Below are 71,859 nucleotides of genomic sequence, written 5' to 3' on the forward strand. Positions count from 1 at the left end.
TATAATTTTTGATTGTTCGATGCTGTGATATTATCATTCTTGGATGTTTTACAATCATTTATACTCATTTTATATCATTTTTTGGTACTAACCTATTGACATAGTGCCAAGTGCCAGTTGCTGTTTTCTGCATGTTTTTTACATTGCAGGAAATCAATATCAAACGGAGCGCAAACGCAGCGAGTCTTTTTGTGGATATTTTTGGGCCAGAAGATATCTTGTGGGCCGGAGAAGCGCTTGGGGGTGCTCTGAGGGGAGCACAACCCACCAGGGCACGCCTGGAGGCCCAGGCGCGCCTTGGTGGGTTGTGCCCACCTCGGGTGCCCCCGGACCGCCTCTTTGATCTATATATACCCCAATATTCCAGAAATCCTAGGGGAGTCGACGAAAATCAATTCCAACCGCCGCAGAGGCTAGAACCACCAGATCCAATGTAGACACCATCACGGAGGGGTGCATCATATCCATTGGTGCCTCTCCGATGATGCGTGAGTAGTTCTTTGTAGACCTACGGGTCCGTAGTTAGTAGCTAGATGGATTCCTCTCTCTCTCATTTGATTCTCAATACAATGGTCTCTTGGAGATCCATATGATGTAATTCTTTCTGCGATGTGTTTGTTGGGATCCGATGAACTTTGAGTTTATGATCAGATCTATCTTTTTATCCATGAAAGTTATTTGAGTCTTCTTTGATATGCATGATTGCTTATAGCCTCGTATTTCTTCTCCGATATTTGGGTTTTGTTTGGCGAACTTGATCTATTTATCTTGCAATGGGAAGAGGTGCTTTGTGCTGGGTTCGATCTTACGGTGCTTGATCCCAATGACAGAAGGGGAACCAACACACTAGATGCATTACTCCATTTCTCCATGAACTTAATACACTAGATGCATGCTGGAAAGCGGTCGACATGGAGTAATAGTAGTAGATGCAGGCAGGAGTCGGTCTGCTAATCTTGGACGTGATGCCTATATAATGATCATTGCCTGGATATCATCATGATTATATGAAGTTCTATCAATTGCCCAACAGTAATTCGTTTACCCACCGTTTGCTATTTTTCCCGAGAGAAGCCACTAGTGAAATCTACGGCCCCCGGGTCTCTTCTTTATTATATTTGCCTTTCACTACAGGAAACAGCTATTTTGCCGTCTGCCACGGCGGACGGCAAAGGCACGAACGGCGGACGGCAAAGGCCTTTGCCGTTAGCCGCGGACGGCAAAAGGCTCCGGCAAAGTAGGCTACGGTAAACAGCTGCTTTGCCGTCTGCTTCCTGGCGGCTGAAGGCAAAGAGGGCGGACGGCAATAATTGTGCTCTCAGTCCGTTAAGTGGCTAACGGCAGGCCTTTGCCGTCCGCCGCGGACGGCAAACTTTCTAGTGCCTTTGCCGTCTGCCATATGATGTCATCTACACGTCACTACATGGCAGGCCTTTGCCGTCCGCCGCTGACGGCAAACTCTTTTACTCTTTGCCGTCTGCCACTGTAGGCAAATTGACCAAATGGGTCAGCTCCCAGGAAGCACAGCTGGAAACTCTTTTATTCTTCCTTTTCTTCCTCTTCTTCTTTTTTCTTCTCCTCCTCTTCTTCTTCTTCCTTTCCTTTTTCCTCTTCTTCTTCTCCTCCTCTCCTCTTTTTTCTTCTTCTTCTTCCTCTTCTTCTTTTTTCTTCTCCTCCTCCTCTTCTTCTTCTTCCTTTCCTTTTTCCTCTTCTTCTTCTCCTCCTCTCCTCTTTTTTCTTCTTCTTCTTCCTCTTCTTCTTTTTTCTCCTCCTCCTCCTCTTCTTCTTCTTCCTTTCCTTTTTCCTCTTCTTCTTCTCCTCCTCTCCTCTTTTTTCTTCTTCTTCTTCCTCTTCTTCTTTTTTCTTCTCCTCCTCCTCTTCTTCTTCTTCCTCTCCTCTTTTTCTCTTCTTCTTCTTCTTTCCTCAAACTAAACTAAACCTAAAACTAAAACTAAACTAAAACTAAACCTAAAACTACAACTAAAACTAAATCTAAACTAAAACTAAAACTAAAAAGAAAAAAAACAGAAAAAAGGGGGGCTCACCTAGGGCAGGGCCGGTGGAGGAGGCCGGTGGAGGAGGGGGGCGGGGCGGTGGAGGAGGCGGCCTGGGGCGGCGGGGGGCTGGGCCCGGGGCGGTGGGGCGCGGGGCGGCGGGGGGCCGGGGCGCGAGGGGGGCCGGGGCGGCGGGGGCCGGGGCGGTGGGGCGACGGGGCGGCGGGGGCGACGGGTGGTGGGGCGACGGCGGGCGACGGGCGGCGGGGGCGACGGGCGGTGGGGCGGCGGCGACTGGTGGGGGCGGCGGCGCGCGGCGGGCGGCGGCGGGGTGGGAGGAGAGAACGGCGAGGAGAAAGTGAGTAACGGGCGGGGGGGGGGGGGGGTACGGGCCGTTAGGTAGTGCCCTCTTTGCCGTCTGCCTCTCTTTGCCGTCCGCCTTTTTGCCTCTTTGCCTCTTTGCCTCTTTGCCGTCTGCTAGCAGATGGCAAAGAGGTGGGCCGTTATGTTTTTCCCAAACGGGCGGGGGGTGGGGGCCACCTCACTCTTTGCCGTCTGCCAGCGGACGGCAAAGATTCTTTGCCGTCTGCTAGCAGACGGCAAAGAGCTCGCAGATGGCAAAGAGCTTCTTTGCCGTCTGCCGTTTCTTTGCCGTCCGCTTTTGGGTAGCTGATGGCAAAGAGCTTCTTTGCCGTCAGCTAGCAGACGGCAAAGAGCTGGCAGATGGCAAATTAGCTGATTCCAGTAGTGTTTGCGATCTATTTTCCTTTGCTTTTATTTTCAGATCTGGTAGACCAAAAATACAAAAATACCTTGCTGCACTTTATTTTATTCGGCGTTCGATCTATCAATATTTACAACTCTCTCATGTTCGTTTTCCAATTTCTGGCACCGTTACCCGAAAGGGATTGACAACCCCTTTAATACGTTGGGTTGCGAGTATTTGTTATCTGTGTGCAGGTGATGTTTACGTAGTGTTGCTTGGTTCTCCTACTCGTTCGATAACCTTGGTCTCTTCACTGAGGGAAATACCTACCGTCGTTGTGCTGCATCATCCCTTCCTCTTTGGGGAAATACCAACGTAGTTCTGGCTAACATCACGGTGCCCCCTCCCGTTTATATATAGGTGGAGGGGCATGGGAAACAGCCCCTCCAAGCCCTAGGGCGCAGCTAAGGGGGAGAGGACTTGGACTCCAAGTCCAATCCTATTCCTACTAGGACTCCTTCCTTTTTTGCCTTCCCTAGCCACATGGGCTTTTGAGGACTTGGTGCACCTAGCCCAATAAGGCCAGGGCGCCTCCCCTCTGCCCATGCTAGCCCTTGAGTCGTGGCGGACCCACTTGCGGACTTCCGGACCCCTCCGAAATCCTCCGGAACCTTCTGGAAGCTTCCCGGTACAATACCGAAAAAATTGCACCTTTTTTCGGAACCCAAAATATGACTTCCCATATAGAAATCATTACCTCTCGACCATTCCGAGACTCTGGACAACATTTGGTTACCACTCATCAAATATCCCAATACTACTCTAGCGTCAATGAACGTTAAGCGTGCGACCCTGTGGGTTCGGGAATTATGTAGTTATGACCGAGACACCTCTCCAGTCAATAACCAATAGCGGGACCTGGATGCCCATATTGATTCCTATATATTCCATGAAGATCTTTTATCGGTTGAACCTTTATGACAACATACGTAATTCCCTTTATCTGTCGGTATGTTACTTGCCCAAGATTCGATCGTCAGTATCTCTATACCTAGTTCAATCTCGGTACTGGCAAGTCTCTTTACTCGTTCAATAATACATCATCTTGTAACTAACTCCCTAGTCACTTTGCTTGCAAGCTTCTTGTGATGTTGTATTACCGAGAGGGCCCAGAAATACCTCTCCATTACACGGAGTGACAAATCCCAATCTCGATTCACGCCAACTCAACAGACACCTTCGAAGATACCTGTAGAGCATCTTTTTGATCACCTAGTTACGTTGTGACGTTTGATAGCACACAAGGTATTCCTCCGGTATCCGGGAGTTGCATGATCTCATGGTCGAAGAAACATGTATTTGACATTAAGAAAGTAGTAGCAATAAACTGAACGATCATATGCTATGCTAACGGTTGGGTCTTGTCCATCACATCATTCTCCTAATGATGTGATCCTGTTATCAAATGACAACTCAGGTCTATGGTTAGGAAACCTTAACCATCTTTGGTCAACGAGCTAGTCTAGTAGAGGCTCACTAGGGACACGGTATTTGTTTATGTATCCACACATGTATTTAAGTTTCCGGTCAATACAATTCTAGCACGAATAATAAAACCTTTATCATGATTTAGAAAATATAATAATAACCATTTTATTATTGCCCCTAGGGCATATTTCCATCAGTCTCCCACTTGCACTAGAGTCAATAATCTAGTTCACATCGTCATGTGATTAACACCCGTAGTTCACATGGCCATGTGACTAACATCCGAAGAGTTTACTAGAGTCAATAATCTAGTTCACATCGCCATGTGATTAACACTCAAAAGAGCACTAAGGTGTGATCATGTTTTGCTTGTGAGAGAGGTTTAGCCAATGGGTCTGCCACATTCAGATCTGTATGTATTTTGCAAATTTATATGTCTATAATGCTCTACATGGAGCTCCTCTAGGTAATTGCTCCCACTTACAATACGTATCTAGATTGAGACTCAGAGTCATCTAGATTAGTGTTAAAGCTTACATCGATGTAACCCTTTACGATGAACCCTTTATCACTTCCATAACCAAGAAACATTTCCTTAGTCCTCCAAGGATAATCTTGACCGCTGTCTAGTGATCTACTCCTGCATCACTATTGTACCCCCTTGCCAAATTCAAGGCAAGGTACACAACAGGTTTGGTACACAACATGACATACAGTATAGAACATATGGCTGAGGCATAGGGAATGACTTACATTATTTCTCTATCTTCTGCCGTGGTCGGGCTTTGAGTCTTACTCAACTTCACACCTTACAATACCGGCTAGAACTCCTTCTTTGACTGATCCATTTTGAACTCCTTCAAAATCTTGTCAAGGTATGTACTCATTGAAAATCCTATCAAGCGTCTTCTATCTCTATATATCTTGATGCCCAATATGTAAGCAGCTTCACCAAGGTCTTCCATTGAAAAATTCTTATTCAAGTATCCTTTTATGCTATCCAGAAATTCTATGTCATTTCCATTCAGCAATATGTCATCCACATATAATATCAGAAATGCTACAGAGCTCCCACTCACTTTCTTGTAAATACATGCTTCACCGTAAGTCTATATAAAACCATATGCTTTGATCACCTCATCAAAGAGTATATTCCAACTCCGAGATGCTTGCACCAGTCCATAGATGGATCGCTGGAGCTTGCACACTTTGTTAGCACCTTTAGGATCGACAAAACCTTCTGGTTGCATCATATACAACTCTTCTTTGAGATATCCATTAAGGAATGCAGTTTTGACATCCATTTGCCAGATTTCATAATCATAAAATGTGGCAATTTCTAACATGATTCAGACGGACACAAGCATCGCTATGGGTGAGAAAGTCTCATCGTAGTCAACTCCTTGAACTTGTCGAAAACCTTTTGCGACAAGTCGAGCTTTGTAGATGGTGACATTACCATCAGCGTCAGTCTTCTTCTTAAAGATCCATTTATTCTCAATGGCTTGCCGATCATCGGGCAAGTCCATCAAAGTCCATACTTTGTTGTCATGCATGGATCCTATCTCAGATTGCATGGCCTCAAGCCATCTGTCGAAATCTGGGCTCATCATAGCTTCTTCATAGTTTGTAGGTTCGCCTTGGTCTAATAACATGACTTCCAGAACAACATTATCGTACCACTCTGGTGTGGATCGTGCTCTGGTTGACCTACGAGGTTCAGTAGCAACTTGATCTGAAGTTTCATGATCATTATCATTTGCTTCCTCTCTAGTTGGTGTAGGCATCACAGGAATGGATTTCTCTGTGATGAGCTACCTTCCAATTCGAGAGAACGTATAGTTACCTCATCAAGTTATGCTTTCTTCCCACTCACTTCTTTCGAGAGAAACGCCTTCTCTAGAAAGTTTCCATTCTTAGAAACAAATATCTTGCTTTCGGATTTATGGTATAAGGTGTACCCAATTGTTTCCTTAGGGTATCCTATGAAGACGCACTTCTCCGATTTGGGTTCGAGCTTATCAGGCTGAAGCCTTTTGACATAAGTGTCGCAACCCCAAATTTTAAGAAACGACAGCATAGGTTTATTGCCAAACCACAGTTCATACAGTGTCGTCTCAATGGATTTAGACGGTGCCCTATTTAACGTGAATGCGGCTGTCTCTAATGCATAACCCCAAAACGATAGTTGTAAATCGGTAAGAGACATCATAGATCACACCATATCTAATAAAGTGCGATTACGACGTTCGAACACACCATTACGCTGTGGTGTTCCAGGTGGCATGAGTTGTGAAACAATTCCACATTGTTTTAAATGAAGGCCAAACTCGTAACTTCAAATATTCGCCTCTACGATCAGATTGTAGAAACATTATTTTCTTGTTATGATGATTCTCCACTTAACTCTGAAATTCTTTGAACTTTTTGAATGTTTCAGACTTGTGTTTCATTAAGTAGATATACCCATATCTACTCAAATCATCTGTGAAGGTCAGAAAATAATGATACCCGCCGCGTGCCTCAACACTCATCGGACCGCATACATCGGTATGTATTATTTCCAATAAGTTATTAGCTCACTCCATTGTTCCAGAGAACGGATTTTTAGTCATCTTTCCCATGAGGCATGGTTCGCAAGTATCAAATGATTCATAATCAAGTGATTCCAAAAGTCCATCTGCATGGAGTTTCTTCATGCGCTTTACGCCAATATGACCTAAACGGCAGTGCCACAAGTATGTTGCACTATCATTATCAACTTTGCATCTTGTGGCATCAATATTATGAATATGTGTATTACTATGATCGAGATTCAATAAACCATTTACATATGGTGTATCACCATAGAAGGTTTTATTCATGTAAATAGAACAACAATTATTCTCTGATTTAAATGAATAAACGTATTGCAATAAACATAATTCAATCATATTCATGCTCAACGCAAACACCAAATAACATTTATTTAAGTTCAACACTAATCCAGAAGGTAGAGGGAGTATGCGATGGTGATCTTATCAACCTTGGAATCTCTTCCAACACACATCGTCACTTCGCCCTCAAGTAGTCTCTGTTCATTTTGTAACTTCTGTTTCGAGTTACTAATCTTAGCAACTGAACCGGTATCAGATACCCAGGGTCTACTATGAACACTACTAAAGTACACATCAATAACATGTATATCAAATATACCTTTGTTCACTTTGCCATCCTTCTTATCCGCCAAGTATTTGGGGCAGTTCCGCTTCCAGTGACCATTTCCTTTGCAGTAGAAGCACTCAGTTTCAGGCTTGGGTCCAGCTTTGGGATTCTTCCCGAGAGTGACAACTTGCTTGCCATTCTTCTTGAAGTTCCCTTTCTTTCCCTTGCCCTTTTTCTTGAAACTAGTGGTCTTGTTAATCATCAACACTTGATGTTCTTTCTTGATTTCTACCTTCGCCGATTTCAGCATCGCGAAGAGCTTGGGAATCGTTTTCGTCATCCCTTGCATATTATAGTTCATCATGAAGTTCTAGTAACTTGGTCATAGTGACTAGAGAACTCTGTCAATCACTATCTTATCTGGAAGATCAACTCCCACTTGATTCAAGCGATTGTAGTACCCAGACATTCTGAGCACATGCTCACTCGCTGAGCTATTCTCCTCCATCTTGTAGGCAAAGTACTTGTCAGAGGTCTCATACCTCTCGACACGGGCATGAGTCTGAAATAACAATTTCAACTCTTGGAACATCTCATATGCTCCGTGGCGTTCAAAATGATTTGAAGTCCCGGTTCTAAGCCGTAAGGCATGGCGCACTAAACTATCAAGTAGTCATCATACCGAGCTTGTCAAACGTTCATAACATCTGCATCTGCTCCTGCAATAGGTTTTTCACCTAGTGGTGCATCAAGGACATAATTCTTCGGTGCAGCAATGAGGATAATCCTCAGATCACGGACCCAATTCGCATCATTGGTACTATCATCTTTCAACTTTTCTCTAGGAACATATCAAAAATATATAGGAGCTATATCGCGAGCTATTGATCTGCAACATAGATATGCAAATACTATGAGGACTAAGTTCATGATAAATTAAGTTCAATTAATCAAATTACTTGAGAACTCCCACTTAGATAGACATCCCTCGAGTCATCTAAATGATACATGATCCAAATCAACTAAACCATCTCCGATCATCACGTGAGATGGAGTAGTCATCAATGGTGAACATCTCTATGTTGATCATATCTACTATATGATTCACGTTCGACCTTTCGGTCTCCAGTGTTCCAAGGCCATGTCTGTACATGCCAGGCTCGTCAAGTTTAACCCGAGTATTCCGCATGTGCAAAACTGTCTTGCACCTGTTGTATGTGAATGTAGAGTCTATCACAGCCGATCATCACGTGGTGTCTCAACACGACGAACTGTCGCAACGGTGCATACTCAGGGAGAACACCTATACCTCGAAACTTAGTGAAGGGATCATGTTATAATGCTACCGCCGTACTAAGCAAAATAAGATGCATAACAGATAAACATTACATGCAATCAAAATATGTGACATGATATGGCCATCATCATTTTGTGCTTTTGATCTCCATCTCCAAAGCATCGTCATGATCTCCATCGTCACCGGCTCGACATCTTGATCTCCATCGTAGCATCGTGGTCGTCTCGCCAACAATTGCTTTTACAACTATCGCTAACGCATAGTGATAAAGTAAAGCAATTGCATGACGTTTGCATTTCATACAATAAAGAGACAACCATAAGGCTCCTGCCGGTTGCCAGTAACTTTTACAAAACATGATCATCTCATACAATAACGTATATCACATTATATCTTGACCATATCACATCATAACATGCCCTGCAAAAACAAGTTAGACGTCCTCTACTTTGTTGTTGCAAGTTTTACGTGGCTGCTACGGGCATTTAGCAAGAACAGTTCTTACCTACGCATCAAAACCACAACGGTGATTTATCAAGTTTGTTGTTTTAACCTTCAACAAGGACCGGCCGCAGTCAAATTCGATTCAACTAAAGTAGGAGAAATAGACACCCGCCAGCCACCTTTATGCAAAACTAGTTGCATGTCTGTCGGTGGAACCGGTCTCATGAACATGGTCATGTAAGGTTGGTCCAGGCCGCTTCATCCAACAATACCGCCGAATCAAAATAAGACATTGGTGGTAAGGAGTATGATGATCACCGCCCACAACTCTTTGTGTTCTACTCGTGCATATCATCTACACATAGACCTGGCTCTGATGCAACTGTTGGGGAACGTTGCATGGAAAACAAAAAAAATTCTACGCACATTAATGATCTAACCATGGAGATGCATAGCTATGAGAGGGGGAGAGCATCTACATACCCTTGTAGGTCGCTAAGAGGAAGCGTTTATCAACGCGGTTGATGTAGTCATACTCTTCGCGATCCGATCACGATCCAACCGATCTAGTGCCGAACGGAAGGCACCTCCGAGTTTAGCACACGTGCGGCTCGATGACATCTCATCCTTCTTGATCCAGCAAGCAGGAGAGGAGATGTAGATGAGATCACAACCAACACGACGACGTGGTGGTGATGGTGGTGGTGGAGCACTCACAACACTTCGCTAAGCGTCGCCGGGACGAGGCGGTGGAACTACGGAGTAACGCGAGAGAGAGGGGCGCCAAGGGCTTGGTGTGTCCTCTTGGGGCGCCCCTCCCCTCTATATATAGGTGGAGGGGCGTGGGAAACAGCCCCTCCAAGCCCTAGGGCGCAGCTAAGGGGGAGAGGACTTGGACTCCAAGTCCAATCCTATTCCTACTAGGACTCCTTCCTTTTTTGCCTTCCCTAGCCACATGGGCTTTTGAGGACTTGGTACACCTAGCCCAATAAGGCCAGGGCGCCTCCCCGCAGCCCATGCTAGCCCTTGGGTCGTGGTGGACCCACTTGTGGACTTCCGGACCCCTCCGAAATCCTTCGGAACCTTCTGGAAGCTTCACGGTACAATACCGAAAAAACTGCACCTTTTCCCGGAACCCAAAATATGACTTCCCATATATAAATCTTTACCTCTCGATCATTCCGAGACTCCTCGTGATGTCCGGGATCTCATCCGGGACTCCAAACAACATTTGGTTACCACTCATCAAATATCCCAATACTACTCTAGCGTCAACGAACGTTAAGCGTGCGACCCTGCGGGTTCGGGAATTATGTAGTCATGACCGAGACACCTCTCTGGTCAATAACCAATAGCGAGACCTGGATGCTCATATTGATTCCTAGATATTCCACGAAGATCTTTTATCGGTTGAACCTTTATGACAACATACGCAATTCCCTTTGTCTGTCGGTATGTTACTTGCTCGAGATTCAATCGTCGGTATCTCTATACCTAGTTCAATCTCGTTACCGGCAAGTCTCTTTACTCGTCCCATAATACATCATCTTGTAACTAAATCCTCAATCACTTTGCTTGCAAGCTTCTTGTGATGTTGTATTACCGAGAGGGCCCAGAGATACCTCTCCATTATACGGAGTGACAAATCTCAATCTCGATTCACGCCAACTCAACAGACACCTTCGGAGATACCTGTAGAGCATCTTTATGATCACCTAGTTACGTTGTGACGTTTGATAGCACACAAGGTATTCCTCCGGTATCCGGGAGTTCCATGATCTCATGGTCGAAGAAACATGTATTTGACATTAAGAAAGCAGTAGCAATAAACTGAACGATTATATGCTATGCTAACGGTTGGGTCTTGTCCATCACATCATTCTCCTAATGATGTGATCCCGTTATCAAATGACAACTCATGTCTATGGTTAGGAAACCTTAACCATCTTTGATCAACGAGCTAGTCTAGTAGAGGCTCACTAGGGACACGATATTTGTTTATGTATCCACACATGTATTTAAGTTTCTGGTCAACACAATTCTAGCATTAATAATAAACCTTTATCATGATTTAGGAAATATAATAATAACCATTTTATTATTGCCTCTAGGGCATCTTTCCATCACCAGGTACTCGGGTTCGATGTGCCAGTGGGGGCTACAATGCTTGTGAGTGCTTGGGCCATCGGCAGGGATCCGATGCATTGGGACAAGGCGGAGGAGTTCATGCCAGAGAGGTTTGATCTCAACACCATTGACTTCAAGAGGGCAGACTTTGAGTACATACCATTTGGGGCTGGCCGGAGGATGTGCGCCGGGATGACGTTCGGGCTGGCAAATATGGAACTTGCGCTTGCTAGTCTCTTATACCACTTTGAATGGGAGTTGCCACACGGGATGGCGGCAGTGGACCCGGATATGATAGAGGTCGTCACAGTCACCTCACGACGAAAACATGACCTTTTAGTCGTTCCCGTAGTTCGCGTGCCGATATGACCAGACCACTACTAATCAGGTTATGTTACACCATCATCACTAGCAACGTTTGTCATTTGTTTGCTCTTGTTTATCCTACGTCCATTTTATGCCTCTAACATTACCAAATCAATGTGCATACAGTGATACGGGGAAGCTATTCGACTTCATTTACAATTTAGTTTTCGAGCTAAAAATCAAGTTGAACCCTTCTCTGCACTCCAAAATGCCTACTCAACTTGTTTATTAATTTGACCTTCAGTATCAAACCAATATAATTAGAAAGCGACATGCAGGTCCAACTGAAAAGCACTCGACGAACGCGTGCCTTGGTCTAGAGGTGCCAATGCAAAACCCTAGTCGCCCCCCCCCCCCCCCCCCCCCCCCGCGGTCTCCTTACCTCGTTGATCACCTCGCCGCCGCTGGAGAAAACCAGCACAAAGCCTAACCGACCGATGACGTGCACGTCGATGGAGGTTGGACGCCAGGACCTACCGGCCCATTATTGACATGCATGCAGTCAGGATTCATAAAGGGTCATATGATTTTGGAGATCTTTTCCTTGCCTCGGAGCTCGTCCAGTCCGCCAAGAAGTAAAAGAAACATGTACCTCAAATTAGACTACCAAAAGGCAGTTGAAACGACATAACACAAAATATTTAGCTAAACACAAAATATTTAGCTATTGATAAAAACCTTCTAAACTAATTTACAACAATCAGGAATTCCCCTTTATTTATTAGCAACAACATAACACAAAATATTTAGCTTATATTTTATTCTTGTGGCCACATACGTGGTTTTGGAACTAACATCAGTTTCTCCTTCCGACGCACGGTTAGCCCAAACACCTCTGCCATATCAACGTCCTTTCTCTCAACCCCGGCTGGCAGTTCCCAATCAAAATGGTACATGAGATTAGCCAACATAAGCTCGATATTGGTGATTCCGAGGTTTATACCAGGGCACATCCTTCGTCCTGCCCCGAACGGCAAGAACTGGAAATCATTCCCCTTGAAGTTGACATGCACAGCGCTGCCTTCGTCTATAAATCTTTCCGGTATGTATTCTTCTGCGTCCTCCCAGGAGTTGGAGTTCCTACCAATGGCCCATACATTGACGAGGATGTGCGTTCCAGCAGGAACCATGTACCCAGCGATGTTACAGTCTCCCATGGCAAGGTGTAGCGGAAGGAAAGGTGCAACAGGATACAACCGGAGTGACTCCTTTATCACTGCTCTTATGTACATCATCTTGTCGATGTCGGTTTCACTGACAGTTTCTTGTCCTAGGGGTACGATACTCCTCACCTCGTCTTGTAGCTTCCTCATCAGGCATGGCCTCCTCATGAGCTCGGCCAAGGTGAATTCGAGGGTGTTAGATGATGTGTTTGTTAAACCAAAAAATACATCCTGTGGATATCAATGAATTAATTAGGATACTATGTAAGATATATATATATAAAGATCAATACATGATTTGGAAGCTATTATTTCTACTTACCGTTAATAGAGCTTTAATGTGATCTCTTGTGAGACCATACTCCTCCTGAGCAGACAATAGGATATCTAAGAAGTCGCCACCCTTATGATCAAATGTTGACTTGCCCTTGCTCAAATGATCATTGATCAGCTCTTCCAGCAAATCGGCCCATCTATGCCTCACTCTCTCAGCCTTTGCACAAACTGCCTTTTTAAGCAATCCTACCCTAGTCAATATTGGGAAGTACTCCTCCACGTTGAACCCTCCTAGCAGCCGTGAAGTATCATGGGAAAGGTCCTGGCACAGCTTGCTCCGTCTTTCTTTCAAGAAGGACTCCCCCGACACGATACGACACGCCATGTCATACGCGAATGACCTGAGCAGCTCGCTCATGTTCAAAGTACCACCTACTGCGGCAGCATCGCTGATCTTGGCCGTCACTATGCTCACCTAGATGTCATGCATCTTAAAACATGAGAGAAGCTAACATTTATGAAACTGTTAGCTGAGGGCAAATTAAAAATCTATATTATTTGCCCCCGCATGATCTGAGGTAAAATTTTGTTCCAAATTATTTTCAAATGTGAATTTAATATGACGGCTTTTATTAGCGGTCCAACCAGCGAACCCGTGAACCTGTGGGTCAATCAGTTCACTCAGTGGTTCAGACTTTTAAACTACGGCTGCAGGAGTGAGTTGCGCACCGGCGGAGCTTAGGCAAGGCTGAAAGGGCCATGGCCCGCCCTGGGCTTGAGTGAAAAAAGGTTTTAAATGAAGTCCAGCCCACAATAATGCACTGAGTTTTAATTTGGTAGCACGTACTCTTTGTACTGCCCGGCCTGCCCAACATTTTATTGGTAGCTCCGCCACTGGAGTTGTGTAAGTTAAACTATGCTCCTAGTGATGTTAAGTGGCTGCTTCAAATGCTTCAAGGTTGTCATCCATGCATGGTGACTATTGCTATGACTTGAATGATGACTGTCATAAGACCGGATCACGTCCCCGCATTTTATTCTGAAATGACTATTTTAAAAAGGTCATGCAAAAAATAAACCATTTTCTCGGCCTGGATGGGCTTGCCATTTTTAGGCCAGGCATTTGTGGGGCTAAATTTTACATGATTTCTGTCAAACGCGGAAAGACTACAAGAATTACCTCGTCCATGATGGTGCCGCGGAAAGACCGCACCTTTTTAGCGCTCAACATGTGGGTGGTGGCGAGCTTCCTTGCCTGCCGCCAATACTCGCCATATGGCGCGAAGGCGACGTCGGACGCACCGTACATGATGATGTCGTTGACCAGTGAGCGGGGACGTGACGCCATGACGTGGTCGTGCGTGCGCAGCACCGCCTCTGCTGCACGCGGTGACGACACGACGAATGTCGGCACGACGCCGAGGCGGAGGAGCATCACGTCAGGGCCATGCCTCCTGGCAAGGCCACGGAGGGAGACATGCGGGAGGGCGCCGATGAGGTGCAGGTGGCCGATGAAGGGCAGTGACGGCGGTGAAGGCGGGAGCGGGAGGCGGTCTTCTCGCTGCTGCTGCTGCTGCTTTTTTCCTGTCTTCCCAGTGAACCAGTAATGCACAAACAAGAGGGAGAGAGGGAAGAGCAATAGAAACCATGCCATGGTAAATGAGTTTGTGGAGCTCTGCCGGCGAAATGTTTTGTGAACCAGCTTAGTTTGTCATTGCAAAGCTCGATCTGTTGCTTATAAGCTAACAAGGGGAAGTGAAAATACAAAAATTCGTCACGGGGTCTGTTCCTGGAGCAAATAGTTCCTGTGTGTACAATATTGTCAGTCACGGGTCACTCTCAACGCATTCTGGATCTGAGATCCGACAACGTAGCTTTCATTCCCCAAAAAACAGACAAGGCAGTCTTGGACTCTAGCTACGTGCTGTACCAATTATTTTCTTACTCTTCAGAAAGATCTTACTCTTCAAAAAGATCTGTGAAAACACGAACCATATCAGCAACGCAACCCATTTTTTTGGTACAGTTGATGGGACTTTTTTGTCTTGACTCAACAATAATCTGCTATCAAATCGCTTGCATATGAATAATAAAAACACTGGATTAGAATGTCCTGACTTCCTGATCCCATGAAACCAAGGCACTTGATTTTACTGACATGAATCTTTGGAAGCTGAGAGAGAGAGAGAGAGAGAGAGAGAGAGAGAGAGAGAGAGTTTTGAATATGAGGGAATGCAACGTACAAAATTAAATGAACCTGCAAGATGTCCACATCATCAAGATCATGCAAACCTTTTATTTTTCATTTTCCATCACATGCATATCCTTCACATTATCAAGCAAATGCAAGCCCTCTACATCATTTATTTTAATTTTTTCAGCAACAAACACACACACAAAGAAAGGGGGGGGGGGGGGGGGGGTTCCGCTCTAACAGAAACAAATGGGAAAAACACAAAAATAGCTCTGCCTCCCATCCACACACTAGTATTGGATGTACTATAACAAAAAAAAGGTCAGGATATGCTCGCGTCGCCCTGTACTGGAAGACAAAAGGGGGGGGGGGGGGGGGGCTCTAACAGAAACAAATGGGGAAAACACAAAAATAGCTCTGCCTCCCATCCACATACTAGTAATTATTTTTTGCGGAAATCCACATACTAGTATTGGATGTACTATAACAAAAAAAAAGTTACCATGTTACTGCCCCATGAGTTTAACTAGATAAAAAATTCTAGAGCTACATGCATTGGAAAAAAATCACCGAACGCATGGTGAGGTTATTTCACACATTTATTGGGCAATGACTCCATCTTCACCAACTTTACTTGCATGTAGCTGCGTGTTTTCTCACAGAGCACACTCTCTCTTACCTTTCTACTCCCTTCGTTCCAAAATAGATGACCCGACTTTGTACTAAAGTTAGTACAAAGTTGAGTCATCTATTTTGAAACGGAGGGAGTATATTGGAGGACCACACTTTTTGGCTGAAGAAGCTAGCTCCTCTGCAGGCTACACCGGCCTCTGCAAGGCATAGTCTTTTTCACCAATCTCCTCCATGGCAGCATGCATCTGATGTGGAACCATGGGGCAGCTGTCCAAGCTGGACCATTGGCCATGCCCTTAGAGAGGAAAGTGAGCAGCGACAACAACCCTCCTTTATGGCTTGACTCTTGCTTCTAAAATGCAGACCAGAAATACAACATAAGAGAAAAATGGCCCCTAGCACGCTTCGCGGAAATGGGCCGATAACACATGCGCAATACGAAAGGGGCCGATAATAGATGTGCGACCCAAAACGGGCCAACCAGGGGACATAGCAACTCGTGACACAACGACTAGCAATGTGGGATCAAGTGCTAGCACGAAATTTTTAGCGAATTAGTTTGTGTGGTGGAAACTTAGATGAGACATAGCTAAATCTTCTCTAGATGAGAATTATCAAATCTGAAAAACAAAAAACTGGAGGGGTGCCATACGATTTTTTTTGGACTCATACAACCAACAACTTCCATTTCGTCACTAGATTAAGCAAGTAAATTTATTATTTTAATACATGTCACTTTCATAGGGTCGAAAACTAATGACCTTAAAGCATATCACTTGTGATTCGTAAATAAATAAATATCACTTGTGAGTTTCAATATTCATAAGACCTTATTTTCTTTTGGTTTGTCAAATACGAAAATTCATGCTTCATAGCAACAATTCGCTCCCCATCCCTCTGCACGAGTGTCCTTCCCTTCTACATGGAGATGCCAAAGGTCAGGCCTGAACCTTGAAGCGCCTCCTCGACGATCTTGTCCAGCTGCGCCGCCATCTCCGGCGTCATGTAGTTTTTCCAGTCGCCGACGGCTCCCTTCCTAAAGTACACGTCGTTCTTGACGCCCATCATGGCGCTGCTCCTGCCATTCTTGTTCACCTCAGAGCTCTTGAGTTCCTTGAAGCTGCAGAGCTGCACGATCTCCTGCACCACCCCAGCCTCCTCCTCGGCGCCTGAAAATGGGCACCCATGAACGATTCATCGCGTTCCCGATTAGGTCTTGCAGCATGTCCTCGTACTTGAGGAAGAGCACCTTCCCGGGCCTCCTCTGGCTCTCCTCCCAGTACTCTAGGGCGTGGCGCCAGTGCGGTCCGGAGCTGCTCTGCCCCCTACAGAAGAGCTCGAACGCGTCCTCGAACGTCGGCGAGGGGGACTCCAGGCCGAGCTGCCGGTGCAGCACCGCCGCGATCTTGTTGTTGTAGATCCAGAAGGAGACCATAGCGTCCTTGGGCTCCCGGCAGACGTAGACGACCCGACCGCATTCCGTTATGCGTCTGGGCAGCAGGGAGTAGGGCAAGTGGGTTGCAAGCAGCCGGGGTGAAGGGAGCGCCATGGTCTCGGGTACGGGCCTGGTCTCGAGGAAGGCGACGCAGTCGTGCGGGTTGTGATGGCGGAGCGGGTGGTCGGAGTCGGACGGCGAGTGCGTGGCGCGGTTGAGCGTCGCGAAGGCGAGCGCCTTGAGCCAGGTGGTGCCGGACTTGGGGCAGCTGGCGAGGAAGACGTCCGTTGGCATCGGCTCGAAGGACGCCTGAACGGCGGCCATGCCCTCAAGAACGAACTCGCGGATCCAGAAGCCGCGGTATTGGCGGGTAAGGTACACCGGGCAGCGCGGCAGCGACACCATGATCTCAGACATCTCAGCCTGAGCCCGAAAGGTGGTCTCGTCGATTTCTTCGCCGGCCACGGCGCCGGTGGGAGCAGCACTCATGGCTCTTTTTGTAGGTGGCAACCGGACGAGCCGGCGATGGACGAGTGGAGGAGTGTCACGGCTTCAAGGGGGAGATACTCTCTTATACATGTGGCAAAAAATAGATATATAGGAGACCACGCTCTCCTCGTGCAAGTTATTGTATTACCAACCGTACCTACTCATACCTAAACAAAGAGAGTAACATGTATACTCCAGGATTGCTTAGAGTACGTAATACAGTTTGGTCGTAATAATAAACCAGATTAATTATATTCCGGGTTTACTTAGAGATATAAGCGTTATCTGAAGTCCATATACAAAATTAATAAATACAGTATATCAAAAGATGCCCCAGAAAGATAATTAATCTAGGATATTGAATTATTGCTATCAATCATTCAGGCGTGGAAGACCATATCAGCAAAGACAAAGGCTGCACCAGTGATAGGAATCGAATTAGCGCTATCAATCATTGAGGGGTGGAGACAACTAAGCCTAACTTAGACTGTTGATGATAATGTGATGGCAGTGATGTAAACTCCCTCCCTCCCGTGGTGCTCCCGCGGGCGCCACCGGGGGGAACCCTAGCCGCCACCTCTCCTACCTCCCTCTCTCGGCCTCCTCCCTCGCCGCCGCCCAGCGCGTCGCCGGGCACAGCCCGGCCGGCAAGGGCGGCGGCGGGGCCTCCTTCCCTTCCGTGCGCGGACTCTGGCTGGCGCGGGCCAGCCTCTCGCCGGGAGGCGCTGGCTTATGGCTGGGGCCAGCGGCACGGCGGCGCAGCGTCTTGGTGGCGGCGGCGGCGCCTCGTGGCGGCGCGGCGGCGACGGGGCGGGCGCTTGTGGTGCGGCGGCTGCGGCTGGTGCGGATCGGACCTCTTCGGCCGGATCTGGCGGTGCACGCTGGAGGGACGACGTCAGTGGCTTCAAATCCGTCCTGGCCAGGGGTGCGGGTTGGGTGCGACCTGGTTGCGGGCGGCCGCTCTTACCTCGACCGGTGGCTGGTAGGGGTGGCGGCGCAACAACGATGGACTTGGCGAATGTGCCGGCTGATCTCTTGCCAGCTCCGATGGCTGTATGTTAGCGAGCTGCGTGGATGGGCCTCCCGGTAAGCAGTCTTTGCAGCAGGCGGCGATCTTCTGGGTCTCCTGGCCGATGGACGAGTCGGCGTTGATGGCCTTACGTGGGGTTGCTTCGACCGCCGCGGCGGGGCGGCACGACGTGTGTCCGGTGGGGTCATTGGTGGGAGAGACGGGCAACGTTGTCGCTAGGGCTGCCCGTCGCCGGCACTGGGATGTGCCGGTTGTGGATGCATCCGCTCCACCTTCGCCCCATTCCCCGTCCGTTTGTGTGCGGCGGCAACTTCGGCGAAGTTCAAGGCGGGACATGGGCTGCGGTTTCGTCGGTCGTGGGCGTCCCTTTGGACTAAAGCCGGCCGCTTTGCTGGTCTTGAGGAGGTCTGAGTGTCGGGCGGCGGGAGGCGTGGCGTTCGTGGGCGGAACTTACGTCTCAGGTGCGGGCAGGCAGCCTTGGCCATGCGGGTGGCTTGGTTGCGGGTGATTGGCGGTGCTAGGGTGCGATGGAGGGATGTGAACGCTGTGGTTTATCACCTGTCCATCCCTTGTTCTGGCCGATGGTGGCGGCGTCCGTGGACGTCGTATCCTTCATGAAGGCTCCGTCGCGGCGTTCCCACTTTGTCTGTCTTGCTCCGGGTGAAAACTTGATCTTCAGGATCGGGTGGTGGCGGCTTCTGTGGTCATACCCTTCTGTGAGGCACCGTTTTGGAGTCCTAGCCTCGTTGTGGTCCGCCTCACCTCTCCGTTGTGGTTCCTCATGGTGGAGATCCCTGTTGGCACCAAGTTTTCCTCTTCGCACATTTGTAGTTTGCTTGGTTGTCGGTGGGGTGGTGTGTCGGTGCCCGGCATCTTTGTATCTTGCCTTGGTGTGTGCGTCATGTGCGATGGTGGCGTGTGTCTGTATCGGTGTCTCAGTTGTTTTGTGGTGATGTTTGTTTTATAATATAAAGTGGGGTGAACCCTTTTTCGTAACTTAGACTGTTGGTTTTTTTAGCTCAACTATCCGAGCAGTTCAGGTGCTAGATTTTGACACGAGTGCTCGTATATATATTTTGATTTATTTCAGTTTCTCTGGTGCTATTCTCTTTGTGGTACGAGTGTATTACATGTCCATTAACCATGAGGCGCATGTAGCGACTTCGTCAATCTCATAATATGCCGGCTCAATCTCTGGAAGATGCTCATAAAGATAGGGTTATGTGCGGATGTTCTTATGGGTAACTGTGCTTGCATAATCTCTGGAAGATGCTCATAAAGATAGGGTTATGTGCGGATGTTTTTATGGGTAACTGTGCTTGCATATTGTGGGCGTTCGGCTAATCCTAACGGCCGGCCGATGTGAAAACCTTTTCCTGTCGGTTTTCCCTATTTTCCTGTCGGTTGATGGCTCGCAGATGTATTTCAGTTTCTAGAAGTGGTATTGTGTCTTTCAAATAAGGAAAGGAAAATCATGGAGGTGTCTCAATCATCTATCAGTCATTCTAAGACCCGAAGCAACTTAGGCAGTACACTCTCTGCTCAGTGTGCTTAGTCTCATTAGTTATATCTTCACTTGCAATAATAGAGCCAATATATTAAAGGTGTTATATCGTAAGTTGGTCTGTTGGAGTAGCTAGTAATAAGGCAAATCCGATATATTAAAGGTGTTATATCGTACTTGAGGAAGAGCACCTTCCCGGGCCTCTTCCGGCTCTCCTCCCGGTACTCAGGGTGTGGCGCCAGTGCGGTTCGGAGCTGCTCTGCCCCTTGCAGAAGAGCTCGAACGCCTCCTCGAACATGGGCGAGGGAGACTCCAGGCCAAACTCCCGGCGCAACACCGCCTCGATCTTGTTGCTGTAGATCCAGAAGGAGATCAGAGCGTCCTTGGGCTCCCTGCACACGTAGACGACCGGACTGTTGGGCTAAGTCCCTCCACATGGAGGTGTGTTGGCAGCCCAACATCATCCCATAAGTCCAACACATGTCAGCCATTGATCCTCGCTGCATCCAACGGTTGAGAGAGCTTCCAAGGAAAGTGAAGCAAGGAGAAAACCCTAGCCACCCCACCCCTGCTGGTGGTGGCTGCCATTCGTGAGAGTGAGAGAGAGAGAGCACACAAGAGAAAACACAACCTGAGAGAGAGGAAGAAGAAGAAGCAGATGTTCTGTCCAGATTTGCTGCATCTGACTAGACAATGTTCAAGCTGGTGATTGGAGGCTCAAACGTGCTTGGATCGACCCCAAACTTGGTGAGCTCGTCCCTTACTTTGAGTACTTTGATCTAGTTAGCTGGTTTGAGGATTGGGTCAGTGGAGCATCAGATTTGAGAGTGGTTTTGTCAACTCTGACGGCTGCAGTTTCAGAATAGAGTAGTTTTGGGAGACGAACAGTTTGGATAGGCAAATGATGTCCGATTGAGCTGAAATTTGGAGGGGATGTCAAGAACTCATGTGTCTACATGTATGCCAAATTTGGTGCTGTTTGGTTGAGCGATTTAAGAGCAGTTTGCAAAACACTGAAGGGTACAGAAGCTGTGTAAACTCTGTTTTGCTGAAATCTTGCCTCTTGTGGCTGTTGTTGCTGTTGCCGGTTGGCAACGTGGAGAGTGTGTTGTAAATCTCTCAAGAGGTTCTAGAGAAGACTTTGTACTCATCATTCTCATAGTGAAGTTGCGTGGACCGGTCGGTCCACAGCCGTGGTTTTTTACTCCTCAAGTTGAGGAGGTTTTTCCACGTTAAATCCTGTGTCACATGTGCATGTTGTTTGTGTTATTCCGTTGCTTAATTACTTGTTGGTTGAAGCTGTCCTCAAGGTTCATCACAAGTGGAGGGGGCTGTGTAGTGTGCATATTTGCCGTGTCGGTGAATTTGTGCAGCGCATTGTTGCTGTCCAGCCCAACAAAGTGGTATCAGAGCCTTGGTTTGCTTGTGCGAATTGCTGAGTTTCTTGTGGTGAAAAATGGAAGTAAATACCAGTAGGATGATATCTTTGAATGGTACAAGTTATCAAGCATGGAAGGGCAAGATGGAGGACTTGTTGTACGTGAAAGAATACTGGAAGCCAGTGTTCTCCACTGAGATGCCGGAGGGCATTGAGGAAGGTCAGTGGAAGGTACTTCATCGCCAAGCTTGTGGGTTTATTCGGCAATGGGTCGATGACAATGTTTTGAACCATATCATTGATGAGACACATGCACACACCTTATGGCAGAAATTGGAAGAGTTGTTTGCCCGAAAAGAAGGTACAAACAAGATGTTCATGATCAAACAATTGCAGATCATGTGAATACATTCCAAGGCATTATAAATTAGCTTTCTTCAATGGGAATAACATTTGAAGATGAAGTGAGAGCTTTGCTGCTACTAGGCTCATTACCGGACAGCTGGGAGACCTTTAAGGTCACGGTTTGCAATTCAGCACCTAATGGAGTTGTCACTTGGAATCGTATGAAAACCAAGGAACTAAATGAAGAGTCCAGAAAGGTGGCTGAAGCTAGTTCTTTCTCACATTCAGAGGTGCTAGTCACTCAGTCCAGGGGGAGAAGCAAGAGCAGAGGTCCAGGTAAAGGGGCAGAAAGAGGTAGGAGCAAATCAAAAAGTAAGTATGCTGATTATGAGTGCCATCACTGCCATCAGAAGGGCCACATTAAGTGGCAATGTGACAAGTGGAAGAAAGACAAAAAGAAAAAGAAGAAGCAAGACCAGAAGCAAGTTGGCAGTGATAGTGACACAGAGGGCAACCGAGTTACTGCAGTAGAAGAGGACATCATGCTTGTTATGCATGAAGAAAATGAGGGCAGATTTGGTTCCACTGTTGAGGAGAGGATCACTGTTGTTTCTGATGAAACAGTCAACCTTGTGGATGGTGACGAGATGATTTGGATACCGGACAGCGGTGCTATCATTCATGCTACATCTCGCAGAGAGTTCTTCACTAACTATATATCAGGTGATTTTGGTGTTGTGAAGATGGGGAACAATGATAGAGCAGCCATCATTGGAAAAGGAGATGTGCATTTGGAAACCGCAAATGGTACAAGGTTAGTCTTCAAATCTGTGAGGCATGTTGAGGCACTTCGTCTCAATATTATCTCGGTTGGTTTGCTTGATGGAGATGATTTCTTGAGCATTTTTGGAAAAGGGCAGTACAAGCTCACCAAAGGCAACATGATTGCTGCAAGAGGTAAAATGGTCTCAGTGTTGTATCATGTTCATGCTAAGCACTTTAGTGCTTCTGTCAATGCACTAGAGAAGGATGATCATTGTGCTCTATGGCACAAGAGACTTGGGCACATGAGTGAGAAGGGGATGACAGTGCTAGTGAAGAAAAAATTGTTGAAGGGTGTGAAAGGAGTTCACATCAAGAAATGTTCAGATTGTCTAGCAGGGAAGCAACATAGAGTTGCCTTCAAGACTCTACCTCCTCACAAGAAGCCTGAGAAGCTGGACTTGATACATTCCGATGTTTGCAAAATGTCGGTAAGATCTCTTGGTGGTGCTAAGTACTATGTGACTTTTATTAATGACTTCTCCAGGAAAGTTTGGGCCTTCACTTTGAGGACCAAAGATCAAGTACTAGGTGTATTCAAGCAATTCCAAGCCTCGGTTGAGAGAGAAACTAAGAAGAAGATCAAGTGCATTCGCACTGATAATGGATGAGAGTATATTGGGCCGTTTGATGCATATTGCAAGCAGCAAGGTATTAGGCATCAATTTACTCCCTCGAAGACACCACAGCTGAATGGTCTTGCTGAGAGGATGAACATGACAATTGTGGAGAGAGTTAGATGCTTGTTGTCAAGTGCAAAGCTACGTAAACACTTTTGGGGTGAGGCTTTGATGACTGCAGTTTATATTATTAATCTCTCACCAAGTTATCCTTTGCAGGGAGATGTTCCTAACATGGTCTGGTGTGACAAGGACGTCTCATATGACCACCTGAAGGTTTTTGGGTGCAAGGCCTTTGTTCATATTCCTCAAGATGAAAAGTCAAAGCTTGATTCGAAGACACGACAGTGTATCTTTCTTGGTTATGGTGGTGATGAGTTTGGCTACAAGCTGTTTAACCCTATAGCAAGGAAAGTTGTGAGAAGCCGTGATGTTGTGTTTGTTGAAGACCAAACAATTGAGGATATTGTGAAGACAAAGGGGCAGGTTCCTCCTCAGCAGCAGCAAGACATGATTGATTCTGACCCAGTTCTGGCAGCTCCAGCTCCTGCGCAAGTTGAAGCAGATGCAGAAGATGTACAAGATGATGTACATGGTGGTGCAGGTGAAGAAGATACTCCCCAACAGCAGCAGCAAGAGTATGATGCTGAAGTTGATGATCCGGATCAGCAGGAAGCACCAGCACCAGAAAGTCCACCAGCTGCTCCACTCAGAAGATCAAACAGGGGTTGAATTCCTTCCAGCAGGTATCCCCCAGATCAATACGTGGTGTTATTATCGGACGGTTCAGAACCTGAATGCTTTGCAGATGCAATGGAAGGTAAGCACAAGAAGGAGTGGAAAATGCTATGCAAGAAGAGATGGATTCCTTGCATAAGAATCATACTTATGAGTTGGTGAAGTTGCCCAAGGGCAAGAAAATTTTGAAGAACAAGTGGGTCTACAGAATCAAGCAAGAAGAGCACACATCACATCCAAGGTACAAGGCCAGGCTAGTTGTAAAAGGACACGGCCAGAGAAAAGGCATTGACTATGATGAGATCTTTTCTCCGGTTGTGAAGATGACATCCATAAGAGTAACCCTTGGCATGGCAGCAAGTCTCAACTTGGAGGTTGGGCAAATGGATGTGAAGACTGCATTCCTTCATGGTGAGTTGGAGGAAGAAATATACATGGAGCAACCTGAGGGGTTTCTTGTGAAAGGCAAAGAAGACTATGTGTGCAAGCTGAAGAAAAGTCTCTATGGCCTGAAACAAGCACCAAGACAATGGTACATGAAGTTTGAAACTGTCATGGGGGAGCAAGGCTACAAGAAGTGTAGCTCAGACCATTGTGTGTTTATTCAGAGGTTCTCAGGTGATGATTTCATCATATTATTGCTCTATGTTGATGATATCCTGATTGTTGGCAAGAATGTCTCTAGGATTGCTAAGTTGAAGAAGGAGTTGAGCAAATGTTTTGCTATGAAAGACTTACGTCCATCAAAGAACATTCTCAGAATGAGAATTGAGCGAGACAGAAATTGCAGCAAGTTGTACTTGTCTCAAGAGAAGTATATTGAGAAGGTACTTCAGAAGTTCAGGATGGAAAATGCAAAAGTTGTGAGTTGTCCACTAGCAGTCCATTTCAAGTTGAGCAGAAATCAATGTCCTACCATTGATGAGCAGAAAAAGGAAATGCATCATGTTCCTTATGCTTCAGCGGTTGGGAGTTTGATGTGTGCTATGGTGTGTACAAGGCCTGACATTGCTCATGCGGTTAGTACTGTGAGCAGATTTATGTCCAATCCAGGAAGACCTCATTGGGAAGCCGTGAAGTGGATTTTGAGATATCTTCGGGGCAGCACAAATCTGAAACTTTGCTTCGGTGATGGTGAGGCCAAGCTGATTGCTTTTTCAAATTCTAACATGGCTGGAGATGTTGACAGAAGGAAGTCTACTTCAGGTTACTTGGTTACCTATGCAGGGGGAGCGGTGTCATGGCAAAGCAGGCTGCAAAAGTGTGTGGCACTGAATACAACAGAAGCGGAATTCATTATAGTAACAGAGGCGAGCAAAGAGCTATTGTGGCTGAAACGGTTGACTTGTGAGCTTGGTTTTAAGCAAGACAAATATGTGTTGTTTTGTGACAACCAAAGTGCTATCCACTTAAGTAAGAATGCAAGCTTTCATTCAAGGTCTAAGCATATAGAGGTCCGTTATTATTGGATTCAAGATGTGTTGTATTCCAAGAAAATGCAACTTGAGAAGGTTCACACCGATGACAATGGGGCTGATATGTTGACTAAAGTGGTAACAAGGAAGAAACTTGAAGTATGCCGCCGGCTCACTGGCATGGCTGCCGGAAGGCAGTGAGACCCTCCATGATGTCGGGAGGGGGAGTTTGTTGGGCTAAGTCCCTCCACATGGAGGTGTGTTGGCAGCACAAATAAGTCCAACACATGTCAGCCGTTGATCCTCGCTGCATCCAACGGTTGAGAGTGCTTCCAAGGGAAGTGAAGCAAGGAGAAAACCCTAGCCACCCCACCCCTGCTGGTGGTGGCTGCCATTCGTGAGAGTGAGAGAGAGAGCACACAAGAGAAAACACAACCTGAGAGAGAGGAAGAAGAAGAAGCAGAGGTTCTGTCCAGATTTGCTGCATCTGACTAGACAGTGTTCAAGCTGGTGATTGGAGGCTCAAACGTGCTTGGATCGACCCGAAAATTGGTGAGCTCGTTTCTTACTTTGAGTAATTCGATCTGGTTAGCTGGTTTGAGGATTGGGTCAGTGGAGCATCAGATTTGAGAGTGGTTTTGTCAGCTCTGACTGCTGCAGTTTCAGAACAGAGTAGTTTTGGGAGACGAACAATTTGGGTAGGCAAATGATGTCCGATTGAGATGAAATTTGGAGGGGATGTCAAGAACTCATGTGTCTACATGTATGCCAAATTTGGTGTTGTTTGGTTGAGCGGTTTAAGGGCAGTTTGCAAAACACTGAAGGGTACAGAAGTTGTGTAAACTCTGCTTTGCTGAAATCTTGCCTCTTGTGGCTGTTGTTGCTGTTGCCGGTTGGCAATGAGAGTGTGTTGTAAATCTCTCTGAAGGTTCTAGAGAAGACTTTGTACTCATCATTCTCATAGTGAAGTTACGTGGACCGGTCGGTCCACAGCCATGGTTTTTTACTCCTCAAGTTGAGAAGGTTTTTCCACGTTAAATTCTGTGTCACATGTGCATGTTGTTTGTGTTATTCCGCTGCTTACTTGTTGGTTGAAGCTGTCCTCAAAGTTCATCACAAGTGGAGGGGGCTATGTAGTGTGCATATTTGCCGTGTCGGTGAATTTGTGCAGCGCATTGTTGCTGTCCAGCCCCAACACGGACCATATTCCGTTAAGCGTCTGGGCAGCAGGGAGTAGGGCAAGTGGGTTGCAAGCAGCCGGGGAGAAGGGAGCGCCATGGTCTCGGGTAGGGACCTGGTCTCGAGGAAGGCGACGCAGTCGTGCGGGTTGCGATGGCGGATCGGGTGGTCGGAGTCAGACGGCGAGTGCGTGGCGTGGTAGAGTGTTGAGTGTTGGGTGAATAAGTCGCGGCGGTGCACTGGGCTCGACTGGCGCGTGTATGGGCGCGAGCCGGACGCGTCGGGTGCACCGGGTCCGCGGGGTTGGCGTGCGTGTAGGTGTGCGTGTGGTGCATGGGTGTGTCCACGCAGGTGAACACCGCACGGGCGTGTGCGCGGCATAGCCGTTGGCGATCCGGGGGACGCGGTGTGCACGCCGGTCTGTTGAGGGCTTGGCGTGCGGAGCGCGCAAGAGCGCGTCGTGCGTGCGCGTCGGGCGGGCCGGACCGGGTGGCGTAGTGGGCAGGTACGTGCGGGTCGTGGCCCGGCGTTGTCCAGGTATAAGAGTCGCCGCGGCGATCGTTGTAATGGTGTGGAGTGAGCTCGAGTTCGTGCTCGAGGGAAAAACAAAGGCGTTCGTGCGCCGGAACTCCACCGTGTCCCCCTTTTCTTTGGGTCTTCTTCTTCCTTGCTTCGGTTTGGTCTAATGCGAGGTGACAGAGAGAGAGCTAGGGTAGAGGGAGAGCTAGGGCATATCCACGGCAACAACAGTTGGCATCAGAGCCACGTTCTGGTCAGGGCGCGCCGGCGATGTCAATCGTCCCGTACGCTGGCGGAACAGGCGGGTCGCCGCCGCAGTCGGTGCCACTGCTCACCGGCGACAACTACACGGCATGGTCGATCAAGGTGGAGGCGAACCTTGATGCGGCCGGGCTGTGGGAGGCGGTGGTGGTGCGGGAGGACGCGGCGGCGCCAGTCATCGCGAAGAAGGACAAGCCCGCGCGCGCCTACTTGCTCGGTGCACTCGCCGAGGACCTGCTGCTGCAGGTGGCGTCGAAGAAGACGGCGGCCGAGGTGTGGGCGAGTTTGAAGGCCAGGTTTGTGGGCGCGGACCGCGTGCGCGCGGCGCGGCTCGGCACGCTCCGGGGGGAATTTGAGCTCCTGCGCATGGCGGAGTCAGAGTCCCTGGACGCGTTCGCCGGGAGGCTTGGTGGCATGGCGGCGTGCTACGCGGCGCTGGGCTCGACCCTGGAGGACGCGGCGCTTGTCAAGAAGCTGCTCGACTCGGTGCCGAACCGTCTGTACGCGGCGGTGGCAGGGATCGAGCAGTTCTGCGACGTCGGCACGATGCTGTTCAAGGACGCATTGGGGCGGCTGAAGGCATTTGACGAGCGGCTGCGGCGACGCGATCAGGCAGGCGGCGAGGGCGCGGACGGGCAGCTGCTGTACACCGCAGCACAGTGGCATGCGCGTGAGCGGCGTCGGGGCGGTGCACGCGGAGACGACGACGACGACGTGCGCAGCGAGGTGTCGGGCTTCGGCGGGAACCGGCGCAGTCGCTGCTACAAGTGCGGCGAACGGGGGCATTTCAAGCGCGAGTGCCCGCAGCTCAAGAAGGCGCCGGCGGCGGAGCGAGCCCTGCTCGTGGACGACGTCGAGGACGCCGGGCTGCTCTGAGCCGCGGCTTAGGGCGCGAGTGTTGGGTGAATAAGCCGCGGCGGTGCACTGGGCTCGACTGGCGTGTGTATGGGCGCGAGCCGGACGCGTCGGGTGCACCGGGTCCACGGGGTTGGCGTGCGTGTAGGTGTGCGTGTGGTGCGTGGGTGTGTCCACGCAGGTGAACACCACACGGGCGTGTGCGCGGCATACCGTTGGCGATCCGGGGGACGCGGTGTGCACGCCGGTCTGTTGAGGGCTTGGCGCGGGGAGTGCGCGGGAGCGCGTCGTGCGTGCGCGTCGAGCGGGCCAGACCGGGTGGCGTAGTGGGCAGGTACGTGCGGGTCGTGGCCCGGCGTTGTCCAGGTATAAGAGTCGCCACGGCGATCGTTGTAATGGTGTGGAGTGAGCTCGAGTTCGTGCTCGAGGGAAAAACAAAGGCGTTCGTGCGCCGGAACTCCACCGTGTCCCCCTTTTCTTTGTGTCTTCTTCTTTCTTGCTTCGGTTTGGTCTAAGGCGAGGTGACAGAGAGAGAGCGCGCTAGGGTAGAGGGAGAGCTAGGGCATAGCCACGACAACAACATTGAGAAGGCGAGTGCCTTCAGCCAGGTGGTGCCGGACTTGGGGCAGCTTGCGAGGAAGACGTCCATTGACCTCGGCTCAAAGGATGCCTGAGCGGCGTGGATCCAGAAGCCGCGGTACTGGCGAGTAAGGTACACCGGGCACCACGGGAGCGACACCATGATCTCAGACATGTTAGCCTGAGCTCAAGAGGTGGTCTCATCGATTTCTGCCCCGGCCACGGCGTCGGTCGGAGCAGCGCTCATGGCTTCTTTCTGTAGCCTCCCACACAATGTCACGGCTGCAAGGGGTAATACTCTCTTATGCTACTATGAAGCTTCCTCCGTCCTCGTGTGACAAAAGTTAGAGATAGCTGAGCACGCTCTCTTCGTGCATGTTATTCTAGTGTACCAACCGTACATACTTCATCCCTACAGACAGGAGGAACCCAGATTAATTATAGCTTATTTTCAATGGTAAGACAATAAGTAGTAGCAAGACAGTTTGGTCGTTCGTAACAATAAACCAGATTAATTATACTCCAGGATTACTTAGAGATATATTATCTGAATCATGAATTATTGCTACAAGTCATTCTGGCGTGGAAGACCTATCATAAGACAAGATGTCACATCTCACCTCGTCCATTTCAACAAAACTAAGGCTCCATCATTATTAGGCATCGAATTAGTGCTATCAATCATTGAGGCGTCCAAGACCTATCAATCATTGCTATCAGGCATTCTAAGAGCCCCAGCAACCTAGCCACTACGTACACGGTACACTGACTGCTTTAGTCTCAGCAGTTCTAGTTGTATCTCCACTTGTAATCCTAGGTTGAACTAGTTTGTCCCAACAGGAGTCTGGGCGGCGAAAAAACTCCCCTACGCGGTGGCTAGGGTTTTGTCTCCTCTCGGCGATCTCGAACGCCGCCAAGTCCTACCTTCTCTCCGACAATTTGCAAGGCTTTTGCGAGACGGAAACAACGATGGCGGCCCCTACGGATGCACGCTCGGCAACGAGTGGCGGGTCTCAGGTGCAGTGGCGGAGCTTGGCCCAGAAAGCTGGGCAGGCCGACTGTAGGAAAGGACTACTAGGATTGTGTTTCATGGCCTAAAAGTAGGTATACACTACAGAAAAATTGCATGGGCAGGGCGGGCCACGGCCCATTCAGCCTTGCTGTAGCTCCGCCACTGCTCAGGTGGCAAAACAGATGACCTAGATGACTTCTTTGGGCAGCTTGACCTGAAAGATGAGGTGTTCGATGATCTGGTGATCGAAGAGGAAATTCCAGAGACTAACGACCACATACACTGGATGGCTCTTGCTCGGGTGCATACTTCTTTTTTTAGAAAAGGAGGTTCACCCCCGGCCTTGCTCGGGTGTACACTGACAAAACCTTCAGCCAGTCGGTGTTCCTTAGGGACATACCCGGTACAACCGGTGAGATTTCGGCCGGTTCGTTGTGCAGGCTTCATGCCTTGGTGATTGGGAGCTGCTCATGTTCAAGGGCATGGCTATTCAGATTTTGGGATGTACTACTTCACCCGTACAATGGATTCAGCAGGGCGGATGATGTTCAGTTTGTTCATATATGCCTATTTGGTTGCAATACACAAACTTCCCGATGGGTACTGCGGTAAGGATATTGTAGAAAAATTGATTCGCAAGGCTGCTGAGATCTTGGGAGTTCAGTCTTTCAGGGAATTCTAGAGAAGATTATGTGAGGATTAGAGTGAAACACGATGTCAGAGAACCACTAACAAAGCACATCAATATCATTTGTTTCTTTGAAATGACAGTTATCTTGCATTCATTAAGAAGAAAAAGTTTCTCAGTTAATTCAGAAAAACCGAGCGAAAACCAGATTGCCTAGTTAATTATGGAGAACCGGGCGAAAACCATCACAACCGCTAAGTGGCACACATAAGAAACGCCACGAACACCATTCCAAAGAGGGTTCTGCGAGACAGCACGCAAGCCCCATCGTCATCACTCCTCCCCTAGAGGCGTCATCACCATCTCTACACTCTGAGCAAACGACTCTGACTTCGCCGTAAGCGATCGTTGGCTCAACCCACGCTGTAGCAAACACGTGAAGCTACATGAAGATCTGTGCCAAAATTCAACCACTTGCGGCTCAAGATGGCAACGGGGATGAAACCCATCGGGTTTTGCCTTCCCAAACCCATCCCCACGAGAAAATCATAAACCCGTCCCCGTCCCCGTAACCGTGCGCGGGGCTAGTTTTTCGCCCGTCCCCTGAACCCATCGGGTTTTCTAAACCACGGGGAACCCACGGGGAAATCGACATATATAAGGAAACATAGAACCAACAAAGAATAATATTTTGACAACAAAATGAGCATATTTCAGCAGCATAACTTGAGCAAATTTTAACACAACACAATAGTAGATGGTTCAACAGCTATAGGGTGTATTTCAGCAGCATAATTTGAGCAAAAAGAGCAATAACAACAGCTACAAGGAGCATTTTTCAGCACAATATGATACAACAAAACGAGCATATTTCAACAGCTGTGGGAGAGAGAGAGAGAGAGAGAGAGAGAGAGAGAGAGAGAGAGAGAGATGAGGGCTCGAGCGATGGGGGAAGGAGCGAGCGATACTGGCCACCCATCGAGGGGTTGGTTTGGCCTTCGATGCTGGGGGTGGGGGCTTGGTCGCTCAAGCTCGGTAGCTTTGGGGTGGGCCGCACCGGATCAGTGCTTGGTAAAAAAAAAGTATTTTGCCGGGTTTGCCGGGTTTCGGGTTCGGGGACTACCAAAACGGGTGCAAACCCACGAAACGTGTCGGGTTGTATAATGTGCCCAACAGCAGCCCCGCGGGGATGAAAAGACGCCCATCCCCGTCCCCTAATAGGGTAAAAACCCGCGGGGATGCTGGTTTCGGGGCCCCATTGCCATCTTGACTTGCGGCCATACAGCGCAACTCCGATTCTAACGGAGAACTCTGAAAAACAAAACGGGGCATGGCTGGCGCCACTGGAGATTACCGAACGGGCCACCGGCAGCTAGTCATCATATACCACAGGGCCCCACGGCCCTAGCTCCGACTCCACAGCAACAAATAAACCAAGGTAACAACGCAGACACGCCAGAGAAGAGTCAACTACCGCAACCATTGTCGCGTCGCCGACATCGCTTCCACCATCATCATTGCCACAGAAGCCTAGACGCCACAACTGCCGTAAATCACCGTCCCGCTTGTCGATGTTGAGCTCCGAGATAAAGCTCCCAAGAGGGATAACGACATAGTAAAGTGTCGCCATCGTTCGATCAAATTAGATTAGGGGCTTCCTTATAGAGGCCGCGATGGCCCAGGAGGGGTGCCACGGCAAAGCAGCGACGCCTCCAGAAAGGTCACGATGGCCACAGCCGCGGCCATCCCTTGTCATGGCACAAGGCCGAGATAGGGTCTTCACCCAAACTCCCACACCACCATGTCCACACATTATCCCGCACCGGTGCCGACAAGCCCACCAACCACCACCACCATCGAAACTGCCTATCGATGAAGAGGCACCGAGACCGCCGCTACCAACCGCGCCTCGTGGAAACCGCTGGCGGTCAAGTTCCAACACAAGGGCCCACCATCCACCACTGCCACCACCGTCGAACATGCCGCATCACAGGCGACGCAGCCGCTCGCACCTCATGGTGGCCGCCGCCGACCCTCTCGCCATGTAGGACAGCAGATCCGTCAACGACTGACCCAAGCATGATCACTGGACGCAGCACGAGCCACCACGCCATACCGAGCACCATGCCGGCAAAGCATGAAGGAGCGCCGCCCGGGGCCATGAACCACCACGGCTCCTGGCCGAAGTCCATGTGCGTTGCTGGTGATGGCAGATCAGCCACCACCTCGTGATGCCACCTCCCTGTGCCGCACCAGGCCTCCAAGCCGCTCCTCCCGAGCTCCGCCTCGGCAGCTCACCAGGCGTCGGTGGGAGCAGCACTCATGGCTTCTTTATGTAGGCTCTGACGGGAGGAGACATCCGGCAGTGGAGGAATGTCACGGCCGCAAGGGGACCGGTTAAATACTCTCTTAAACTGTGGAGCTTCCTCCGTCCTCTCGTGTGGCAAAAATTAGAGATGACCACGCTCTCCTCGTGCATGTTTTGTATTACCAACCGTACGTACTTACCCCGAGAGAGAGAGAGAGAGAGAGAGAGAGAGAGAGAGAGAGAGAGAGAGAGAGATCTTACTCAATGCGTAAAACAGTTTGGTCAATAAACCAGATTAATTATACTCCGACATTACTTAGAGATAAATTATCTAAATAACGTCCTTAGAAAAATACTAGAAAGATTGGGCCCATAAGAAATTGTTGAGTAAGTCAAGAACTGAGAACTTGATCTAAAATCATACTGGCGCTACAATATTGCATGTTTGTGTTTTTTTTCCAGCTGATAAGAGCATACGCAATATTGATATATTTAACTCACTTAAATGAAATGAAAGAGCTTGATATTCATTGACCAGGTGAACATAAAAAATCCTATTCAAAACCAATGTTCTCAATTGAATAATAGGCATTCACCCTTTAGAAAACTTAGTGATATACTCCCTCTATCTAAAAATAAGTCACTGATTTAGTACAAAATTGTACTAAATCAACAACACTTATTTAGAAACGAAGGGAGTAGTACATATCAAAAGATGCCCCAGAAGATAAGTTAGTATTTTGAACTATTGTGATCAATCAATCAGGCGTGGAAGACCTATCCAAAGTAAGATGTGACATCAGCTCGTCCATTTCAGTATTTTTTGTTAGCATCTACTAGGCTTTATGCATTAGTCGGTATGGCTATAGCTATTACATCAATGTCCTGTGGAAGCCCCAACCAAATGTGGCGGCCTTGATCCAACTTAACAGCATGCCTAGGTAGATTATGATGCTCAACAGTTGAGCATCTAGATTCAAACTTAAAACAGCAAGAATGAAAAAGAGCTTGCCAAGAGATAATCTCCTTCACAACTCCACCCTAGCATCCTCATGATCCCTCCCTTATGTGCTTCACCACAGTTTGGCAATGAGAAGCGATCACCAGGTTTTGGAGTCCCAGGGCCTCCGCAAGTGAAGGCCCTCCTACATGCGATAGCTTCCAGAGTTGGCGGGTCTATCAATCCTCAAATAACAAATACCCAGGATCCCAAGTATCCTCCAGTGCTGTCTCTACATACTGCCGCCACAGCGCCGACCCCACGGCATCGTCGATGTTAATCTTGGCGTAGCCTTGAGCAGTGGATATCCATCTCCTTGGAGCTCCTGTCGCCATGTTGCTTGCCTGGTTGTGGATTGGCCGCTGGAACTCTCCCAGCTCTCAGATGAAATGGGTAATGAGCATATAAGTCAACAGAGGGCTCTGATTAATTAGTTCCTTCCTCGATCAGCTTCCGGTGCGGCCACCATATGGCCGAAAGGGTGGCCGTCAACCTACTGATGTGCACTGGTCTGCTGTGAAGCGCATACTGCGCTATGTGCGTCTCACTGTCTCCTTTGGTCTTCACCTGCGTCCCAGTTCCTCCAGAGTTCTTTCTGCATTCTCTGATGCTAATTCGGCCGGGTGTCCAGATGATAGGCGATCTACGGGCGGACATGCTGTGTTCTTGGGTCCTAATCTGATCAACTGGAGTGCACGCAAGCAAGCCACTATTTCCCGCACCAGCACAGAAGTTGAGTACAAGTCGGTTGCCAATGCGATTGCCGAACTTATATGGATTGAGTCCCTACTTCGAGAGCTAGGAGTTGCTCAGCCACATCCATCGGTCCTTCGGTGTGATAACATCGATGCTACGTTTTTGTTCAAACCCGGTGTTCCATGCACGGACTAAACATATTAAAATGGACTATCATTTTGTGAGGGAATGTGTTGCACAGAAGCTACTACAAGTCAGGTTTATCTCTTCAAAAGATCAACTTGCAGACATCTTCACCAAGTCTCTACCTTCTCCCATGTTTGAGGTCTGTAGGCGCAATCTCAACCTCCTAGATGCTTCAGGAGTGAGTTGAGATTGAGGGAGGGTGTTAGACTTCGTATTTTAGCCCCACTGTGTAATCCATACCGCATTGGTATAGGACTTGTATGTCATCATTATATATATGTGATAGGCCACCCCATAGAGGGTTGAGCCAGTTCCCTCAAAACCTACGTTTTACAATAACCATCTCTTAGCATTCAGTTCGCTGTTGGCCATTATTTCATCAATTAGCTCCTGATCTACTCCCTCCATCTGAAAAAACTTGTCCCAAGCTTGTTCATCAAATGGATGTATCTAGTATTAACTTAATGTTAGATACATTCATATGAGGGATACATTTTTTCGGACGGAGGTTGTACCAAAGACCAAACACAGCGAGCGACCGTACACTCTAGGAAACTATGCCTCCATGAGTGCCGTATACCACAGACTGCACACGTGCAGCTTGTTGCCATATTCCGATTGTTGGGTGTAATAAGCCGCGGCGTCGAGCCTGGCACGGCTGGTGCGTGTATGGGCGCGCACCGGACGCGTCGGGCGCGCCGGGTCCGCCGGCGTGTGCATGCGTATGTGTGCGTGTGTGAGTGTGTGAGCCAGCGCGTGTGTGCACAGGGCCACGCCGTGCTGTTAGCGAGAAAACAAGAGGGGGAGACCGCGTCGGGCGCGCTGGGAGGCCGTGGCGATCGCATACGGGCGCGGTGCATGGACGCGGCCAGATCGCGGAGGACGTGGGAAGTGGGTGGGCGAGTAGGTGCGAGGCGAGGCCTTGCAGGCCGGTGCTTGCAGGTATAAAATCCTGGATCCCCCCTGTAGCTTGTTGACACGGTCGAGTTCGTGCTCGAGGAAAGAAAAAGCGTTCATGCGCTGGAAAAATCCCTGTGTCCACCACTCTTCTGATCTTCTTCTTCCTCTGTCTTCTGATCGAGCCACGGCAGGAGAGAGTGAGCTGAGCGAGAGGGAGAGGAGAGCTAGGGCTAGGGAGTGGTGGTTCCAACAATTGGCATCAGAGCCACGTGAAGGTCGGGGCGCGCCGGCGATGTCGATCGTCCCCTACGGCGGCGGTGTGGGCGGATCGCTGCCGCAGTCGGTGCTGCAGCTCACCGGCGACAACTACACGGTGTGGGCCATCAAGGTTGAGGTGAACCTCGACGCGGCCGGGCTGTGGGAGGCGGTGGTCGTGCCGGAGGACGCGGCGGCGGCCGTGATCGCCAAGAAGGACAAGCCGGCGAGGGCGTACCTGCTCGGAGCACTCGTGGAAAACTTGCTCCTGCAGGTGGCCTCGAAGAAGACGGCAGCGGAGGTCTGGGCCAGCCTCAAGGCGCGTTTCGTCGGGGCCGATCACGTCAGGGCGGCTCGGCTGGGCACGCTGCGCGGGGAGTTTGAGCTCCTGCGCATGGCGGACGCCGAGACCCTGGATGACTTCGCCAGCAGGCTCGGTGGCATGGCGGCACGCTACGCGGCGTTGGGCTCGACCCTGGAGGACGCGGCACTGGTCAAGAAACTGCTCGACTTGGTGCCGAACCGCCTGTACGCGGCGGTGGCCGGGATCGAGCAGTTCTGTGACGTCGACACAATGGCGTTCGAGGACGCGTTGGGGCGGCTGAAGGCCTTCGACGAGAGGCTGCGTTGGCGCGGCAGGGCGGAGGCAGCCATGGCGGCGATCAGTTGATGTTCACTGCAGCACAGTGGCGGGCGCGGGACAGGCAGCGAGGCGGAGCTCGGGATGACGACGACGGGGCGCGCAGCGAGGCGTCGGGCTTCGGCGGCAACAGACGAGGCCGGTGCTACAAGTGTGGCGAGCGGGGTCACTTCAAACGTGACTGCCCGCAGTGGAAGAAGGCGCCGGCGGCGGAGCGTGCACTGCTTGTCGACGGCGACGTCGAGGACGCCGGCCTGCTCTGAGCCGCGGCTTAGGGCACGAGTGTTGGGTGTAATAAGCCGCGGCGTCGAGCCTGGCACGGTTGGTGCGTGTATGGGCGCGCACCGGACGCGTCGGGCGTGCCGGGTCCGCGGGCGTGTGCATGCGTAGGTGTGCGTGTGTGAGTGCGTGAGCCAGCGCGTGTGTGCGCGGGGCCACGCCGTGCTGTTAGCGAGAAAACAGGAGGGGGAGACCGCGTCGTGGCGATCGCGTACGGCCGCGGTGCGTGGACGCGGCCAGAGCGCGGAGGACGTGGGAAGTGGGTGGGCGAGTAGGTGCGAGGCGAGGCCTTGCAGGCCGGTGCTCGCGGGTATAAAACCCTGGATCTCCCTGTAGTTTGTTGACACGGTCGAGTTCGTCCTCGAGGAAAGAAAAAGCGTTCGTGCGCTAGAAAAATCCCTGTGTCCACCACTCTTCTGATCTTCTTCTTCCTCTGTCTTCTGATCGAGCCACGGCAGAAGAGAGTGAGCTGAGCGAGAGGGAGAGGAGAGCTAGGGCTAGGGAGTGGCGGTTCCAACACCGATGCATTCTCATGTCTTCCGTTGGTATAGATTGATGCGCTATTATTATCCATAAGAAAACTCGGATTTTTGCAGGAACAAAAGTATTCCATATCTTACCCCAGCTTGTCTCTTCTTCTTTCCGGTTCGAGTTCCCCGGTCGTGCTTCCATTTCAACAAAGACAAAGGCTGCACCAGTGTTAGGAGTCGAATTACTGCTATCAATAATTGAGGGGTGGAGCTCAACTAAGCCTAGCTCAGATGGTTATGTTTCTTGCAGTCGAACCATTCGAGTTCAGGTCCTAATCTTTCACACGGGTTCTCACATATTTTCTGTATTTATTTCAGCCTCTTTCGTGCTATTTTTCTAGTGGTATGACGTATCCATCAACTACGAGATGCATGAGTAACTTCATCACCTCAAAATATAGCGGCTCCATCCCTGAAAGGTGCTCATAGAGGTAGGATTGTATGCGTATATTCATATGGATGACTGTGCGCGCGCGCATATTGTGAGCGTCTGGCTCTGTATTGCATTTCTCAAAAAAATAAATCATTGAGGCGTGGAAGACCTATCAAGGGAAATAATATCATCTTACGTCGAGAGAGATGCCTTAGAATTGACCACTCAGATGTGTTGTAGTTATGTAAGCACTAAGATCACCGTAGGCGAGAATAGAACGGAGGACAAGCGGAAACACAGATGGGATGTCATGTTGAAATAAAGAACATGGACGTATTGGGGGTCTTAACTCATGATTATTGGTTTAAGGGCACGTGATATCTTGTTCTCCCGTTGCAACACACATGCTCCTTATCATATATGACTAATTTTTTATACTCTAGAAGTATGTAATATACTTCTTAAATAAGCGTATTATACCTCTATCATTCTCAATGTACATTATTAATTATTTTAATATACCACAATGCAAGTTCCATGAAGAAACATTGTCGAAACCTTTATTTATGCCTATTCCTTTTTTACGTACAAAAAATAAATTTACTTATAAATAAAATATAATATGTGGTTTCAAATGTAATTTTCAACGAAACTCATTTTGGGCATCTAATAATTGATAATGAAGTATATTATAAATGACACACACAGGAGAAAAGTATACTTTTTGTTCCTGAACTCTTGGCAGAGTCTAAATTTGGTTCGTCCCTGGACTCGGTTTTTACTGGTTTTGGTGCTAATTCACCCCGGTTTTGACTGTGCATTTATAAAACCCATGATTTTTTTTAAATTCACGTGCTTTTCCAAGTTCGAGTATGTTTTACAAAACCCACAATTTTTTTTTGCAAATCACATACATTTTTCAAATCCGAGCACTTATTTCAAGTTCGTGTAACTTTATCAAATTCACGTACTTTTTCCCAATTCATGTATTTTTGGGAAAAGTTCATAAATTTGAAAAGATTACTCAATCTTGAAAAGAGTACTTGAATTCGAATAAAGTACGTGGGTTTGAAAAAAGTGGGTGAATTCAAAAAACACACGAATTAAAAAAAGTACATGGATGTGGAAAAATTACTCGGATTTGATAAAAATAATGAACTTGAAAAATTATGTGAATTTTTAAATAGTTCATGGATTTTTAAAAATTATGCGGACTTACAAAATGTACGTGAATTTCTAAAAAGCTAACAGATTTGAACAAAGTACACGAATTTCAAAAAAATACTCGGATTTTAGTCCGTACAATCAAAATCGAGACAACCGACGAACCTTGTCCCGTTTCAGTAATTGGGGGTGCAAGTTCTCTGGTTTCAAAGTTATCGGATGAAATCTAGACTAAGCCAAGAGTTGAGAGGTGAAAAGTATAGTTCTCTCTATATACTAGTGCACTACTGTTATAAAAGTCTTCTATATCGAAATCGTTAACTCTCACTAACCTATTTCTATTCACATGCAAGCATGCTAGCTCAGCACACAACATGCATGGAAAAAAAAGGACCTAACATGCGGCCATCCATAGAAAAAAATCACCTTAACAAAAAAACAAGCATGCGAACATCTCCATAACAACAGTACAAGTACTAGTAGTTAGGGCATCTTCAACGCCGAGTCCCAAACCGGACATCGCATCCGCGGACACAGATGCATGAGCCGGTCATGCAACTGTAGCCGCATACATTTCAAACTACGTTCCAACAAATTGAATGAATTTCAACCAAGATGACGGAATTCATCAAAGTTTAGATAGAAAATAATTCAAATTCAACGAGATAACCGAATGTTCAATAAGCTTTTCCTGGATAGATCAAATCAAACTATACGGGAATAATCAGAGCCGGCACATGTTATTTCACACATACCGCCTCTTGAACTTCATCCAACAATGGATGTGCGTGAATGGTCTACCCTCTGACCCATAGTACATCACGACAACGTGTGCCGGCTATACAAGCTGTAGAGCAACATTGAGTGAATGAATGAATTAATCAATATGTAAAGCAAGAAGAAGCAAAACTTGCGATCTCCATGGTTGCCATGCGCAAGGGCCACATTGCATGCAACCATTGGACCGCACGACAAAACTTCGTGACCGATTTCTGGATGGTGACCGTCGATGCACTAACGACTTCACATTGTCTTCAGTGCATGTTGTAGGATGCAACGTACTTTTGCACATGGAACCATGCACGCACTGCCAAAAGACCCCGCCTCTTGCGCTCCTGCCTACTACGAAGTCCGTAGATATGGACAACCACCCATCGTACGACAAGTCATCCTCCTTTGCCGAGTACCCGGCCATCTTGCTTACTCTAGAAAAACAACACGAAATTCAAAAATAAGCTCAATGGCATTTGACCGAACACCTGACGGTTGTGGTGTCCGTCATGGACGGTGTCAATAGGGGGTGGAGCGTACCTGACCGTGGACGGATCTTCACGTCGTAGTACAAGTCGAGCGGGCGCGTGGGCGAGGGCTATGGATGTCCGGCAATGCCTGGACGGTGGCTGGAGAGGTACATCGGCAGGGTTGCACGAGTAGGATGTGGATGGAAAGGAAAAGAAGGGATGAAGTGAAAGAAAATAAAACCGAAAGAGGGTCTTCAATGAACCGGGAGCGTCGGTATCCAGACTCCAAACAGCTCAGCGGGCGCTCTGAGGATCAGAGTCGGAGATGCCAATACCCAGCCCCAAAAGGGCGGTAGTGCAGAGGATTCACCGACCGAATCCCACTGGCCAGTGCGTGCGGATGGAAGCGAGCTGACACTGTTGGGCCGTCCATCCAAACGCGTCGATTATGGCCGGTGCAAGTGTATTAATTATTTAATCAGCACATGCACCTTGACCTTGTACGGTCTCCTCATCACCTGCATGCAGAAAATTAGTGTTAATCTCCACCCAAGTAAGCATCGTGACCTCAGCCCTATTTGAAGAGAAATCCAGCAAGTACAGTACGGTACAGTACGCATGTGACCGGCTGTATGAGAGCATGTGCGTGCACCGGCTGTTGGACGCGGTCAAGCATTGCACCGCACGCGTCACCTCAACTCTCAACCTTTGCATCTCATCCACGCATGCTTTCCACAAAGAGAGCATCAACTTCACGCCAGCCTTCGATATATCAATCCGTTCGTGTTGATGATCAAGGCAATTCCGATAAAAACGACCATGCAGTAATGAAGCTTCTACTACCTCTGTATCGAAATATAAGACGATTTTGTAGATAAAATCGAAGTGCAAAAACGTCTAATATTTTGATACGGAGGGAGTATTTTCATACTATTGAATTGAAGAAACGGTGCCTTTTTTCCACTACAAGTTACAAAACTTCCTGGCATTTGAAATTAATCAGATCATTCAAAATAAGAACAGGGCCGTGGCTTTTTGCATGCCGTTACACCTAGTACGTGCATGGATTATTTCTTCCCTACCAACTCTGGTTCGTCTTCTCTTCTTCAATTCTCAGCAGCAGCACCAGCACGTGCAAGCTAATCGATCGAGCAAGCTCAACATTACCAGCTCGATCAGTAGCTCCAGAGCGTGATGTCTCCGGCACCGTCGTCATCGTCCTCGTCGTCCCCATTTGTATTCCAGTAGCCGCCAGCACCCATCCCATCGTAGTAGTAGGAATGCTGGTCCATGTCAACGAACTGCAAGTCGTCGTCGTACGGCGCCGCCGCGGCCTCCTGCATCGTCATCATCGCCGGCGCGGACTCTGAAGCGGACGCCTGGGCCGCGGCGGGGCACGCGGACTCGGCGAGCGCGATGGCGGCGGTGCGGATGTCCTCGGGCGTGCGGAGCGTGGCGGGGTCGACGGCGAGCAGGGACACGGAGTCGGCGAAGTTGAGGCAGGCACCGCGGCCGCGCAGGGCGAGGGCGGCCACGTCGTGGGCGCGCGCGGCGGCCTCCGGGGTGGCGAAGGTGCCGAGCCAGATGCGCGACTTCTTGTTGGGCTCGCGCACCTCGCTCACCCACCGCCCCGCGCGGCGCCGCACGCCGTGGTACACCGGGTGCCGCGTCTCGCTGAACTTGGTCCGCCCCGCCGGCCGCTTCGGCGGCGCCGTCGTCACCGTCGTGTATCCCTTGCCAGGCTGGTCCATCTATTCTATCTTCAGCTCGCAATGGTGGTGGTGTGAGCTCAGTGGTGGTGTGCTGGGAGTGAGGAGACCGAGAGAGGCATGTACTATATATAGGATTGCGGGAGTGGTGGGCTGAGCTTGCGTTGAGCGCGAGGGGAGTAGAGTGAGACGTGGAAGCCGTGTTGGCGTCAGCATGGCTTGATTCTTGGACTACATTCTTAATGTTTACATTTTTTTAGCGTATATTATTAATGCTAATTATTTTTTAGTGAAGTACATAAGAGGTTCATAAAATATTCAGGGTGTCACATATAGTGCTAGGCTCTCAAGCTTTGAACATCGTCCTCGAAATCCTTGAACTACAATGAGTGTGGATTGGCACCGACCAATCGTAGGCAGCGCCCGTGTGCGAGGAAGATGGGGGCACGAGCGTCTCATAGTCGGGCCATCCGCTTCTGACGGCTCCTGCAACCTCATCATGGTGTACGTGTCCAGTCCGTCGGAGAGGAGCACGGCGATGCAGACGGTGTTCCTGTGTCGGCGCTCGTCGAGCACCTTGGCGGTCGTCTAGTGCCCATCGGTGATGTTGGTACCGCTAAGCGTGGTACGACACTTCATGGCGCTCATAGATAGGGCTTTTCGGCGTCGGAGGTGCACACGAGTCTGGTCACGTGGCACGCATCTGAGGTGAAGGACATGATGAAGAGTCATTGGTCGGGATCAAGGTTGTCGATGACAGACTACACTGCTTGCTTCAGCATTGCCGACTTGTGCTTGTTCAGGCTTCCTATCACGTCGAGCACCTTCACGACCTTCACGAGGTCCAGTACTGAGTGCGGCAGTGAATCGCTGGGCGCTCCAGTGTCAGCCATCCTGGGATCCTTGATAGCCCTATGGGCATGATCACAAGTTGTTGTTGGGTGAGCCCTAGCAGGCGTTTTCACGATCATTATGTGATTGGATGTCGCGGTCGCAGCTTCAAATGGTCATAGGAGGATTCGAGGGGGTGAAAGGGGAAAGCTCCTATTATCCGACCTAAGCAAATGATAGATCATGTGAGAGGAACATGTCGGCTTGTGGCATGATTTCCTTTCCTCTCCTCTCGCATGCTCTAAACTCTTGTAAATCCAAAGAAACTTTAAATATATTCAAGTGGAGAGTCGTGACCCATGGTGATAGTTTCAAAATAAAACATTGAGATTGTATATACTCCCTCCGTAAAGAAATATAAAAGCGTTTAGATCACTAAAATATATGGACTGGGACGAGTTTTGATACAACTCACTTTAGGGCATTAAGTAATTAATACTCCATCCGTTCCATAATGTAGTGCCTATAGTTTTTTCTGAAAAGTCAAACCTCACAAACTTTGACCAAGTTTGTGGAGAAAAGTATTTACATCTAGAGTGCGAAATATATATCACTAGATTCATCATAAGATGTAGTTTCACATTATATATTTTTGCTATTGTAGATATAGATATTTTTCTCTACAAACTTGGTCAAAGTTTGCAAAGTTTGACTTCTCAAAAAATCTATAGGCACTACATTATGGAACCGAGGGAGTAATGAAGTATGTTAAAAACAATTATAATATTTCAATCTAACTTGTTTCTTCTCCCCCCTGAAAAAAATAATAACTTGTTTCTTCTCTGCGTGAGGGTTTTACACATATGTATATAGGGCTTCTTTTAAGTGCAATATTTGTTTGGTGTAATAACCACAGAAAACATCAAGGGAAGAAGATAGAGACAAACCAACGGATCCGCTGGGACGTGACGGCGCCGCCACAGACAAGGCTCATGGGACATGTTCACACCACACTCCCTCCCAGTGAATTCGCCGTGGTCGGTCGCTTTTATCTCCGTTGACCGTACAACGTACGTACGTACGTACCTCGTCGGAGTGCGTAACTAATCATGTAGTACTATATATAAGGCGATGATTTCGTCCATGTAGCACTCCGTGCCGACGCCAGCTAAGGGATGCCCCGCCGGTGCATGCCGCCGCCCGTGGCGCCAACGCGTCGTCGCCGTGGTCGGTCGCTAGTCGCCATGGCAGCTCGTTTGCCGAGAAAAGAGAACTTACCATTAACGTTAACGGTGGGTAAGTGGTAACAACGATCGATGGTCCTATTTCCGTAGCTGGTGTGCACGAACTGCATGCAAATCTGGTCGCTCATGTGAGCGGTTCCTTCCTACGTGTTGGAACTGGACGAGAATTTGATCTTAAGGGTTTTTTTTGGTTCAATACAAGCGGTTGTAAAGAAAAAGCTTGAGACAATTCATAATCAAATGTAGAAAAAGCTTGCTTTATGTTTTTTTTTCGAGAAAACTTTTGATCTATTCATCAACTGTTAAGGTAGTATAAAGAACTTCCCGTAAAAAAACATAGTACAAAGAGCAACAGAAATAAAAAATACATCCAGGTTAGTAGACCATCTAGCGACGATTACAAACACTGAAGCAAGCTGAAGGCGCGCCGCAGTCATCGCCCCTCCCTCATTGAGGCCGGACAAACCTTTTTATAATGGACAGTCAGAAAGTCGTTGTGCTAAGGCCTCATAGGACGGCCCACAGGGTAAACGTCTTGAGTGCCCGGGTCATAAGCACGGCATTGCCGGTTTGTTCGGGGAGCAACTAGGATAGAATCTGCGCCTCAAGGGCAAAAATAGAAAGAAAAGAATCTGGATCATTGGATTGAAGAATATCAATGGCACATATTCTGGTGAAGGGTTGTTACGTGCTTTTGTGCAAAATCGTCCCCCATCTCTGGTGAAATTGCTTCTGACATCCTAGTCTTCAAGCAATAGTCCTCAATCACACCCATCTCCTTCCTCATGGCGGCGGCACTCAACATCGTGCCAAATGTGTCCCTTCCGTTCCCTGACTACTACGGCTCAAGACAATCTGCCTCATCAAACCGGACACCATTGAAACAGCGCTCCACATCATCGAGCGGGAATCGGCGGCCTCCGCCACATTGTCCTCCTCCTAGTTGGGGGGGGGGGGGGGGGGGGGGGGTGGGGGGGGGGGAGGGGACCCCAGCTGTGTAGCTGCCCAGGAGGGACCGCTGGTCTTCTTTGTACCCGGGTCCGACACATCTACCGTGAGGAGGACCTCTCCCTGCTCGCGCCCAAGCCACAAGGTGGGCACATGTCCCATGTTTTCCTGCAATATTGCCGTTGTGATAATTCATACGGTCACATATGCTGCCATTCGTCGAGGTAATACATATACACTTTGCGTGCTGCCTTATTGCTCTTAACAGCAATCAATACAAGATCTAAGTTATGCTCATGCATTTCCATTATGCGTACGGATGCCTCACAACAGACGTCAGCGCATCGGGTCAGAATGAACTGCTATCTGCGTCTGTTGTTGTCATTTCTCCACTTGTGACCTGAAGTGCGCCCATTTGTGTGAGTTACGGTGAAATGTTTTCTTGAACTTACCGGGCTGGCACATCCCCATAGGACAAGAGGAGGACCAGCACGGTAACTCTAGAGGATCAATCTCCTGCGAGTTTTGTCGGAAAGTAACCGCAGATTTTTCTTGATCGATACTGTTGGCTTTGCTTGTTCATAATGTCGAATGTGTGCACGCTGTTCATGATGGGGTCAATAGCTCCTGTGCGACATCTTTGAGGTGCAATAGAAGGAGTGCGACGTAGTTGACGTAAATAGCTCTAGTGCTACGTTTCAGAAGCCCAAATAGCCAAGGCCCACTCGGGCGATTAAACTGGTTGTCAACGGGAGTGAGGTTATGTTTAAGACATGTGGGTCCTACTTGGCAGTGCATCTAGTTACGGGCCCCACTTGGTACTGCATCAGGTGAAACGTGTCCCCGTGCCTGTCTGAACGTGTACCCCAGTCTGAACCCGTTACTCCCACCCCCTCCTATTCGTTCTCGGTGGTGAGCCGGCGACGGCACCGGAGATTTTGTTCTCGGTGAAAGCAGCGCGGAGCTTTCGTTCTCGGCGACGGCGGCGGCTGTGGTGAGTGAATCCGGAACCCTGTCCCGTTCCCCTCCGTGTCGAGCTAGATCTCACCGCATCGCCTCTGTTTCCCTCTGTTTTTGGTGTTTTTTGGTTGATTTGATCCAGATTTGGGTGGGTGGGAGGGGGGGGGGGCTGACCGCGATGGATCCGCCGGAGACAACACATCGACTAGGTGCATCCTTTCCAAGCTATGCGATTTGTGCCTCGTCTGCTTCCGCTAGCTCACCTCACACTGCCCCGCCATTGAGAAACAGGGGGGATGGTGCTCGGACGATCGAATTAACTGTGGAATTCCTTCCTTCTAAGGCGAAGCTAGGTGATGGTAGCATCTGGGACATAGAGAGAGATACAATTGTGAAGTGGGAGATTGATTTTGCAGAGATTGATCCACAAGACCTACAGAGCATGGAAGAGAAGGACGTGAAGAATGTGGTGGAAAAAATTGGGGAGAGCATTTTTTTGGGTCTAGAGCAAGAGGTTGCATTGTTACGGTTTGATACCTGGAAAGGAGAGTACATGAGAATTGAGGATGGTGAAGAGATGGTTGATGAAATCGATCGACAAGATGGCTGGACAACCAAACAGACTATGTTTCATGCAGAGCTTGTTGATCTGAAATCAGATTCTAAGGTTGGATATGTGCCCTCAAAGTTAGCTTCAAGGATGGTAGATGATGATTGTGCTTCATAGAGGCAGATAATGCCCATGTGTACAGGTGAAGTGACAGTATTACCTAAGGGTGTTGCAAGGGTTGTTTCTGTTGATTGGAATCCAGTAGAATTAAATTACCCAACTGGTTTAGTCATTGCACCAATGGATGACACTGAGATGGCCAATTTTTTTGGCATTCCAGTAGCTGATGAAGATAAGGAGGAGAAGGATGCTGAATCTAGTATGCCTACTGATAGTGATGCTAACAGAGATACAACTGAAGATGTGGATGGACATCTGATGGAAGATGTAGATGATGCACATCATGATGAGTTGATAAATGTGTATGTCAAGGAAAACCATGTTATTGCAGTGGGGAAGTTGTTCCCAAACATGGATGAGTTTAGGATGTGTTTCAAGACTTATGCAGTCAAACATGAGTTTGATGCCAAGACTATGTGGACTGATAGAAAGAAGTTTTATGCAAGATGTAGAGGTTTTGTTGGAAGTGTCAAGCGTTGCAAGTGGTACATATCTGCTAGACGCCAACCTAATGGAAGGACCATTAGGGTGAATCAAATCCCACACCAACATACTTGTATTACAAGTTCACAGAGAGTATCAACCATGACATCACAGCTTTGCATTGCAGAAAAGATCACTCCTATTTTAGCCAAGAAACCAAATACTACTACAAAGAAACTTAAAGTAGACTTGAAAAAGCAATACCCCATTAAGATGAAGTATAACACGGTGTGGAAGGCAAAACAAAGGGCAATGAAACAATTATATGGTGACTGGGCAAATACTTTTAGGATGCTTTATAATTTCAAAGCAGAGGTGGAGAAGAGGTCACCTGGCAGTGTTGTGGAGATAGATACTGAGGTAACAGAGAGTGGAAGAGTCCTTTTCTCTAAGTTTTTTATGGCTTTAAAGCCTTGCATTGATAGCTTCAAGGCAGGGTGTCGTCCATATTTGAGCATAGACTCATCATTTTAACTGGTAAGTGGAATGGTCAATTGGCAGCTTGCAATGCTTTGGATGGACACAACTGGATGTTCCCTATTGCTATTGGCTTATTTCAGTCAGAGACAGAGGTCTCGTGGACATGGTTCATGATGCAGTTGAAAACATGCATAGGGCCAGTGTCACCTTTGGTAGTCCATACACATGCATGCAAAGGGCTAGAAAATGCAGTGAAGAATGTTTTCCCCCATTGTGATCAGAGGGAGTGCTTCGGCCAGATGTGGATGAATTTGATCAAAAAATTCAGAGGGGAAGAATTTGGTCGCAAGTGGCCAGCAGCAAGATCTGACACTAAACATACACATTCATATCATCTTGGTAAAATAATGACAGCATGCCCTGAGTTTGGTCCATGGGTGAACACCTACCATTCTCTATTATAGTATAGGTCAGTATTTAACACTGCCATCAAGTGTGATCATATCAACAACAATTTGGCAGAAAGTTTTAACAACAAGGTGAAGCAGTTAAAAAATTTGCCTGTGCATGTCATGGTTGAGCAAATCCGGATCATGATCATGCGCTTGTGGGAATTGAGAAGAAGGATTGGTGATTGTCTACAAGGGGATAAGATTCCTGCAGTGGTACAACAGGTGGTCAACATGAGCATAAATCTTACACATTTATCTGTTAAATTTTTTTCCGTGTGGGGTGCTGAAATTAGAGATACCAAAACTTGTAGAAGACATGTTGTTAAAACTGAAATGCATGAGTGCACTTGTTTGGAGTGGCAACACACTGGAAACCATGTGATCGTGCCATGATTTTCTTGGCCTCCTGACCGAAGATAAACATGCACCCATATTTGCACGAATATTACTCAGTAGCAAGATTCAAGGCTGCATATGCAACTCCAATTCCAGCACTTACAGATCAGCCTCAGTGGCCTGAAGTGGAAATTGAATTTTCCATGTGTCCTCCCTTAATAAAAAGAAAGGCTGGCAGGCCTAAAGAGAGTAGATTCAAGGCATGGTTTGAGAAATGTGGGAGTTGTAAAAAGGGCAAGGGAAAGAAGGATGTAAAGCCAAAAAGGTCCCAAAAAGGTAACAAAAATAGATGCAAGTTGTGCCAGGAACTTGGGCACCGAGTTGGATCTCCCAAATGTTGTTACACTTCTGAAAGGCCAAAGTATGTGGGCATATGTTTGCATTGTTTACTATTTTGTTGTATTTTTCAGTTACTAACTAGTTGACATGCTTTATCTCTTTAGGAGGAAGCGTGCAGGTGAGCCCCTTGTTGTTAAAGAGTGCTGGACAAAGGAAAAGGCAAGAGGCAATTGCTGTAGAAGAAAGAGAAGTTTTGGTGAAACAATACACATTCAACCAGACTTGGATGGGTGTGGTGCAAAATGAGCAAGACTTGGATGTGCTTCTGCAAGATGAGCAAGATTTTGATGTTCTGGTGCCAACTGAAGATATGAGTACCTCTGAAGATATTCTAGCTGATGTTGTGCACGCTGAGCCTATGTTGGAAGTTGAGTTGCCAACTGAAGATATTCCAGCTGATGTGGTGCCAACTGAGCCTAGATTGGAAGTTGTGTTCCCAACTGATGATATTGGGTCCGATGATACTGCAACTGTTGTGGTGCGAAATGAAGCTGATGTTCCAGCCAGTCCAGTGGAGAAAATCAAGAGCTTGAGTGAACTGGGCGTTGTACAATCAAAAACAAGCATTGGTAAAAAGAAGAAGAAGAAATCGAGTGTGGTAGGAAGAAGCAGAAGTGAAAATTTGTTGAAACTTGTATATTGCTACTATGATGTAGTAATAAAACCTTGCCTGAATTTGTGTAATGATATTTTTACTTTGATATGATGTGTATTTGTGTAACACTATTCAAGTTTGAGACTAAATTCAAATTTGAGCCAAAATTCAAATTTGATGTTATTTGGTCTGTGGTATTGGTGTTACAATGATTTCTGGACTATTATGCATGTTAGTTGATTAATCGGAGCACTTTTATTATGTGAAACTCCAGACATGGAAAATGTGCTCCACATGAGCTCCAAACCCCTCCAAAGCTAGGGAAAACAGACCCATTTGTAAGCAAGTTTTTTTTCGACCTTCTCTAAATGAGCCAAAAAAGGAAACTTGACATCTAGTGTGTGTATATAAGAGTCCTTCCTGATATTGGATCGTTTCGATCAAATATGACATGTTTAACACTAAACCCTAGCTCACTTCTCTTCAAAACCCTACAACCTCGTTCTTGATAGCCATCATTTGTGAAGCTTTTTTCATGAAAATATCCGTAGTCCAAGTTTTTTATTTTTCCTAGATACTTAGTCACGTAGAATGATGATCGGCACAAGTTATATATATTTTTGATTTATTTTGAATTAGTTATGCTCAACCCTAACCGTTGAAAACCTCTCAAAACCCCTCAAAACCCCATCAAAACCCCGCACTCCTGTGGGCCATTGGATCGCTGTGAATGGACGGTCTGGATCAGGCACTAGGGCTACATCAGCGATCCGCGGGCTGCACTCCGATTGGCTGATTCGAAGATGCTGAATATTATAACACGCAACATTCTGGACCATTGAATGGATGTGAACATAAGCAACGGCCTGGATTAGGAGCCACCTCACAGATCCGCGGGCTGCGCTCTCATTGGATGGTCGTTTTAGCCCATATTTTTTATGTTGGATAAGACTGAGCAGGCCTGCCATGTGTTGTTGGGCTTAATTAAAGCGGCCCACCCGTTGGACCGATGGACACCACACTGCATTTGAGTAGGCCTGAAAAGCATCCATGCGCGCGCAGCCCTACCGCGCCCGCCCTTGCAACGTTCGACGTTGCATGCATGGCATTGAGCACGCCCGCCGACACCCTCGTCGCATTATGGCTATTACCCATTCTAGATGGGTCTAGATGCCCGACCATCGCTAGCCGCTGCATGCATGGCATCGAGCTCATCTCTCGACACGTTTTTAATTGCTCGAGAGCTACGCGGGCTGTTGGCACTACTACCACAATGCATGCACGTGTACACACTGGTTGGCTCGGGTGACTCGATGCCACATTGCCCGTTTCCCATGCAATTACGAGGGAGAGGAAAACAAAATGTTAAAACGATGCACCTCGTCTATTTAAGCATACCCAAGCCTACATCTTCCTCTATATCTTCCTCTACATCTTCCTCTCACTCTCCTTCATCTCCCATTTTCACCACAAGCCGTCCGAGCCGTCCCAAGATCCACTTGAAGCAAGCAAGATGTAGTTCACCAAAGCTACCTACCGTGTGCCACCCACCTTCCCTGAGAGGCTCTACCCTGCCGGAGTCCGGGTGAAGAACACCCTACGGGTGTGGGCGATCTCGAGGTGGAGGGGGCAAGGGGGCTGACCAAGTTCTTCCTCTCCGCCGGCTACCGCCACCTCCCGAGGGACTCTCTGGCCATGTTCCGTGTCGAAGAGGTCAGTAACAATGGCTATCCTATCGAGCTCATCGTGAGGTTCACCAACCCCTTCGACACCTACTACCTCCTCAACCGTGTTTTTTGGTGTGGATGCGAGTTCATCGCATTCACCATGTACAACATCTTCACCGACTTCGACAACGCCTTCCCCGCCGATGAGCGCATGCACACTCTCCCGTACCCCACCGACGAAGACAAGTGAAGGAGTTGGCAATGGAGGAGTTGTCCTTGGAGCAAGCAAGCAAGCCGGTGGTGTTTTATCTTATCTAGGTTGCCGTTTTATTATTGTCGTGTTGGGTTGAACTATGAACTATCTATATAAGTTGTAATGATACTATGTATGTTGTGCTTGGGTTTATCTATATACATTAGTTGTAATGTGGTACTGTCTAGCTCATGCAATGCTACTACTTATGCTACTATATTGTGATGTGTTCTATCTGAGTTTTTTACTATCTAGTTGATATTGGTCAGTTGATATATATCGTCTTGATGTTCTATCTAGTTGATCTATGTGTTACTAATAAAAGGTAGATTCCACTATGGACATGCAAGTGTATGGGTACACAATTTTTTTTCAAAAAATAATCATATCTTGGTGTGCTGCATGTGTGCATGCATGTATCTAGGCCCTGGCTAATAGGGTCACCCTAGCTAGTAGGTGTAGGGTGTAAATTTTTGTGCAACCATGGACATGCAACTAATTTAGTTCATGCAAATAATTATTGGATGAACTCAAATGCCCAAAAGAAATATTTCTGTGCTCCTAAAAATATTGGTTTGAATTTTACCTCTGGACAATATTTTCAGAGCAAAACAGGAACATTTTCTTGGACCTGTTTGAAGCTAATTTTAACTTGATCATTTCCAAAAATGATTTCTGAGGCTTTCACACATCCACATTTAATTTGGGTTCCATGGAACAGTAGACATGCATAAAAACATTTACAAAGCAATAGTGGACAAGCAACAAATATGTAAAGCAAAATAAAAAAAGTTACAATACATACATGTGTTCATGCAGCCATTTTATGAATTGCTACATTTAGTGCCAAGCGGGTGGGCTTGTTTTCTATTTGGGCCTGCTTTTTGGGCTAGTTTGGATCGAGTCCTCAACATTGTGCCTGGAGGAAAGTGCTGCCTGAATCGAGCCTGGGGTGGTGGACCTTTTTTGGCTGGCCAGGCAAGCCTGGGCATGTATGTTTGGTTCCATCCCTGGGTGGCTGTTTTTGTCATTTAGTGATTAAAGAAATTTTAAACGATGGACCATACAGCACATGACTCTTTATAGTGCCAGGCAGCTGGCCAGGCGAAAGAAACATGACGCCTGGGTCAGGCTAATTACGTGCCTGGGCAAAAATTGTTTTCTTTCTTTTATTTTTTAACATGGACCAGGCTAATGCCAGTGCATGGACTCCCAGCCCAGGCAAGCATTCTAGTTTTTACGACACTATCCAAACAAACACCAGGCATGGTCCAGGGAGAGCCCAGGCCAGGCGTGATGCGCCCAGGTCATCAACCAAACTAGCCCTTTGTCACAGTACTCATCAGCCCACGGCCCAATAACTTTTTTTACCATGAACTGTACACTTGCACTCTGTTAACTGAAAAATTACTGCATTTTATGAATTGTGACATTTTATTCATCAATTGCTGCATTTTATTCATTAGGGGGGAGCAAATAATGCATGGGCTAGCTAGAACTGTAACTGAGAATATCATTGGGTCTTAATATCATTACCAGAATTCAGGCTTTGCTTCACACAAATTCAAATTCAGCTAACAAATGATCCTTGAATAACAGAAACTACTAGCTAGACACAATAACTGAAACTAGGGACCCCCGATCTGAAACTAGCTTGACACACAAACTGAAACTGTAACAATTTCTAGAGATTGATGAACATCAAGTAAAAGAAACCCATGGCAATGACACACCAATAAAATGCTTCAGTCATCATATTTGCTTGCTGCTTCAAATCGATCCGCTGCTTTAGTTGCTTGCCCAATTTCTTCAATTCACACTTCACTTCAGCATTGTCTATCATGGATCGGCTCTGTCCACCAAATGTGAGGCGTGTTGCACACCAAGCTGCCCCCCAAAATTGAAATTGAGCTCTTGTGTTGAAGCCTGCATTTTCAACCTCTCAACGTACTCATCGAGCCACTCGAAATGTCCACATTTCTTCAGGACCTGAAAAACAGGGTAAACAGGGGTCGACGACAGCATGAACCCTAGATCAGATCCACTGCCCAAATTCGACGGAAAAAGAAAGAAATCGGGAGAATTTAGATAAGCTGCTTGGTGCGGTACACGGATCTAACCTGCCCCGGCTGTGGCCTGCTCAAGCATTTGATGAACTCGCACCGACGGTTGTCATTTTCCTCCTTCACATAAGTCAAACGCTTCAGAGGCTCCATGCGTGGGCAATCGGGGCATCTTGTCAACGGCACTGGACCGTACTGTGGCCATGATTGGCGGGAGGGCGAAGTTGAGCTAGACATCGCTCGTCGGCGGCGCGCTTCGTTGCTGGAGAAGAGGAAGAACAAGGTGGGGGAAAGGGGAAAGGGGAAGGGCAGACAATGGGGGGTGGGCTGGCTCGGGATCGTGGATGGCTCGGGTCGGGGCACGCTGATGAGCACGGGCATGCTTATGTGGATAAGTTGTGGGTCCCGCACGCATGTGAGTAAATGGTGGGTCCCACATTCATGTGGATAACTGATGGGTCCCGCGTGTCATAACTCAAACCACTAACCCCTTGTGTTTTGCATTTCATGGTTAAACAATAGTTGGCTGCAAATACGTCGCACCAGAGCTATTTTCGTCAACTACGTCGCTCCTCATCCAGTTCATCTCAAAGATGTCGCACAGGAGCTATTGACCTGTTCATGATGATTACTTCTTGTTGTGTACAATTGAATTTATGGTTGTTATGGAATATCTTTGACTCTCTTTGTTTATGTTTTCTCACTTTTGATTGCTTTTATTTGTTCGTACAAAACCAAAGCACTGCCATGCCACATAGATGTACTGGTATTAATTCCACTATATGCCAGCGAATATTGAGGGGAACATTGAGACAAAAGTTAGTTCATTCCAGCATCAATATAGCAATTTCAGTATATGCCCGCAAGAGTTAAAAGAAGTGTGGAACAAAAAAAGAGAGAGATCATGACATCACCGAAATTCGAACAAAATATCTAGGTTGTTCATTTCCGTGGTCTAGAGTGGGAACGAATCAATACATGCAGAAAAGGCGCATAATGAAGCAAAAATGCAGAAAACTAAAATGCCATCGCTACATTTCCCCTCAGACAGAGAAAAGGCACATCAACACAGTGCTCATATCATCAGATTTCGACAAACATTTCATACAAGTGGTTTATGGCTAACTGAATCTGTTGACGGATCGTGGGACTAAAGATCTTCAGAGCAACAGCTAGCTAGGTTCCATTTCATTAGTCTTCTATTTGCTGCTGCTTTTCATGGAGCTGAGTCCGCCCTATGGAAAGCCCAAGAGCAAACGCGGCAGCGACAAAGGCGACGGTTGCCCCAGCTCTGACTGATGTCTTGTTCCTCAAGGTTACCTGTCTCAGCTTCTCCATTCCCCCAGATACCCTGCCAACAAGTGTCCGAGACCGGGCTTTCCTCTGCATCAGATGCTTGTATGCGACGGAGTTCTGAAACGGAACATCAAATTCAGATTATTTTTTGTCATGTCAGCACACGAATTCAAGAGAACGAATGTAATCATCACAGAAGAGAAGTGCAAATGGGCAGGGACGAGAAACATGCTGGCTCTGATGTTTCGAATATGGTAAGATTTAAGGATGATGTAGAAGGGTCAGGCATTAAATTGTTTGAGATGGAACTATGATGGCACACGTGTCATCAGAAATCAAGCTACCAAACTGGGTGTCAAGATGTTGCAAATTAAGGCGACTGCACCAAGCAACACTCTTACTCTGAAGAAGAAATCTAACACGAAAGAAGTAGAGTAAGTGTATGGGAGAACTAACCGGGAGACATGCAGGCCACATGAGGGTGCGAGAGAGGTGATTCCTAAATGCATAACGAACATTTTCCTCATAGTTATCCCAATGCTTCAGGGCCTCGGGATCGTTGACGAAGTGACGGCGCATCTTCTTCAGCCCGATATCAACCTTCTCCAGCAACTGCGGCATACGCTGCCCAATCCTGTCGGAATGGGCACATCGCCATTGGAACTCCTCTCTGGGCATACCGCACCGGGGGTCATACCTCTGCAACGACAATCAGATTTGAGAGAGGTAAGCACCAGTCGATGATCGAGAATGTAATCATGATGAAAATAAGAATGATAATAGTTGAAGTTCCGAGAGAGAGGTACCCGTTCTTCGCTCTTGTCATCGTCTGAAAAAAAAAGGTATCGCAAGCAATAACTGTTAATAGGTATTACAATGAATTATTGGTGAAACGTTGAAACTGCAATATGCAATAAAAAAGTCACAGGCTCAGAGCTCAGTACTTGTTTTTATACATTGTTACCGTGCTAATTAATTTGCCAATATGATACAAAATCACTTGGAGTTTGTTGGATTTCGGTGAAACTAAAAGTGGACAGAGTAGGAAGCAAAATAGGCCGAGCATCGGCGGTGCTAACGATGATCAAAACCTCTATAATCTACTAGTAAGATGCCCGTGCGTTGCACGCAACACCGAAATGCATTGATCCGGGTCATCTCATGTGTAACAAATATTGATAGGTTTCTTCAGATATTCATTCTTCTCTAGAGCTCACAAGCATACGGGTGAATAGTAAATATAGGAAAATAGATAAAAATAAATATCTTTTGCAAACAAAAGCGTTCAAGTGTTCAACCTGCATCCAAAACTTCACGAAGAAATAACACTTATTGTGCTTTGCAAAAAATGATCTTCAAAAAATATTTTTTTTAGTATCGATTTTGTTTATTTTTTCTAGACAGCCATGAATGTAACTCAGGATGACTTGGAAGGGGGCAGAGGAGATGGCGAGGAGGAGGGGGTCGTGGTGGTGGTCGGCAATGCGGCCCAAGCGAAGGTGTTGATGATATAGCTACTGGTGTAACCCGCCGTAGATAGGCCGGGTTACATTGCGGCAGCTCTTCGTTCAGAAGCCCAAGGACAGGTTAAGGATGGCGGTTTAGTAATAGGTCTAAGGCCCAGAGGCGGCTTAAGGCCCGTAGTGGTAAACCACCGTTATGGCATGACTTGTAGTGTAAGGCAAGAATAGTTAAGAGTCCGAGCCGGACACAGTTTATGAGCCGGCCGGGACTCTGAGAGCCGCTGGGCGTTAACCTTTCTATATAAAGGGACGACCCGGCGGCGGTTCAGGACAAGTAAGATCAGATCGATAGCCAGGCAGAGCAGTTTAACTCCTGGTCATCGAAACCCTAAGTAATTCCACCTCAACTGGAGTAGGCTTTCACCTTCAACGTAAGGGGCCGAACCAGTATAATCCTCGTGTCCTTTGTCCCGTTTAACCCCTTTAAGCTTCCTAACTGCGATGGCTCCACGACTAAGTCCTTGCACGAGGACATCTGCCGTGACAATTCCACGACAGTTGGCACCCACCGTGGGGCCAGCGCACGGTGGATTTGAGTTCTTGAAGGGCAGCTTCGAAGGGCTCAAGGGATACGCTGTGTGCCGGATGACCAAGAGTCGTCGCGGCAAGCTCTACATCGACGACGCAAGCTGGGGCCCCGACGCCGGCTCAATCGAGTACGGGTACCGGGTCCCCTTCGGCGGAATCCATGTTTTCATTGGCAAGATTGGCGAGCCGGGCCCTGAGCCGGACCTCTGCGCCGACCTCGTCGAGACGGCTCAGCGTGCGAGACCCGCTCGGACTCTGCCTGCCTTGAAGCGTGCTTTCGTGGGATGTGTCTATGGAGGACTCTCTGAAAGATCTGGATCTAGCGATGAGACGGCCGCTCGCTCTGACGGCGAGTCGTCCACGGATGAGACCAACTCGTTATATCAACTTCAAGATGGCAGGCTCAGGGGTTGTTCAGATGGCGACAGTATTCCGGACCCCTTTGAGCCGACCAGCCGGGTTGGAATCTTCACGGCTGGCGCACAACCTGTTCAAAACCCCGCCGCTGGGGCAGGGGGCCCTGCGCACTCGCCGGCTCAGGTGCTAATGGATCTCACAGATAAGATGACGGCCCTGTTAACCGCTACGGTCGTCCCAGCAGATCAAGCTCAACATGATGCCGAGGTGGCACAGTTAAAGCTGGATATAGCAAGAGCCAAGGAAGATCTGGCAGCAGAAGGGACCAGGATGGCTGCAGAGCGGGCGGCTCTCGACGCCCAGACTCAGCTGATTCAGGCGCATTCTTTCCGGCTCACGATGGATCAGAACGCATCCAATGAGATCATGAGAAGGAGGCATCAGAAGGCTCAATCTCGACTCCCTCCGGTTTACGATCCTCGAAACCTCTTCAACACGCCTGGTGCAGGGCCCAGTAACCCGCTAGAGATCACGGCACCCGGGGCTGGAACGCCGATTCAGCCGCAAGTGATGGGGCCTCCCCGTGTGAACACTACCCCGCCTCAGTACGTGCCAATACCACCGGGTCATTATGCCAACCCGTTGGAAAACATGATCGCCGCAGCGGCACGACTGGCGGCTCTCCCAGTCGAGGGCGACCCTCCAACGGCGGTCGAAACCCGCCGGGTCAGAGAACTTCTTCAGACGGCTCTGGCACAACAGGAGGCATATTCATATAGCCGGGACAGGATTCATTCAACCCCTCGCCCGGGCCGAAGCCCAAGTTATAGCAGACACATGGTTTCAGCGACCGGCTCAAGCAACGTCCGGCGCCGTGACTTGCCAGCTGGCCACGGCCCGGCACATAATGGAGCCTTTAACGCGGTAGACCAAGACAGAGCACGACAAGAGGCGGAGCAGGCGCATCAGCTGACGGCTTACCAGCCCCTCCCGGTTTATCAGACGGCTTCTATCGAGGCGGGCATACCTATGAGGACCGGAGGTGTCCCTTGTCTGGTGCCGGCTCTCCTTAATGAACGTCTCCCAAGGATTTCAAAGGACCTAGGAAGGTACCTAATTACACGGCTGATTTACAACCCAGAGCATGGATCGAGAGCTACGAGATGGCTATGGAGTTGCTAGAGGTCAGCGAAGCGGCAATGGCCAAATACTTCACCATGATGTTGGATGGGACTGCCCGCACTTGGTTGAAAGGACTGCCGCCTAATTCTATCGGGTCATGGGCAGAGCTAAAAGCCCGGTTCATCCAAAACTTCAAAGATACATGTAGGCAATCTATGTCAATTGTGGATTTGACTAACTGCAAGCAGCAAGAGGGCGAGTCTATAACCCATTGGGTTCGCCGGGTCAAAGAGATAATACATTCGTCTGATAAGATGGATGCCGGCTCTGCAGTCTTAATGTTGGAGCAAAATTGTCGTTTTGCGCCCCTGAAGATGAAGCTCGGGCGGCTCAAGCGCGATTGCAATGATATGGGTACGCTGATGGTGGCTCTGGTCAAGTACGCCGACTCTGATAGTACCAAGGATCCCATGTCTGATGATGAAAGGACAGGGAAGGGAAAGAAGAATGGCAATGGCAAGGGCCCTCAGCATAACCCGACGAAACAGGGAGGTAACAAACGTAAGGCTGATGGCAGTATGGAGTTTGTGGCCAACGCCAATGCGCAGGGTAACAACCACCGACATAAGGGGAGACCACCTCCCCGAGCCGGCGGGTCAGGCCCGACGCTTGAGCAGTTGTTGAATGAGCCCTGCCCAAGGCATGGCTCTAGGGAGAAGCCGGCCACTCATCTATGGAAAGACTGCGCAATCATGAAAGCCTTCAAGAATTCCAACGCTTTTAATGGCAACAATGGGCAGGGCGGCGGCTCAGGCGGCGGCGGCTTTCCTGGCCCGGGCGATGGCTCAAATTCCAATTCTCAGAATTTTCAAAGTAATCAAGGAGGTTTTAATCAGCAATCTGGCCAGGGTAATCAGCAGCAGCAGCAGGGGGGATACCAGACCAATCCAAAGCAGCTCAATGGTGGACAATATCATGTGTTTACTACCAGTCTGTGCAAGCGAGATCAGAAGCTTCATAAAAGGGTTGTGAATGCTGTTGAGCCGCCGGTTCCACGCTATTTAAGATGGTCTGAGCAGCCTCTTGTATGGAGTAGGGAAGATCATCCTCCCCGGGTTGATAATCCGGGTCACCTGGCCTTGGTGGTGGCTCCTCAGGTCGGGGGGTATAAATTCACTAAGGTGCTCATGGACGGAGGCAGTAGCATCAACATCCTCTATTATGAGACCTTCCGTCGTATGGGGTTAACTGATAAAAACCTCAGCCATTCCAACACTGTTTTCCATGGGGTGGTGCCCGGTAAGTCGGCGTATCCAGTCGGTAAGATCGAGCTGGAAGTAGCCTTTGGAGATGAGTACAACTACATGGCGGAAAAACTGACTTTTGAGGTGGTTAAAATAAGAAGCCCGTACCATGCTTTATTTGGGCGGCCGGCTGACGCCAAGTTCATGGCACGACCATGTTACGTGTATTTGCAGCTCAAGATGCCTGGTCACAATGGGACCATTACGGTTCATGGCAGCAGAAAGATAGCCTTGGAGTGTGAAGAAGGTGACGCTGCTTAAGCTGAATCTGTTTGTGCGACAGAGGAATTGAAGTTTTACAAGGATAATGTTGACTCGGCAGATATGACGTCTTTGAAAAAGCCAACCACGGAGCATGAGCCGGTAATGAAATTTAAGACAGCTGATGAGACTATACTTGTTGACTTTGTTCCAGGTGACTCATCTAAGCAGTTCAGCATCAGTGCCAATCTGGATCCGAAATAGGAAGGCGCGCTCATCGAGTTCATCCGTGAGAACAGGGACATCTTTGCATGGAAACCTTCTGACATGCCGGGTGTACCAAGAGAACTCGCTGAGCACACTCTTAATATTGATCCGAAATTTAAGCCAGTCAGGCAATTCCTTCGGCGGTTTAATGAGGAGAGGTGGAAAGCCATTGGTGAGGAGGTAGCCCGGCTCTTGGCGGCCGGGTTTATCGTTGAAGTCTTTCATCCAGAATGGTTAGCTAACCCGGTGCTCATGCTCAAGAAGAATGGCACCTGGCGTATGTGTGTGGACTATACGGATTTAAACAAGGCTTGTCCGGCTGATCCTTTTGCTCTCCCCCGTATTGATCAAATTATTGATGCTACGGCAGGTTGTGAGCGTTTGAGTTTTTTGGATGCGTACTCTGGTTACCATCAGATCAAAATGGCTGTTAAGGACCAAGAGAAGACGGCGTTCATTACTTCCTTTGGAGCCTTCTGTTATGTGTCTATGCCTTTTGGGCTCAAGAGTGCACAGGCGACTTACCAGCGGTGCGTGCAGAATTGTCTCCACAATCAGATTGGGCGCAACGTTCATGCTTACGTGGATGATATTGTGGTAAAATCCAGAGAGAAGGAAACCTTGGTAGATGATCTGAAAGAGACCTTTGATAATTTCCGGGTCTACAAGATGATGCTTAACCCGGCCAAATGTGTTTTTGGTGTTCCTGCAGGCAAGCTCTTGGGTTTTCTGGTTTCTCACAGAGGCATTGAAGCTAACCCGGAGAAGATCAAGGCAATCACCTCTTTGGCTAAGCCGACGTGCATAAATGACGTCCAGCGTCTGGCAGGTCGGATTGCTGCTTTGAGTCGGTTTATAAGCCGGTTGGGTCAAAAGGCCATGCCACTCTATCAGATGATGAAGAAAACAGATGACTTTGTCTAGAATGATGTTGCTAATGCTGCTTTTGAGGATTTGAAAAGACAGCTAGCTGAGCCGCCAGTCCTTGCTGCTCCTATCGATAAGGAGCCCTTGTTGTTGTATGTAGCCGCTAACACACGAGCCGTCAGTGTGGCTGTGGTGGTGGAGCGTAAGGAGGCGGGTAAGGAACATCCGGTTCAGCGGCCGGTTTACTACGTCAGCGAAGTACTCATTGAGTCCAAGCAACGGTATCCACATTGGCAGAAGCTCGTTTATGGGGTGTTCATGGCAAGCCGGAAGCTTCAGCATTATTGTGGTTAGTTCTTCTCCCCTAGGAGATATCATTCAAAACAGAGAAGCCACAGGAAGAGTTGCTAAGTGGGCCATAGAACTTGGGCCTCATGGTCTAAAGTACGTGCCACGCACTGCTATCAAATCTCAAGCATTGGTGGATTTCATCAACGATTGGACGGAGCTGCAGGTGCCTGAAGAGAAACCGGATAATACATACTGGACTATTCACTTCGATGGATCCAGGCAATTGGAGGGCTCGGGGGCAGGAGTTGTGTTAGCTTCCCCTCGAGGTGACAAGTTTTGTTATGTACTACGGTTGATGTTTCCCTGTACTAACAATGCAGCTGAGTACGAGGCCTTGCTCCATGGTCTTCGGATGGCTAAGGAAATGAGCTTAAGCCGGGTAAGGTGCTTTGGCGACTCAGATTTGGTGGCCCAACAAGTGTCAGGCAAGTGGGATTCCAAGGACCCCCTCATGGCGGCTTATCGCCGCGAAGTTGATGCCATTGCTGGACATTTTCAGGGTTATCAAGTAGAGCACATCGATCGCAGAAAGAACGAGGAGGCTGATGCATTAAGCCGGCTGGGCTCTCAGCGAAAGCCGGTGCCGCCTAATACTTTCTTGGATGTTCTGCATAACCCTTCTGTCAAGTTGCCTACAAAGGAAGACTTGGCTATTCCTGACCCAGAAGCACAGTTGGTGGCGGCTCTCCACGTTATCCCAGATTGGACAGTGCCATACTTGGCTTACATGACCCAGGGAGAATTGCCTGAGGATGAAACTTTGGCCAGAAAAATAACCCGGCGGTCTAAGTCAATGATAATTATCAATGGCGAGTTGCATCATCGCAGTGTCACTGGAGCTTTTCAGCGTTGTGTTTCCTCTGAGGAAGGTCAAGAAATTTTACGTGAGATTCACGAGGGGGATTGTGGCCATCATGCCGGCACAAAATCCCTTGTGGCCAAGGCTTTTCGTCATGGTTTTTATTGGCTGACGGCTCATGCTGATGCAGAGGGCTTGGTCAGTAAGTGTGACGGTTGTCAAAGGTTCTCAAGACGGGCTCACGTGCCGGCTCAAGAGTTGAGGATGATTCCAATCACTTGGCCGTTTGCAGTCTGGGGGCTTGATATGGTTGGGCCTTTCAAAAGGTCCAAAGATAAGAAGACCCACCTCTTGGTGGCGGTTGACAAGTTCACAAAGTGGGTTGAGGCAGAGCCAGTTAGTAAGTGTGACGCACCCACGGCGGTTCAGTTCATGAAAAAGGTGATATTTCACTTTGGTTTTCCACACAGCATTATAACTGACAATGGTACCAATCTGTCTAAAGGCGCCATGGAGGAATTTTGTCAGCGAGAGCATATTCGGCTTGATGTTTCATCTGTGGCTCATCCTCAATCCAATGGTCCAGCTGAGAGAGCCAATCAGGAAATCTTGAAGGGCATCAAGCCCCGGCTTTTGGTTCCTTTGCAACGGATGCCGGGTTGTTGGGTGGTGGAGTTACCTTCCGTATTATGGAGCATCAATACTACTCCTAACAGGTCTACGGGTTACATGCCTTTCTTCATGATTTACGGAGCTAAGGCGGTCCTCCCTAGCGACATCCGTCATGATTCGCCTCGAGTGGCGGCTTATGTTGAGGCGGATAATGAGCAAGCGCGTCAAGATGCTCTTGACTTGTTGGACGAACAGCGTGACGTAGCAGCAGCTCGCTCGGCGATTTACCAACAAGATCTGCGCCGCTATCACAGCCGCCGGGTTAAGTCCAGGGTCTTTCAGGAAGGTGATTTGGTGCTCCGGCTCATCCAGGATCAAATAGATGCACACAAGCTATCCCCACCTTGGGAAGGGCCCTTTGTGGTCAGCAAGAACTTGCACAACGGGTCATACTACCTTATCGATGTTCGGGAGCACAAAGATTCACGTAAGACGGAGGAGGAGACCCGCCGGCCGTGGAACATAGCTCAGCTTCGGCCTTATTACACTTGAGCCACCGGCTCTCATAATGTACCTATTTCTATAGCCACGTATATATTGTGATAAATAATAAAGCAGGACCTCTGTCCTTTTTTCCTCCAAAGGTAAATGTATCATTGTCATTTTCATTGTAACATTACATGGTCACTTGGAGGTTGATCCGGCTTATGATCGTATTCGAATCTAGCCGTTAAAAATATGATCACTTGGGGGCTTCCTGTTCAAACATAGGTCGTATTCGAACCAAAGAGAACATAGCTGTCGATACCCACTTGATTGGCATATTGCCGAGCTCATTAGGGAGTTTTTCTTGATCATATTTGAATCATAGCTTAAACCCCTTTGGAAACCGACGTGGATCGTATTCGAATCAGCGTCGTTAAACAACTCTCAAGGTCATTTGGGGGCTTCCTGTTCAAACATAGGTCGTATTCGAACCAAAGAGAACATAGCTGTCGGTACCCTCTTGATCGGCAACGCCAAAGCCACTGGGGGCTATATGATCGTATTCGAATCTTAGCTTAACCCCTTTGGGACGGTTCTCTGGTCGTATTCGAATCAGAAGCCCCTAAATTTTTTGAGATCTCTTGGTTTGCAAACCAGTTCTTTGATGACATCAAAAGCATTCAAGGGTGGTTCTTATTCCACCGGCTTAACCTTGATTAATAATGTTGATGGCACATAATAAGCATTATATGTGCTGGTGAACCGTAGTTGAGCTCTCAATCTCATTATTCGGGTTACATAAACCGAAAGTATATTTGAAGGCTCGCAGGTATGCTGTTATGGTTATCTCGAAGGTATAATTGAGAGCCGGTTTATTATGACTTTGATTCATATTCCGGGTTATATGTAAAATACATGATTCTCCATGCGGTAAGCCGCCTAGAGACTTGTGATTTGTTTGCTATGCAGGACAATTAAAGACAGCTCTGTAAACTTAAGGAAAGCAGAGGATCAAACATAACCCGGAAGAATATAAAAGGGCAGTTTAAATAAGAGTTAAGCGCTACACACGTGCACGATGGCACGACAAAATTAAGTGTTCGTCCTACTCTATTACAGGACTCCCCGAGTCCAAAAGGTGAGGCATTGTTTTTGAGACATAACCGTGAGCCGCCTAAGAAATCAAAGGTGCTTGTTGGGCTGAAGCTTCCGGCTCATCCCTCTCCGCTCCTCCGACTGTTTCCATGTCCTGGAAGGTTGATGATTTCCAGTCAATACCACTCAAGGCTTCAAATTGAGCTTCATCATCAATTAACCCGGCCGGGTCAACTTCAGGGGCGAAGGTATGCTTACGAGTCGGAGGAATCAGGTTGACTACTTCATAACGAGGTGTTGGAATCCTCTGATTCTCTGTGTCATAGCCCGGTTGATATTTGGTAAGGTCTGTGTCATTACCAATCAAAGTGGCCACCGGGCGTACGCTCTTCACACAAGCTGCGAAGTCTTTCTGGTCAAAGGGAGTGCCATCTTCCTTCAAGCTAGGATACCCAAGGGCGATGTCGGCCGGGTCTAGCTCCGGTAGAAACGCCTTGGCTCGGCTTACAGCGGCTATGGCTCCGGCTCTTGCAGAAGCTCGTCTTAACTCTTGGAAGCGTTGAGGAAGCACGGCGAGCCGCCTGAGTACATCCGCCAGATGAGTGGGAACTTCGTTCGACAGAGCCACAACGGCTAAGGCACGTTGTGACTCGGTAAAGTTGTTCTACCAAGGTATAAACCGCCTTCAGCTTGGTCAGCATGTTCTGATTGAGATTGGAACTTCTGGGACCTGCATTACAAAGTCAGGTGAGCTGATGGCAATTGCGATACTTATGGGAAATGAATGATGTAAACTAGTTAGAAACTTACAGAGTAACTTACCGAAGATTGCGGAGACCATCTGAGATACATGGCGTTTTAAGCCGGATAGTTCGGCGGTTCTTTCAGTAAGAGCGGTCTCCGCTTGTTCGGCCCGGCTGAACAAGGCAGTTTTCTCATCCGCCCAGGCTTTTCTTTCTGCTTCAAACTTTTTCTTCAGTTTCTCTTGTGCAGATACACTGAATTCAAATTTGGAATTGGCCTTTTGGGTCTCACTTTCCTGAGTCTTCAGGCGGTTTGTCAGATCAGAGATTTCCGATTCAAATTTCTTACAGACGGCCTGTACAAATTCCGGGTTACAGTTAGGGTGATTATAATGCAACATTAAGTCCCAAGCATTTTGCAAGGAAAGACACTTAGCACTTGGGGCTAATGTATGCTGAAGAGCTCTATTTACTGTGCCAGATCATGAAAATAAGTCCCAAGCACTTTGCAGGCAAAGGTACTCGGCACTTGGGGGCTAATGTATAAAGTTGCTCAACTACTTGATTAAAATAAGGTAAGGACCGGTTCAACTATGATGTTTAACCCGGCCCTTGAGTGTTACCAGGCAAGCCGGTTTTCTTGCAGTGATTATTAAGCCGGTATTAAGTCTACAACATATTTCATCATAAGTAATAGACTTGGGGGCTGGCATGGTAAGGATGACTATGGAGTAAGCAAGGGAGTCATACCTCACACTTTTGCTGTATTTGCTTCACCATATCAATTTCCAGGTCCCGGCTGTTGTGCACTTGATTAATATAGCCAGCGACAATATCTCCAATGCCCAGATTGGCATAATCAGTGATGTCCAGCCTAGCCTTGCGGCGTTCCAGAAGTTCTTCCTTGGTAGAGCACCTAGCCAACACGGTGGGTCTTCCCGGTTCAACAAACTCGGTCCGGGTAATTACAACGTCCGGGTCATCTGGATGAGCCGGGTTGGGGATCTCCGGGTTATCAGAACCTTCCATAGCTTGCTCATCAGATGGAGCAGTGGTGGTTTCAGGAGCTGGTGCAGACGGCGGCTCATGAGCAGAAGCATCAGGTTCAGTCAGGACCGTCTCTTCGGCCGGCTTATTTTTCTTCGCCCTCTTGCAGGGCTTTACTTGTACACTGAAAGTCAAAGGGTTAGTGCAAAAACATGAGTAAGATAAGCACAAAATAAGCTGATCATCATTACCCGGGTGCGGTTTTGAAAGCCGGCAACCTAGACTGCATGGAGTCGCCGGAGGAAGGTGAAGTTCCCTGATAGTTTGAATCAGAAGAATTGAGTGGTTGACGAGTGACGCCCGCCAAAGGATGAAAAGGATATAAGTCGGAGATAACCTTAGTCCGGCGCTTCCTTGATGCTTCGGGTAAGCCAGAGGAGAGGTCTGCATCCTTGCTGGTCCGGGTCTGCCTCCGACTTTCATGAATCTGTCGCTTCAAAAGAAATTGAGGATCTTGATAAGCTAAAGGATGTGAAAATCTTACTTTCCGGGTTACTCTTCGGACTTTCAGTCTTGGCAAGGGCTCCGAGTCGGAGGAAATTATAGTTACCTCTTCAATCATTTCATGACTCGTTCCGGTGTCCTCCTGCTGATAATCCATGTCAATAAGATGGTTAAAAAAGGAGCCTAAAGAATCAAGGGCTACCTTTGACTCGGAGGTGTCTTCCAGGTGAAGCAGGTCCAAGGCGCTAGGTTTACTCCCCTTCTTGCGGGGAGCGGCTTTCCTGGCGGCTTTTTTAACCTTTCTGGCTTTCTTAGCAGCTTCATGGTCATACCTGACCTTCCAGAATTTATCATTAGCCTGTAAAATACAACAAAGGTTTTTGAAGTTAAGATGAAATCGTTAAAATGGAAGGTGAGGTGTACAGGTCAATAGCTTACCGCTGGGGCCGGGTTAGCCTTGCAGAAGGGTCTTAAGCCTGTCCTCCCGCAATCTGCCAGGCTCTCGTTCAGAAGAGACTTGGTCATATCATCAATGACGTCCTCGGGTAAGTCGTCGGGACTGTGCCAAAGAGGATCATCTTTTCGGCTGGTATAATCGCACATTAAGCAGGGGCGGCGGCTTAAAGGAATCACCCGCCAGGCAATCCAGACCCGGACCAGGTCAATGCCAGTCAGGCCGTTCCCCGGAAGAGCTTTGATTTTGTTGATGGTAGGAATAAGTGGTTGACGTTCAGCTTGAGATAGTTTGTCTGGCAGGGGGTGCTTTGTCTCCAGACGCAGGGCGCGAAAGCCGGGCAGAGGGTTCTCATCAGCCGGAGAAGTATCTTGGCAGTAGAACCATGTCTGGTTCCAATCTTTTGGGTGGCTTGGCGGCTCAACATAAGGGAAGAGACAATCTCTCCGTCGTTGGATCGAGATTCCTCCGAGTTCCAAGCTAGGCCCGTTGGCACATTCATTCTGGCGGTTCAGATAAAATAACTCCCTAAAGAGTAGCAAGCTGGGCTCTTCTCCAAGGTACACCTCACAAAACACTTGGAAGTTACAAATGTTTGACACGGAATTGGGTCCAATGTCTTGAGGTTGCAGGTCGAAAAAGTGCAGAACATCTCTGAAGAATTTTGAGCCAGGAGGAGCAAAGCCCCGGCTCATGTGATCAGCAAATATAACAACCTCTCCGTCCTTGGGTTGAGGTCTCTCTTCGGACGGGTCAGGAGCACGATAGGACATGACCTCTTTCTTGGGCAGGTAACCCGTTTTCCCGAAGTCAGCTAAGGTGCTATCAGTAATGTTGGATCTAACCCAGTTGCACATAATGGGCGCTTTGGGAGCCTTGGGCGGCATTGTGAAGGATGGAATCCTATGACAAAATAAAAATTCCGGTTCAAATTTAAGCCGGAGGAAAATCTTGGTTCAGTATTTAAGGTGGCGGCTTATGAAGGGGCCTAATGATATATGGCCAATTGTGTCAGGTTATTTAAGCCGCTATGGATATCGTGAGCAATTAATTTTTTTGGCTCTGTTATGGATGACCCGGAATATTCATGAAGCATCGCCTTTTTTAAGCCGGTGATATGAGCCGCCATAGCTAACAGATGCAATTTTTGCCTAAGTGTTGCACAAACAAGTTTCACAGATTGCAGTAATCATTTTGGATCAAACGGTCGTCCAGAAAGGAAAATTTTCTAGACCTAAAAACTAGCACAGAGAAGTTCATAAGTTCTAATGAGGTCTTTTTGCAAGCAAAGGAGATCTGCTAGCATTGGAAATGGGTGCGAAACCACTACCGCAGGAGTTCTGTACTGTTTTTCGGATCAAAAGAAGTCGCGGTGGAAGAACTATAAAAGAACTGAGATGAACTACGAAGAACACGGAGAAAGCTCGGAAGCCTGATGCGGATCTGACGTCCGAGAAGAAGAAGACTTACGGTTGCAGGTTCACTGCGGAGAGTCGCCGCCGTTATCTGGACCAGCTCAGGTTGATGCAGCAGCCGAGGCTGAGGAAGACGAGAGGCGCGGCGGCGGCGGCGGAGCTCGGGTTCTGGGGCGTTGAGAGGAGGAAGACGATGGAAAGGGAAGAGTGAAAGAGGACCCGGTCGGGCCTATTTATAAGGGACGGCTGTTAAGTGGGCGCGAGAAACGAGGAGGCTGAAGACATGATTATCCAGCTGTAGAGGTGCCTCGATTTTCGGGATGGTTATTAAGATAAGGATCCGTTGAGATACATTGGACGGAACATGCATTAATGGCGGATGACGTCACGGCGGGTTACCAAGAATCCAGAAGATGACGTCATGGCGGGTTATAACCTTTGCGCAAAACAGAAGCCGGAAGATCTTTTCTTAAGATATTGAAGATTGACATGAACCAGTTCAAATCAATCTGGGGCCTAATGTTGAGGATATAGCTACTGGTGTAACCCGCCGTAGATGGGCCGGGTTACGTTGCGGCAGCTCTTCGTTCAGAAGCCCAAGGACAGGTTAAGGATGGAGATTTAGTAATAGGTCTAAGGCCCAGAGGCGGCTTAAGGCCCGTAGTGGTAAACCGCCGTTATGGCATGACTTGTAGTGTAAGGCAAGAATAGTTAAGAATCTGAGCCGGACACAGTTTATGAGCCGGTCGGGACTCTGAGAGCCGCTGGGCGTTAAACTTTCTATATAAAGGGACGACCCGGCGGCGGTTCAGGACAAGTAAGATCATATCGATAGCCATGCAGAGCGGTTTAGCTCCTGGTCATCGAAATCCTAAGTAATTCCACCTCAACTGGAGTAGGCTTTCACCTTCAACGTAAGGGGCCGAAGCAGTATAATCCTCGTGTCCTTTGTCCTGTTTAACCCCTTTAAGCTTCCTAGCTGCGATGGCTCCACGACTAAGTCCTTGCACGAGGACATCTGCCGTGACAATTCCACGACAGAAGGCATGAGAGGCGTTGGGGGCAGAAGACACCAAGAGCATCAACCTCTCCAGATTCTTCTTATTTTGTCATTAGATGGCTAGATGAGGTGAGAGGCAGGGGGTTATCTACAAACGAGTAGTGGAGTGCGGGGGCCTTTTTGTAAAACTGACATAGTTTGTCTCAGATGCGTTGGATGTAAATCGAACGGTTGTAAATGAAGGATGGCAGGCACACCATCATCACCAACTCAGCTTTTTATAGGAGTAAAGATAAGAGGGGAAAATATATATGAAAAATAATGTGCAGAGCCATGGTGCATGATTGGGGAATTGATGAAGCAGGTGGAAGGTGGTGGTGGGGTTGATTATTACGGCGCACCTTTTCCCCGCGGATGGAAGAGCGACCGGAAGAACTTGAACATGACCGGACCGAGCGAGTGAAAATCGCGCCCGCGCTTTCTTTGCCGATCGAGAGAAGTCGGCGTGTTCGGTGAGCCAGGGATCCTCGTCGGCGTGGGACGCCACCCAGCTAGAGCCCTGCACGAGGCGTCGTAGGAGTGCAGGGTGGTGGTAGTCGACGGAGACGAAGATGGCCTGGGCGCGCGAAGCGAGGGAGGTGGGGTGGCCGGCATCGAGGACAGCGGCAGTGGGGCCAAGTGCATACCTAGGTTGTTGGGTCGTGCGGCGGTGATCTGCTCGTGCGCGTCTTGGGCCTGGGCTGGGGCGAGCGGCTCGAGCTGCATTGAGTTTTTCAGGCTCGGGTCCTGAGGCCAACGACCCCAATTAGTGACCTCGGCTCGTTCTGTTTATCTCCTTGCAGAGCTGCAGACAACAAACTGAGTGTTTCATCAATGCGTTGACTATTAGAGCAATCCAATGGGGCAACCCATTTCGTCCACCCGCGTTCGTTTGGGTCGGCGCGGACAAAAGTCGAGGCCCAACGCGCCGACCCAAACGCAAATCGCGTCCGCCTGGCGTCCGCGCCGACCCATTTCGGGCCCAAAACTGCGCTTGGAATGTGTCGGCGCGGACGCGCCGCGTGTCTCCTCGCCTTCCGCCGCGTCCCCATCTGGCGGCCGTCCAACTACGACGGTCAACATTATTTATGACGACCGTCCATCTTGGGCCCACGCGTCAGCGACAACGGTCGTCCTTTTTTAAGCCGGGCGTGCGGCGGGGCCGTTCTCATCTACTGCCACTCGCCCCCGTCCCCATTTGGCCACCCCTGCCCCCACGCCGGCGACAACCCTAGCCATCGCCAGCATGGGCTTCTTCTCCGGCATCGGCCACAGCGGGAAGAGCAAGGCCCCCGCCCGCCATTCCCCCGCCCTCCCCGCGCCGCCGCGCGCTCCCCGGCAGAGGCAGCGCATCAATGTGCCAGTGCACCAGGCCGAGTGGCATTGGCAGCACCGCGTGCCTTTGCCGTACCCCGACGCGACGCTGCCGCATGACTGGCATTTGGATCCGGAGAGGATCCCAGTACCGGTGGCGCCGCAGACGGTGAGGGCCCATGCGGAGGAGGTGCGGCGCCGGCGGGCGTTGCTGACGCCGGAGCAGCACGCCAAACCGCACTACGCCGTCGACTCGCCCAACTGGGCTCGATGGTTCGCCTTCGAGCACGAGGAGGCGAGGCGACGCGGCGTCCGCGGCGTCGGCCGCAGCCTGCCGCCGCCCCCGCTCGTCGTCCGCGACAAGGACCAGGAGGCCGAGGCCGCCTACCAGTGCTACCTCTTGAGCACTGCGTTGGTTTTCCCTTAAAGAGGAAAGGGTGATGCACCAAAGTAGCGTAAGTATTTCCCTCAGTTTTTGACAACCAAGGTAACAATCTAGTAGGAGGCCACACACAAGTCCCTCGCACCTACACAAACAAATAAATCCTCGCAACCAACACAATAAAAGGGGTTGTCAATCTCTTCACGGTCACTTACGAGAGTGAGATTTGATAGATATGATCGGATAATATTTTTGGTATTTTTATGATAAAGATGCAAAGTAAAATAAAAGCAAAACAAAAGGCAATGGAAATAGCTTGTTGTTGGAAGATTAATATGATGGAAAATAGACCCGGGGGCCATAGGTTTCACTAGTGGCTTCTCTCATGAGCATAAGTATTACGGTGGGTGAACAAATTACTGTTGAGCAATTGACAGAATCGAGAATATCTAGGTATGATCATGTATATAGGCATCACGTCCGAGACAAGTAGACCGACTCCTGCCTGCATCTACTACTATTACTCCACACATCGACCGCTATCCAGCATGCATCTAGAGTATTAAGTTTATAAGAACAGAGTGACGCTTTAAGCAAGATGACATGATGTAGAGGGATAAACTCATGCAATATGATATAAACCCCATCTTGTTATCCTCGATGGCAACAATACAATACTTGCCTTGCTGCCCCTACTGTCATTGGGAAAGGACACCGCAAGACTGGACCCAAAGAAAAGCACTTCTCCCATTGCAAGAAAGATCAATCTAGTAGGCCAAACCAAACTGATAATTCGAAGAGACTTGCAAAGATAACCAATCATACATAAAATAATTCAGAGAAGATTCAAGTATTTTTCATTGATAAACTTGATCATAAACCCACAATACATCGGTCTCAACAAACACAC

General features: G+C 48.3%; 2 protein-coding genes and 2 pseudogenes across 2 annotated transcripts; all 4 read right to left on the reverse strand.

Moving 5' to 3' along the window:
- Positions 1-12,206: 12,206 nt before the first annotated feature.
- Positions 12,207-14,726, reverse strand: LOC123051004 (indole-2-monooxygenase). The gene is made up of 3 exons (XM_044473735.1): positions 14,186-14,726; positions 13,052-13,480; positions 12,207-12,960 (listed from the first exon to the last, which is right to left on the reverse strand). Exons 1-3 carry the CDS (start codon positions 14,657-14,659, stop codon positions 12,325-12,327), a joined length of 1,539 nt encoding a protein of 512 aa, XP_044329670.1. The 5' UTR covers positions 14,660-14,726; the 3' UTR covers positions 12,207-12,324.
- A 1,777-nt stretch (positions 14,727-16,503) lies between these two features.
- Positions 16,504-17,833, reverse strand: LOC123051005 (cytosolic sulfotransferase 15-like; annotated as a pseudogene).
- A 2,525-nt stretch (positions 17,834-20,358) lies between these two features.
- Positions 20,359-29,248, reverse strand: LOC123050913 (cytosolic sulfotransferase 15-like; annotated as a pseudogene).
- An 11,800-nt stretch (positions 29,249-41,048) lies between these two features.
- On the reverse strand, positions 41,049-42,006 carry LOC123048183 (dehydration-responsive element-binding protein 1C). The gene has a single exon (XM_044471335.1). The coding sequence runs from the start codon at positions 41,962-41,964 to the stop codon at positions 41,389-41,391; it is 576 nt and encodes a 191-aa protein (XP_044327270.1). The 5' UTR covers positions 41,965-42,006; the 3' UTR covers positions 41,049-41,388.
- Positions 42,007-71,859: the final 29,853 nt, after the last annotated feature.

This window comes from Triticum aestivum, chromosome 2D, assembly GCF_018294505.1.
Source record: "Triticum aestivum cultivar Chinese Spring chromosome 2D, IWGSC CS RefSeq v2.1, whole genome shotgun sequence".
NCBI lineage: Eukaryota > Viridiplantae > Streptophyta > Magnoliopsida > Poales > Poaceae > Triticum > Triticum aestivum.

Coding starts and splice junctions, on each gene's coding strand:
- LOC123051004 (XM_044473735.1), bottom strand. CDS start 14,659: ATGGCATGGTTTCTATTGCTCTTCCCTCTCTCCCTCTTGTTTGTGCAT. Junction 13,481..14,185: donor GCGGCACCATCATGGACGAG/GTAATTCTTGTA, acceptor CATGACATCTAG/GTGAGCATAGTGACGGCCAA. Junction 12,961..13,051: donor ACATTAAAGCTCTATTAACG/GTAAGTAGAAAT, acceptor TGATATCCACAG/GATGTATTTTTTGGTTTAAC.
- LOC123048183 (XM_044471335.1), bottom strand. CDS start 41,964: ATGGACCAGCCTGGCAAGGGATACACGACGGTGACGACGGCGCCGCCG.